Source organism: Malus sylvestris, chromosome 12 (genome assembly GCF_916048215.2).
Source record: "Malus sylvestris chromosome 12, drMalSylv7.2, whole genome shotgun sequence".
NCBI classification, from domain to species: domain Eukaryota; kingdom Viridiplantae; phylum Streptophyta; class Magnoliopsida; order Rosales; family Rosaceae; genus Malus; species Malus sylvestris.
The window spans coordinates 18,106,596-18,178,302 of record NC_062271.1 but is presented as its reverse complement, the minus strand read 5'-3'; the positions used below and the strand labels follow the sequence as shown (position 1 = coordinate 18,178,302).

The 71,707-nt window shown below is 38.4% G+C and overlaps 4 protein-coding genes across 5 annotated transcripts; all 4 read right to left on the bottom strand.

Annotated features, from left to right (window-relative positions):
* Nucleotides 1-19,729: 19,729 nt before the first annotated feature.
* Nucleotides 19,730-21,651, bottom strand: LOC126594574 (V-type proton ATPase subunit G1-like). Of its 2 annotated transcripts, none has more exons than XM_050260936.1 (4): nucleotides 21,493-21,651; nucleotides 21,046-21,137; nucleotides 20,406-20,506; nucleotides 19,730-20,205 (listed from the first exon to the last, which is right to left on the bottom strand). In XM_050260936.1, exons 1-4 carry the CDS (start codon nucleotides 21,630-21,632, stop codon nucleotides 20,062-20,064), a joined length of 477 nt encoding a protein of 158 aa, XP_050116893.1. In that variant the 5' UTR covers nucleotides 21,633-21,651; the 3' UTR covers nucleotides 19,730-20,061. The 2 variants fall into 2 exon arrangements, with proteins under 2 accessions (XP_050116893.1, XP_050116894.1); XM_050260937.1 differs by having other exon boundaries at nucleotides 21,046-21,147; nucleotides 21,493-21,618.
* A 1,384-nt stretch (nucleotides 21,652-23,035) lies between these two features.
* On the bottom strand, nucleotides 23,036-23,605 carry LOC126592207 (extensin-like). The gene is made up of 2 exons (XM_050257933.1): nucleotides 23,235-23,605; nucleotides 23,036-23,192 (listed from the first exon to the last, which is right to left on the bottom strand). Exons 1-2 carry the CDS (start codon nucleotides 23,603-23,605, stop codon nucleotides 23,036-23,038), a joined length of 528 nt encoding a protein of 175 aa, XP_050113890.1.
* A 1,711-nt stretch (nucleotides 23,606-25,316) lies between these two features.
* On the bottom strand, nucleotides 25,317-27,311 carry LOC126594572 (probable aquaporin PIP2-5). The gene is made up of 4 exons (XM_050260933.1): nucleotides 26,855-27,311; nucleotides 26,088-26,383; nucleotides 25,856-25,996; nucleotides 25,317-25,668 (listed from the first exon to the last, which is right to left on the bottom strand). The coding sequence occupies exons 1-4, from the start codon at nucleotides 27,153-27,155 to the stop codon at nucleotides 25,549-25,551; spliced, it is 858 nt and encodes a 285-aa protein (XP_050116890.1). The 5' UTR covers nucleotides 27,156-27,311; the 3' UTR covers nucleotides 25,317-25,548.
* Nucleotides 27,312-41,902: 14,591 nt separating this feature from the next.
* LOC126594573 (probable aquaporin PIP2-5) lies at nucleotides 41,903-62,519 on the bottom strand. The gene is made up of 5 exons (XM_050260934.1): nucleotides 62,164-62,519; nucleotides 43,476-43,485; nucleotides 42,461-42,755; nucleotides 42,243-42,383; nucleotides 41,903-42,022 (listed from the first exon to the last, which is right to left on the bottom strand). Exons 1-5 carry the CDS (start codon nucleotides 62,453-62,455, stop codon nucleotides 41,903-41,905), a joined length of 858 nt encoding a protein of 285 aa, XP_050116891.1. The 5' UTR covers nucleotides 62,456-62,519.
* Between the last annotated feature and the right edge of the window lie 9,188 nt (nucleotides 62,520-71,707).

Below are 71,707 nucleotides of genomic sequence, written 5' to 3'. Positions count from 1 at the left end.
GGCAATAGGCTAGTTGCATAGAAAAATACTTGACTCTCACCATCACCAATGGGAGAAATCATGTCTAAAGTTGGACCAAGACCTTTATGTAGGTAAATTTCAAGAACAAAATGTGGAATTGTATGAAGGGTGCATTGATTTGAGAAGCGTATGATTGAGTATGGATTCCAAAATCTTAGGCTCACCATCCATAAAATACAATCCTAATTCGTTACAATCATTCCTTCATTGTCGTGTTTTATTTAATTTTTTTACTATTCTTTTTCGTTGGCTTTTCTTATTTGCTTATCAATCAAACAAATTGTGATCTTTATTTTAAGATTATAGAAGTTAGATTTATACATAATTTCATAGTTATCAAAAGATTGGCAGTGCTCAACTGTTCCTTGTTTCAAAGATAGAGATACTACGAAAGCTAGATTTATGTACATTAAGTCATAGTTATAAGAAGATTAGCAACGTTCAATTGCTCATTGTTCAAAAGATGGAGATGTTACGAAAGCCAGGTTATGTACAAAAGTTGCAGTGTTCAACTGGTCATGATTCGCAAGATAGAGATACTACGAAAGCTAGATTTATATACACATGTCCATAATTATAAGAAACTTGGCACTGCACTTATGCTCAATGTTCACAAAGCTTTTTCTTTGTCATCTTCGAACTTGCATGTTTGTGAATGATCATCTTTTTGTTCGTCATCACGCTGCTGAAGTGGTTCCTCTCTTTTTTTGTTCTATCCAGGAGTTTCTTCTTGCTTGCTGTAAGTTAGGAATTGGACTATTAAGTACTCAATATAAAGAAATAAATTTGTCAATGTATTACACATCAAACACAAACAACAAAAACCCATATGCATAATAGAAAGCCTTTTCATCTTTGAAACCAATACACAAAATACAATATACTCCAACAACAACAACCAAATAGCTCCTCCAATACCCATTTCTTCAATCACCAAAAGGAACTCGATCCAAGCTCCAACCCCAAGAAAAACTCCCAAACTAAAATTTCCCCAAATCCTCAATAAAAACCCATATCGTAAATATACAATCGAAATCAATAGTGGCAAGAAAAACGCCTTAATGGGTTTCAGAGATATCGAGTTCAAGAACCAAAGCAATGTCACAATTCAGTAACACAAAGTAAGAAAAGTAGAAAACTCAAAAAAAATTTGACACAGGAAAGCTTAAAATCTCAACATCTCCCGGACAATTCGATCTCGACCCAGATGAGATTCACATGAATGTACACTTTTCCTTCTTTTAAAACCATAACCCTATAAATTGGAATTTCAACTCATAAACTATAACTGAATAAAACTTCCTAATCTAAGCTCAGTACTCACTACCATGTTTAACATTTAGCGCGACGAACATAAATTGGTCACACAAAGCTTAATAGCGTCGCACAAACGTATGCACGTCGAAAACTTCGTCGCACAAAGATCGTGAAGAAAGACTTTGCATGACGAACAAAAGCATTGGTCATGGCAAATAAGGAGCGACTGTTCCTCATTCGTCGCACCAAATTTTTAGGAACGAATATGTTCGTCGCACAAAATGCCAGAATACAAACCTGGGACGACTAATATTCGTCTGTAAAAACTTTGCGCAACGAAAAGTGAGTTATCACAAAACAGTATGCATGACGAAGCTATTCGTCAGGCAAAAAAAAAAAAAAAATTTGTTCTGGGTTTAATTTTGTAATAAAATAATAAAAAATGTAATGAAGAGAAAAATAATTTATTTAAAATAAAAATAAAATGTATGTACAAGGAAAAAGTTTTAAAAGTAAGGGACTAAACAACTAAGAAAAAAAGGTGGAATAATCTACGGGGTCATCGTTCGCATGGGGCTGGAAAGATTAGGGCAAGAAGGGCTCAGGGTTGAGGACAGGCTTAGAGGTCGAAGGGGACGGAGTTCTGGGCATGCTCGGGTTGGAGGGGCTTGGACGTCTACTGGGGAAAAATAACCGGGAGATGAATGCTAGACTGACTGAGGACCTGTACAATTAATGACATCTGACTCTTATACGAGGCGAGCTCAGTCCTAAGGTCGGCCACCTCTGCTGTCAAAGCTGTTAGCTCGCCCTCCGACTGCGAAGATGAAGAGGCTCTAGGTTTCTGCCCCCGGGCATTCCCAATCCCTTACAATACGTCTCCAGCCTCCGCCCGAAAGTCTGATCCAAGGTGTCTGTAAGGATCTGAAACCTCGCATCCTCGGGGGGATCCACAGACTTGAGCAGAGTCTAGAGAGGAAGCTGGGAGGCGGACTCCTGAAGAACCAACTGCCTCTTCTCCATCATCGTCACCAGTGTAATATAACATGAAATATTAAATATAACGTTCAAATAATAACCATGATACTTGAATGCATAAGATAGTAATTACAATTGAAGAATACGTACATGAAAGGACTCGGCCAACTCATCCCCGGGTCAAACATAAACGTCTCCAAAGACATCGATCACCTGGAATTTTGAACCCCCCCTGAATAGAACAAGATATGAAAAATGTTAGTACGGAAAAAAAATAATATTACTAACATATTAAAAATTGAATATGAAAAGCTTTATTATTACATGCTGCCAATGTTTTAAAAAACGCTAGGCACTAGTCAGGCGGCAGGTTGGCACCTAGCGCCCAGGCGGCTAGGCGGGATCTAGGCGGCCTAGACAAATTTAGGTAAATTTATTGTATATCTTGTAAATAATGACACATAAAAAATTATACTTGTATAAAATCCATAGATAAGATAATAAAAGAATAATAAATACAAAAAGAATATCTAACAAGTCTAAACTTTAGAAACACATTAAGCATATATGCCATATAACTTAAGACATTTTGAATGATTATATCTAATTTTTCAAAAATACAAGTAAAATCCCACGTAGTGGGTTGAATGGTTCCTAATAAAACTACTAGGAAGCCAAGCCAGGCATCCCCTAACCAAACCACGCACATTGCTATAATCAACGAAATCCTCTCTCTTTTATTTATAATTTTATCTGGGTTGGTGTCTCACTTTGAACTTTGGAGCACCAAAACCGTCACAAAAGCATCCTTCCTCATTTCAACCACCACGTGTGTGGTGTGACCCCTCCCCTCCACCCCTAGTTCCCATCACTCACATCAACAAGAGACTCACAAACAAAGGAGACCATCTTTTTTTGGAAAGCAACAAAGGAGACCATCTTTTATTCTTTTTTATTCTTTCCTTTTCCCCATCTTGAATATAAAAATTTAAACAATCAATAGTAACTTGATGTTGGGTATTGACAACCCATTTTTCTTTTTTGGAAAGGTCCACTTAATGCTAGCTGTCCAAATGTGATTGATGAAATTAAAAAATAAATTAAATGGGAAAGTTTTAGGGTGTTCACATGAGAATGAAAGGATGAGAAAGAAACTCATTTTCTCATCTTCTTCCTCCTTTCATCTTCACAAGAATAGAGCCTGCAAACTTACAAATTCCAGAACACACTGTACTCATTCTTTCTCAAGTTTGAAAAAAAAAATTGAAATTTCAGACCGCCTAGGCCAACCAATCGGCCGCTTAGGATGCCCAAGGTCCGCCCAAGCCGCCTCAGCGCCGCCTAATTCCTTCCTTGATTTTTCTCCCTATTAAGAGTTAATCCCAGTGGCTGCCCACTGCCCAGCGCCTAGGCGACCGCCTAGACCGATTTTTAGAACACTACCTGTTGCCACGCCTCAATCCTACATGAGAAGGGCCTCGAATTTGAATGGTGGAGAAGCGTTTTCTTCTGATTGATCTTGTTGGCTTTTGCCTTCTTCTATTATACAAAAAAATAAACGTATTAGTTCTAATTTAAATGAAATATAAAAAAAATCAATAAACATTAGTAAGAAACATATAATACTTTTAGACTTAATATAAAAAACGTACCACATAGCCGGGCTCTTGAAAATGACTATAGAGCCACACCCAATTATCTTACTGATCCTTAAACTTCGTCAGGAAACCCTCCTCAAGAGCAACCTGCAGATCATCAAATGTCTGAAAAATATTGGTGCATGTCGCTCTTCCATTACTTATACCATTCAGCAAAGAGCCTGTTGAAGTACACCAACATATTGTCGTTAATGTCGTCAAAATTGTAGTTCGTCTGCAATGTAACAAATTAATTACATACGTTAAAGGAAAAGAAATAAAAGGCAGGATACTTACCGACAAATAAGCGCACACCTTCGTCTTCACCTCGTCTGGCATTGCCTTCCAAGGCTTCCATTGCATAGGGCAATAGGTCCGAATGACGTGACCAATGTCGTGGGCCAATGTGCTATGTTGTTCCGGCGTTGGTGCAACCCGATGCCAGTCGTTGTATCCGATCGTGATACGTTTGTTGGTCACCCGGCTGACCTTCGCCATCTTCAACTAGCAACAAGGTCCCCGGGTATTTTTCTTTGTTGAAAAAAATAAAAAACAGTCAAACAAACACTACAAATTATACCGAAATTTCAACAGAACCTCCCTTAAAGTTATAACAATTCCCAAACCCTCGACATTGTAATAAATAATATATGATATCCAACAACAATCACAACAGTTGAATAAGCCAAATTTGGACCTAATGCACAGTTGCAGTATGTAAAAATTTTGATTACACTTAATATGAATAACTAAATTCACAAGGCAATAAAAGGGAGTTATTTAACCTTACATTGTTATGACCCTGAGGCATCAGTAGTGGATGTTGATGTCATGTTGGGCGTGCAGGGGCGACGGTGACCATGCCTGCGGCTAATAGGTAGTGCCACTGAAGAGGCTAATGATGCTGGCGCCTGGGAGACTTGGGGTTCAACTGGATCAACCAGATCAACTGGATTAACCGGCATGGGATCCATTTCTACTAGAGCAGTGATAGCTAAAATAAGAGGTAGGGGAATCGAACGAGGTGCAGTAGTCACCGCCTTACAATTTTTAATAAGCTACGACATCTACAAGCAATGCCTCTTCTGGCAAAATAAAACAATACAATACAAATTAGTAAGCATAGGTTAATGATGAATAATCAAATGATGAGGATTATATACCTTTCTATTGGATACATCCAGTGATAGTTGACAGGACCAGCAAGCAATGCCTCTTCCGGCAAGTGAACCATCACGTGGATCATACTTGTGAAGAAAGCTAGAGGGAATATCATCTCAAACTTGCATAGGACTTGGACAATGTCATGGCGCAACTGATTAACGTCCATCTTTCACAACATTTTTGCTGTTAGTTAGGAAAAAATCTGGACAACAACATGATTGGCTTCACAACATCTTCCGGCAATAGGTGTTGAATACCCATAGGAAGTAGGCGTTACATAACCACATGATAGTTATGGTTCTTTAGTCTAGCAAATTTACCCCCATCAACATTCAAGCAATGTGCGATATTAGAAGCATACCCATCAAGAAACTTTACAGACGATACAAACTTTATAAACTTTTTGTTGTCATTCAGTTTCATGGAAAAACAAAAACGCAAGATCCCTTATGGCTTTTTCACTGTCCCTATTCATCCATAAACCCCTCTATATGCCCATTCTTTCCAAATCAAGACGAGCTTTGATCGCGTCCCTTGTCTTGCCCTTGATATCTAGAATGGTGCACACCAATGTGTCAAATACATTTTTTTAAACATGCACAACGACGAGGTTGTCTCAATTTTAGTTTTGACCAATACGGAAGCTCAAAAAACATAGACTTGTGCGTCCAATTCATATGTGTACAAGGTCTGGTCCTACTCACTGTTTTCTCGAACGGGGCAAAATCCAAACGGTTAATCCGTTCCAAAATTTGATTACCAGACCATTCTCTAGGTCTGAGGCGATGCTCTGTTTTTCTGTTGAACTCTTTATCATTTTCCTGCCACTTGTGGTCCCATGACAACCATCTCCGATGATCAAGGTAACAAACTTTTCCGGCATGCCAACCAGATGTTACATCATCTTTGCATACAGGGCATGCCATATAACCCCTAGTGCTCTACCCAGAAACCATTACATATGCGGGAAAATCGTTCACAGTCCACATAACTACTACCCGCAAAGTGAATATCTTCCCAGTACACTTATCGTATGTGCGCACACCGTTTATCCATAAATCATTTAGCTCATCAACCAACGACCTTAAGTAAACATCAATTGATCTACCAGGATCCTCAGTTATAAAAAGAGTCATCATCATGTATTCTTTTTTCATGCATTTCCAAGGTGGCAAATTATATGGAAATACGAAAATCGACCAACTGCTGTGCTGTTGGTTTAGAACCCCGAACATATTGAATCCCTCAGTGGCAAGTCCCAATCTGACATTCCGAGGATCAGCAGCAAACTCGATGAACGTTCGATTGAACCCTTTCTATGCCTCCCTATCTGCATGATACCTCATCACATCGTCGTCTACCCATTTTTCCTTATGCCATCTCATTTCGGTGGTAGTATGCGTCAACATATACAATCACTGCAACCTAGGTTTCAAAGGCAGATAACGCATGAATTTTTGTGGGATCTTAGTCGTTCTATTCTGATATGTCATTTTGAACCTCAACTAATTGCATACAGGGTATTTACCCAATGCTTTATTCTCTTTGTAGAATAAAATACAATTGTTTTTGCAAGCATAAATTTTTTTCATAACCCAATCCTAGACCATTTAACACATTCTGCCCATGTCTATGGTCTTTCGGCAAACAATTATCTTTTGGAAGCATTCTCTTGAAAACTCTAAAAAAGTAATCGAAACACTGGGGACTAAATTTATTTTGTTGTGCAAACTGTTTTTTCTACTAGTTACTACATTAAAACTATCACTTACACCACCGGTTTATTATTGTCAAATTAACTCAGTTAATCAACCAAAAATTCAAATAGAAAAATGTTAAACACATATAGATGTTTGACATTGAAATTAAAAAATATATAAATATTTCCTTTCCTTTACAATAAACTGTAAGCATGCCCTAGAGTAAAACATATTTAAACATCCAACTAAAATCATCCATTTGACAATATAGCATTCATTCCAAAATTATGAAAATTTATACCAATTATGTAATTCCTTGAAAATTTAAATATATGAATTAAATATTCATAATTATGAATATGTGGAGAAAATCGAAAATAAATCGATTTATGGTTATGAAAATTGAATTGAGAAATTGTAAAAATTTTGTTTCTAGAAATTATTATAATTTACGTCGTAAAACTTTATCGATAGGTAAAAAAAAAAGACGAAAATGCTCTTAGTTGACCAAATGAAATTATACGGAGCTGTATTGTAATCCTTATACGGAGCTGTAGGTGGAAATTGTTCATGAAACAGAATTATAACGAATAAGTTATTAACGATTGAAGTGGAGGGCAAAATAGGCATTTTCCCATTAATTTGGAAGGCTCCAGAAAATCTGGAGCAATGGGATGATGCCACGTGTGTGGCTGTGAGGAAGAGAGGGTTGCGGGAGAGAAAATGAGGGAGTGTCACATCTCGGCTTGGGCACCCACCACATCCAGGGCTTGACTCAACCGTAGCACGATATTGTCCACTTTGGGCCCTGACCACACCCTCACGGTTTTGTTTCTGAGAACTCACGAGCAACTTCTTAGTGGGTCATCCATCATGAGATTGCTCTCACATGAACTCGCTTAACTTCGGAGTTCTGATAGAACCCGAAACCAGTGAGCTCCCAAAATGCCTCATGCTAGGTAGAGATGGGAATATACATATAAGGCTTATAGGATCCACTCCTCTAGGCAATGTTGGATCTTACAATCCACCCCTCTTAGGGGCTCGACGTCCTCGTCAGCACACTTTCGGCCAGGAATTGGCTTTGATACCAAATTGTCACATCCCGGCCCGGGCCACCACCATATCCTGGGCTCAACTCCATCGTAGCACGATATTGTCTGTTTTGGGCCCTGACCACGCCCTCAAGGTGTTTTTTTGGAAACTCACGAGCAACTTCCCAGTAGGTTACCCATTATGGGATTGCTCTCACGCGAATTCGCTTAACTTCGGAGTTCAGATAGAACCCAAAGCCAGTGAGCTCCCAAAAGGCCTTATGCTAGGTAGAGATGGGAATATACATATAAGGCTTACATGATCCACTCTCCTGGGCAATGTGGGATCTTACAGAGAGGGTGGACCAATGGGAGGGGAGAACCGGGAGGGAAAAAGAGAGAATGTGGGAACATTATATCACTTAGACCCGACGACCCGACCCAGTTCCCTTCGCCTTTTCTGGCTGTTTTTGTCGATTTTTTCGGCGAACCACGTCAAACAACCCTTGGGAAAACACTCTATGTCCTTCCTTCTACCAATTCATCCCAAAATTTGATGAAATTTGGCCTTTGAAATTGTGGTGGCGATCCACCAAACCTAAAGAAAATTTCCACCACCACCACCATCATCAATGGACTGCCCTCAACCTCAGGAACAAAGCCCAGGCTTTGGTTGGGGTGGCGAATCACCGGAATTGATAAATCCAGGTTCACTTCTTTTCGGGGTTTCTGACGTTTCGAGGCCTTTTCCGGCCACTTCCTGGTCGAACTAGGGGTTAACCCAGGTATGCAAAATGGATTTTTCCTTGAGTTGTACGTTCCTGCAAAATTTGGTAATTTTTTGTTATAGTTGAATTTTTCGGCGAGTCAGGATGGTCGACCGCCACCCACAGTGGCATATGGCCAGTGAGCCGACGCTGTCTTTTTATGTGAATTTCAATATTTTGAGTACATATTTGATATCCATTTGGTATGTTTCGATTATTAACGCTGATGTTGGATATTTCCGAAAATTGAATATTTTAGGAAATGAATAAAAGAATGAATGGTGAACTACGAAAGGCTTGCTCCCGCTCAAGGGTACGTAGCCAGTCTAACAAGGGTTAGATGCTGCCTTAAATAATCGAGAATTATATTTTGTTGGGAAGTTGATTTAAGAAAAAGAAATTCGATGAATAAGATGAAATTAAGTCTTAGGTTTTTGGTAAGTAAATTTTGGTTGTAGGTTTTGTGAGTAATTAGGAAATTTAAATAACGAATAGGGTTTAATGGTAGTAAAATAAAAAAGAGTTTGAGTTGGGCCTATTTCGGAATTATTTCCCTAAAATGAATATTTCGGGGTGGGGCATTACAAATGGTATCAGAGCAAATGATCCTATCTTACAGTGTGAGATATTATTGTTGGTTATTGATGTGAATTGTGAATCGTATTGATATTGCACTTTTTCATAAGTTCCTTGACTAATGATGAATTTGTGTGAAATGCCTGTATTGTGAATCACTACGAAGTGAATTGAATTGAGGAGTAGAAAATTTTAAAATATCATATTTTATGTATAGCTTTGAATATGAGCGTTTGATTAAAGATTTAGATTAATCTTGAATTGGATTGATATTATGTTATGCATTATGAAAATTTTGAATAATAAGATGATTGTGGAATTGTGACAAGTAGATGGAAAAGTTGTATTATAACTGTGCAATTGAGAAATGTTGATTTGGCGAAAATGGCCCGAGGATGATGAATTGGACGAAAAGGCCCGTGGATGTTGATTTGGGCATGATGGCCCATGAAATGGGAGGAATGTTTGGTTGGGCAAAAAGTGCCCGAGGATGTGAGATTGGGCAAAGTGGCCTTGTGAACTATGAATTGGGCGAAATGACCCATGAAATGTGAGAAATGGATAAGTGGCCAAAAAGACCCAATGTTTCCGGGAAGAAGCCCCCATGTGTGGGCTGTGAGATTGAATTATTGAAGTGATAAAAATGTGTGATGTGTATTGGCCAGGTATATTACGATCTTTTCCAGTCAACTGGTCACTGATTGGAGTCAAAGAAAAAGGTGATGAAATCATTGTTTGTTCAATGATAATTGTGGTAGAAATTTTAAAATCTTATGGCCAATGATAATTATGGTTGAAAATTTTAATATTTATGAAAGTTATGATGATTTATTGAACGGGAATGAAATTATAAACTAAGGTTATGATTTCCATTAAAATTGGAATGGTGGAAAGACCATGGAGATTCTTCATTTATTGAATTATTGGTGACATAAATAAAATTATGGAACGAGATTTTGAGTTCATTTAATATAAACGATTTCCCAGTTGTGTTTTTTACGTTTGATGAAAAGAATTGATGGGGAAAGCTTGTAATTACAAATTTGATTGGTTTGGTTGCCATAGTCATGAGTTGTCGTTGTTGGATTCGATATCGCGAATAGAACCAATGAAGAACACATATTTCTCATGGCTATGTGATTAATAAGGTTTAGTTGTGTTGGCCAATAGAGTTGTGATATATATAAATTCTCTTCTTTGGTTAATAAAATGTGAATGATGCTCTACAAGTGTGAGTCGCTAATTTATGCGATCTGTGGCTGCGCTTAGAAGCAATTTAGAAGAGAAATAATTAAAAGAAGGATTTAAAAAACTTTTAAACTATATGTAATTTAGTTTATTTGCGGATATGAAGGAAATCATAGAATGAGGTTTTGTTTTCGTTCAATGTCAATGGTATTGAGGATTGGTTTTAAATTTCAAATTTTTATACAGTGATTGTGGCTAGATGTTCTGGTATTTTTACCAATGAATGTGGTTGGAAATCTGAGAAAATGTGTGTGAATCATGATGATTCTTCGTTGATCTATTTATTTTGAGCTTGAATAAAAATCATATGATTTTATTCACTATAAATGGAAGGGTGCGATGGGTTCTAATTTCCTTTCCATTATTTGATGGTTGAAATCTCGGGGACAAGATTTATTTTAATGGGGGACGAATGTCATATCCTAAAAATTTAAATATATGAATTAGATATTCATAATTATGAATATGTGGAGAAAATCGAAAATAAATCAATTGATGGTTATGAAAATTGAATTGAGAAATTGTAAAAATTTTGTGTCCGGAAATTATTATAATTTACGTCGTAAAAATTTATCGATAGGTAAAAAAAAAAAGACGAAAATGCTCTTAGTTGACTAAATGAAATTATACATAGATGTATTTTAATCCTTATATGTTTCATGGTATTTCTTGACATAATTGGATAGAAGAGGATCCCACGAGTGTGTAGGCGGAAATCGTTCGTTAAACGGAGTCATAACGAAGAAGTTATTAATGATTGAAGTGGAGGGCAAAATATGCATTTTCCCACTAATTTGGAAGGCTCTAGAAAATCTGGAGCAATGGGATGATGCCACATGTGTGGCTATGAGGAAGAGAGGGTTGTGGGAGAGAAAATGAGGGAGAGGGTGGACCAATGGGAATGGAGAACCGGGAGGGAAAATAAGATAAGGAGGGAACATCGAATCACTTAGACCTGGCGACCCGACCCGGTTCCTTTCGCCTTCTCCGATGATTTTCGTCGGTTTTTTCGGCGAACAACGTCAAACAACGCTTGGGAAAACACTCAATGGCCTTCACTTTACCCATTTCACCCCAAAATTTGATGAAATGTAAGGAGGGTGCGATGGGGTTCGTGGTGGTGATCCACCAAACCTGAAGAAAACTTCCACCACCACCACCATCAATGGACTCCCTTCAACCTCAGGAACAAAGCCCAGGCCTTGGTTGGGGCGACAGATCACCAGAATTAATAGATGGTGGTGGACTCAGTTCGACTAGAGTCTACCGAATAGCTCGACCTCGTTTGGTCAAAGCTTACCGAATGGTGATGCACTACTTCGGCAGGGATACACCGAATGGCATATTCTCACACAATCCAATTTCAAGTTTCTTTTTACAACATATGGTAGAATCAGGGCCTGCCAAGGTGTGGCATCATGCTCGAAGCATGATCCTTGGTACCTAAGACCTAAAAACTTCAAGAATAAGGGAAAATATTCTCGAACCTTAACCCTACAGAATCTATTTCCGTCTCGATGGAATAGACCATTGGTTATGCACCTGTTCGTGCCCCTACCAATGTTGTTAAGGAGTACCATTCTAGTAGTCAAGACGTGAGACTAATTTTGCTCCACCAAACACCGTTGGAAGAACAAAATTTTGACATGGATGGCCTTGTTGGCCGAATCCCCTTAGTAAACCATTTACTTTGTGAACATTTTTCCATGTTCTTGGATTCACGTTTGGTGTATGTTTTACTTATGGATAATCTTATTGATATTGTCCTCGAATATGAGTTAATTGAATCATGTTTCTTAATACATGTGACTGATTCAATTAAACACGTAATTAGGTAGGAATGTGGGAAAGTTAGTTGTTTTGATGAATGCGTACTACGCACACTAACTTTACACCTAAATCACATCTCTAACAACGACTTCATGTTTATCCAACCTAATTAAGAGCATTTGGCACGCTCCTCGTTGTATGAATGGTACTGCATCACCATTTAAGGGACATTAAATTCTCCCCGATGTTGAGTTTTTAAGGATATTCGAGATGACAATGATGATAAATGAAACCACTTAAGTAAATAGAGTGAAATATCTTTGCACCACCTCTAAAAATGAGCCTGAAGCTTTGATTTGGGACCAATAGGTTGCCTCCCAACTGGGAACACACCATATGTGGCCAACTTGGAGCTGGGTGATTGAGCAATTTACTTGTTTTGGTACGACCTTTTGGGACACTTAGGTCGAACAATGACGCTACGACACATCTCCTTACCTGAAGTAAGGATCTTGTGCCTACAAGCACAGTTTGCCAAAACCTGCTCGTTTTGAGAAATTTGATTTCTAAATCATCCCTAGCAAAGATACAAAATGACTCATTTTTCACAGTGGATTCAAGGGAATATATGTGGACTAATCTAACCAAAATACAGACTATATAAATACTTATGGTTTTTGTTGATGAATTGACAAACTGGTCACATGTTTGTCCACACACATTGCTGCTAAACCTTATGGTCGATTAAGGGTTCACCACCCTACTTATCCCTTAGGGTCTGGGAGACTGGATAATGCCGGAGAGTTTATATCGACGGTTTTTGATAAAGTATTGCATGTATCTTGGGTTTATAATTGAACATTGAATTCCCATGTTCACCCCAAAGAGCCTCGCCTAGTGATCATAAGGCGCAATTTAAATGATCACCCGAATTTTGGTAAATGTACCAAGTTTTCGGTTTCTGCCTAGGGCTATGCAATCCTTGTACGCAATTATGTTGGTCTGCCTTGAGGCCTATTGCCACCCAACCTATATGACATTACTGTTCGTTACTAGGTACGAACCTGACGATTATCGTATTTACGCATTTGGGTGTGCATTCCATGTGTTAAGCTGCGTTGCCGCAACGTACCACTATGGGTCCTTAAAAAATGATGTGTATCTTTTATCAATCATGATTCTTCTTCACACTAGCTCTCTTCGAGCCCTTACTAGTGATCTCTTTACCGCTCATTTGCTACTTGTCACTTTAATGAGAACAATCTTTTTGCCATTAAGAGGAGATAAGAATGTCAACGTTCTTGTAGAATAACGCGAATTTGAGTGGACATTGCCCACTATGTCTCATCTCAATCCCCATACTGCACAAGTGTGATAAGCAAGTGCGATGAATTCTAGTTTTCAGAATGTTGCTCCAAAAGCATTCCTCTGATCTAGCTAAATTAACGAGATCATATACTAGCTGCAAACATGCCTGCAAGGATAGACGTACTTAACGGACATCGAGTCAACATCCCTGGAGGGTGTGCCGCCCCTGTTGGACGGTCCGATACATCGACGGATAGCCAATCAATCTGTTTTGGCCTGGAGCATGACAGATCATTCGGTTCGTAGGTTTCACTTCCCTGGAAGAAGAAGACACAACACAACAATGAATCTAAACTCTATCGTTGTCTCAAATCATTTCCGTTTCATGAGATTAATCCGGATTTCTCCCGAGACTTAAAATTCTTGGTCTAGTATACTAGTTTGGATGAGCTAAATGGAATTGAAATGAGATTATCATCGATGATGTTTTCACTTATATGGTAGCTACTGACATAAATGAAAAGCAACGATATCGAACCGTGTTCCGTTGATTAAGTGACAACATAGAACTGATTAGACAATTGAAATTACAATCTAGGTCAAATTCCTTACCAAAGTGTGTATTGGACCTGTTGTCCCTACACTGCCCAAGATAACCCTGTTGTGTTACAAGTGGGAAAGGAAGCGTATTGGGATGAATGAAATAGTGTGATATGATGCATGTCTTACAGCACAAGGTTTCTCTCAAAACGTCCTATGATTGATAGTAGCATTATGAAATATGGTTAGTGTTTTCTTCATGGGGATATAGATACGGAGATTTACATGTAAGTTCCTAAAGAATTACATGGACTGGTTTCAAATAGTTCCAAAACCATGGAACACCATCTTAACTTGTTTTGAGGTGTTCACTTATGGATTGAAAAATCCGACGGATGTGGTATACCCGTCTAAGTGATTATTTGATCAGTCGGGGATATGAATTATGCCCTTACGTGTTAAACTATGAAGTCTTATTCCAAATTGCTAGAGTTACAGTTTATGTCTTTAACATGAACCTCACTAAGACTCAGGAAGAGCTTGAGAAAACTGCCTCGCATCTGAAGATGGAATTTGAGATGAAAGATCTTGGGAAAACTCATTTATGCCTTAACCTAAAGTTGAAGCATTGTTCTGACGGTATTTTGGTCTACAAGTCAAACTACACCCTGAATGTGTCACCCTTGAGTATACCTTTGATCATCCATACATTATATGCAAATGAGACCCTTGAAGAGGTTATGGAATTCGAAATTCCTCATCTGAGTTCAACTTTGCACTTCGTTGTACTTAGCTCATTGTGTTTAGACATGACATCTCATTCACTATTGATCTTGGTAAAGATGCAGCATCGCGCCTACACACAACCATTGAATTGGTATTAAAGACGTACCTTGAAGGTACTACGAGGGCAAATCCCAACGCATCTCGAGTGGATCCAACCCCCCTGATCCTCGGAATGATGTTTGCCTTATTTGTTATACTGACGCAAGTTACTTATCAAACTTGCACAAGGCAAAATCCCCAAATGGTTATGTCTTTACCGTTAGGGATATCGCAATATCTTGGAGGTCCATGATATGACCTTAGTTGCGAAATCTTCGAATCGTTCCAAGACTCACCTCACTTCACTACGCCATAGGTGAGATATGGTTAGGAGTTCTTGTTGAGCATATTCGAAGTACTTGTTGTGGTTTCATCCATCGTTGAGTCCCAACAACGATCCATGAAGATTATGCCGCATGTATCCACTTGACCAAGCCATGATACATCAACAAAGTTAACACCAAGACATATTGTGTCTACATCAGCAAAGCACCAGGAGATTGAAGTCATGCAGGCCGATCCCAGACAACCTTGCCGACCTCTACACAACGTCATTGCCGAAGTCAACCTTCCAGAAGCTTGTTCGAGGAATTGGTATGCCTAACTATTCATATGAAAATGCTTGTAGTTCTCATTTGGAAGTTATGTCAAACTCAGGGGAAGTATCCAGAAGTATACTCACTTGATCTTAATGTACTCTTTTTCTCTACGATTAAGAGCATTTTTCCCACTGGGTTTTGCTACCTAACTAGGTTTTAATGAAGCACCCATCCTAGGCTGATCATACCCTTGTGAGCTCTTCTACTTGCTTCCAAAAGATGTATAGTTTTGACTTAATGCAACTTCTCACTTTTCTCCTTAGACTATGGGTTTTTCTCCCACCTTGGGTTTTACCATAGTGAGGTTTTGCGAGTTTTACTTTTTATGCATTCTTCTGTTGATTTGAGACTCGCATTCGCTCATTGTGTCGATTACTTCATCAACTGTACTTACTTCATCACTGAAAACCTGATGTGCCATTTTCTTGAGTATTTACACGCTCAAGGGGGAGTGTTGCAGTCCTATTAGATTAGGAATGTGATTGTGTAAATCCTAGTATATCTTGGAATATCTCTTATATTCCTATTAGGAGTTGATTACCTATTAAATGTTGTAATCCTTACCTATCCTACTACTATAAATAAAGGCACAATGGGATGGAATAACACACACCCACAATCACACATCTGTCTCTTTTTCTATATCTATGTCGCACCCCTCTCTCTCTGGCCTCCATAATTGTTCAGTAAATTATACCTACAACAAAATTGAATTTATATTATTTATAGATGGATTTTTTTAAGGTCTTTGTCAAAAATCTTTTTTGTTTAGGTCCTTCAAAGTCATTTTGCAAGAGGATAAATTTGTAAACAATAATATTTAATTTGAAGTGGGTGGAGAAATAAAACATGAGAGTGGGAGTAGGGATGACAATTCTAACCGTTAAACCCAATAACCATGGATAACCGCCTGAATGGATTGGATTTGGATATGAAAATTCGGGTATGGTATGGATATGGGGAAAAACCGTGAACTTTATTCGGTTATGGTTTTGAATATGGTTATAGGGGTCTTGAATCCATATCCATCCCCGAATCCGACCCGAATATATTGTATATATATATATACACACATACACCTGATATATAATATAATTTTATTCAATTTATCGAACCCTCCCTATACTAATTCATTATGCATGCATCAAACCCTATACTATCTTTATTATGCACCAAACATCATGCATGGGGCATACCAACAACGTCATCAATTCAATACTCTTATTGTTATACTCAACCAAATTAATTCATTGAATCATTTTATGTATCAATTATCAAATGTTCCAAGTTTATCAGATTCATCTCTCTTTAAGAGTCTCGCTGTCAAGAAATTAATTCATTGAATCAATTTGTTTTGTCTTCCTTTCGTATTTGCTTTTGTCCTTTTTTTTATTGGACCAATTTATCATATTGGCTTATCAAAAACAGCTTCAAATATATTGTTATGTTTTTGTAATTGGATGTTGCTATTTAATGATGGAATTAGTATCTACTAAAATTTATAGTGCATCAATTGGATGAATATAATTTTTTTTAAAATTTTTTGACGAAAATGGATATAACCGATAACCGATTGAAAATCCATTAACTGGTGGATATGGTTATGGATAATCCCTGATGGTTAATTTATGGTTAATTTTCGTGGTTATGGGGATGGATATAACATTTCCGTCTCCAAACCGAACCGTTGCCATCCTTAAGTGGGAGTTGCAACACTCTAATTTAAAAACATTTTAATAAAAACATGTAATTGACAATAATTAATACTTATTCCTTGTTATCTAAAAAATAAAATAAAAAATAAATTTATCGTAACAACTACTCAACCTAAATAATTTGAAAAACATTTCAATAAAAACGTGTAATTGACAATAATTAATACTTATTCCTTGTTATCTATTAAAATAAAATGACAAGACTAGATTAATGACGCACAAAGGGTTACCAGACCAACAACCTCTGAGGTTTATCGAGTTTTCACTAAACTCTCTCATGTTTGAGATATTACACTAACACCCTTTCACATTTTAATTCACTTTCACATAACTCTGTCAGTCAAAATTCTTCTAATAAATTGACAACTTTACCCTTATAACTAATTACTTTTTTTTAACAAACGATATTATCTACAATAAGAGGGAGGGGTTAGGCTTAGCCTCATAATGGGCTAGCAATAATATGGTTCAAATTCGTCATTGGGGAGAATCGAATCTAAGACTTCTCACTTAGAAGTGAAGAGGAAAACCCCTAGACCATAGTACTAAGTGACCCTAATTACTTGATTAACAATAAAGAAATCTTTACAATTATATATAGAAAATGAAAATATTAAAAACTAAATTAAACATTAAGAATTGTCACAAAATATTTAATGCTTGATAACAGGGAGAAGATCAAGCAAATATTGTTGTAGTTCTTCATCACAAAGTGGAGGCTGCGACCCAATTACCTTGCACAAAATATTTATTCTCTTTGAACTCTAAATTTTTATACAGTTTAGTTTCTAAACGTTTTACATCTACGTTTAGTTCTACCTTATGTTTATACCCACTGCACACTTTGCGCCATATGAAATCATCAACTTAAACGCTTAAACAACGTTCCAAAAGAATCCAACAAAAATTTCGAACATATTCAGAGAGAGATGGGGAGAGGGAGAGATGAGGTCTAAATGGAAGATGGAGTCAAATTCAGAGATGTTAGAGTGCTGGATTTGAAAATTGGGAAAACGGGTACGAACACAATTGACCGCAACAAATCAGAATCCATAATGTGAACGTGATGGTCTGAAATGAATCTATCTAAGCCGCAACGGCTAAGCAATGCACAGTGGCTAACTACAAATCTAATTTAACCCACGACGTAAGACTGGCTTTATTCATTGGATTGTCGACGTCTTCTTGTCCCGTTATATCTGCTTTATCAGCGAGGGGTGGTTGTCCTTTATTTTTTAGAGTTTGAATTTGTTGTTGAAGTTAAAAAATAAATAAATAAATAAAATTGTTGTTGAAGTTGGAGTGGTGGTTTGTGTGGGGGTTTTGGGAAAACACACAAAGGAGGGTCCGAGGGTGGCTAGGGTTGAAAAACTTGCAATGGAGTCGAAGGGAGGAGATTTCATGAGTGGTGGTTTTTCTATTTTTAATGTTTTATTTGTATTTTTAATATTTTTTTCTATATATATATATATATATATATATATATTTATTTATAAAGACTTTTTATTATTTATAGTTGTCAATTTGTTAGTAGAATTTTGAGTGAAGGAGCTATCTGAAAGTGAATTAAAACTTGAAGGGGTGTTTGTGTAATATTTCAAACATGAGAGGGTTTTGTGAAGACTCGATAAGCCTCAAAGGGTGTTAGTGTAATTAACCTGATGCACAAATATAGATAAACGTATAAAATATAACTAGCCTCTCCGTATGCGCTCACGTCATATGAGAGGCATTTTTTTATCACGGGCGCTAAGCGCCCCTAAAAATAGGTTGCTTTAGTTGTTTTCTTATTTGCCCATCCAAAATTTTTTATTTTAGATGACTAACACTCATTTTTTCCAACAAATTTGAGAGAGGCCAACACCCATCTTTCCTCCTATCTTTTTAATAGATACCTTCAACGTGCTTATTTTTTTTTTTCCTTTTGATTAGAAGTAGTAAGCACGACTCTGGAACTAAGGAATATGTTACTATAACTGAACCAAAAGCATCTAGCCTTTATACACGCGCTCCTAAGTCACATATGTTGAATCCACATATGCTCTTTAGATAGCCCTTGTCTTACAATAGTCATTGGGTTGCATAACGCAGTGGTGAGTCACATGGAAGCGAGAGGGAGGGATGGAATGGAATGGGATATATACAAGCACAAATAGGGTGACTTATGAACGGTAAACCAGTTAATTTTGAGATATAGTTTAAATTAAATTTAGTAGGACAACTGCCGACAAAGAACATAGTGTTTTAGCTTATGTAGTGGTCGGCCTCCCTACAGCTCCCCCGCCGGTACGCCTCGCTTCGTTCAGGACGAAACAAGCAAAACCCAAGAACATCGATTCCCAGGAACCATGCAACCCATGGTTCCCTCGTTAGCGGATATCATCACCATGGGTTTTCAGACGGCACGAATATCGTTTCCCAGGAACCTTGCAACCTTTCCGTTCCCAATAACCGGCTGATCAGCCTGGTAAAGTTCAAAACCGTGTCATTGAAAATCTTAGATCAATCCAGTTCTGAATTCATTGAAACGAAACTCCAGTACAAAATCAAATCCCCGAAACAATTGTTCAAAACAGACTTGCAGCCGAACTTCATAATAATTGTTAAAATTGCATTCCACTCCTCGAAAAACTTGATAAGTTTTACAAGAATTGTGCCAACTGAAGCCCTATTTCACTGACTAAAACACGATACAATGCAACTAGTACCACGCTTCACGCAATTGGCTCAACAATTTCTGCAACATTATTTTTTTCTTCCGAAAATGATACACATTAAGCTTATTTTCTGAACATAATGCTCCACAACTTGCTAAATAACCGATACGAGGATACCAACAAAAACACCACGAGTCTAAGGAATAGGATCACAAGAATAAAATGCTTGCAAAGAGTTTGAAATTACAATTTATCACCAATGGGATTAGTTTCTCACTGTCGTCACCTGCTTCAGGAGCATTTGCACAACCTCACTTGAAATCCTAGAGCCCTCTGTTGAGAGGTGATTGATCTTTTCCGCAGTTTCATATTCAAGACGCTTCACATTAGCACCAGAATCTCCACTGCTCTGCTTGGTCACCATATGAGAGCATGGGGAAATGGCATAATTAGTACAAATGTAACAACAAATGTCTAGGAGAGGGGGGGGGGGGAAGACACCGACCGTATATTCATGCTTGGTACGTTAGTTTTCTAGGAATTGATTGGCAAGCACATTGCCGGACCAAATGAACATTGAACTTATAGATTTCACCAACATATACATACCGCTTGAACTTTCTTCTGGAACTCTGACTCCACATGGGCACGATATTCAGCAATCTCCCTCTCAGCCTCATCTTTGGCTTGCTTCAGTCTAGCCATTTTAGCTAACAGAAGACCAAACAGCAAAGCACTTAGAAAGCAACTGAAAAAGCTATTTTTTGGTGTAAAATTTAGGACTTCTCAAATCTAAGCACTTTATGACATCACACTTTAGTGAAAAACACTTCAAACACAATACCTCAGGGTTAGGTGAGGATTTATTTCATCCAATTGAGCTCTTGGTGTTTTTCTATAAAATTTACAGTTGTCGGGGTATTTGAAATAATTATAAGAAATTCAAAGAGCATATTAGGACTGCACATTCATAAATCATTCACCCAAATAACGGTCGTGATTCATACCTTGACAACACAATATATCACTGTTTAGAAAAGAAAAATTGCTCTCCATTCAAAATCAAGAACTCATCTTTTCACACAATTTTGCAAGAGTCCAGTAAATATACACTGAAAACAATTCTGTTTGCAAAATGAAAATCCAGAAATTCACACATCAAGTATCCGAATCAAGGGCAGAAACAAACAGCTAACCGATCAATATACAAAAGGGACCAATGAGCAAGTAAAACTAAACGAAAAATTACCACTTCGGGCGGCATTGACGATGTGCTGAGCTTCTTGCTCTGCAGCAAGCAACTGCTGAATTCCACCTTGACCCCTATTGGATGCCATCTTTCTGGAAAATACTACAGTTGATTAAGACACCGAACAAAACCCAATTCACAAAAACTCAAACAAAATATAACAAAATCGTAAAAATCATAAATTCGAGCCACGAATGGCACATCAAAACAGTAATTGCACATTTACACATAATAATTAATCGATCTGGATGCAAATACAGAGATCCAGTTATCAGACCAGTATACTGAATGAGTGATTCAATTCACAGTAACTTCAAACAGATCGGAGCTCAAAGCACCACAATTTTTCAGATTTCTCATAAGAATTCAAGAAACTGAAGTAAATTACAAATAGATAGATCAAAGCAATTTCACATAAAGCAAGACAGAATAACGCAAAGTCAGTACCTGAGAGAAAAAGTGGGGAGAGAGAGAGAGAGAGAGAGAGCGTCGGTTTGAGAAGAGGAAGTGAAAGATTCAGAGGAAAGCGGGGACACAGATGCGATATGTATAAACGGAGATGACCGTAACAGACCAAGTTCCCACATCCAAACGGTGACGTTATTGCGATTCACAATAGAATTGGGCTTCTGGGCTTATCTGAACTGTACACGTGTACATCTAATCTCTAAGTCTTTTTTGGTGAAGTAGAAGTTCCAATTTTATGGGTGCACAACTTGAACCTTTTGAAGAAAATTGAGTTGAAAATTGAAGTTTTTTCGTAAAATCAATTGGCAATATGTCTCTTATTAATGTGAGATTCATTTTCAATACTAACACGTTCCCTCACGTGTAACGAATTTTCAAGCTTAACACGTGAACAACACAAATCGAGAGGGAATAAATCGGGTGACGTGGTGCATATGTGGCCGTTGAGCTTCACACGAGAGACAACTTACTCTAATACCATGAAGAAAGTTGAGGTCCTACCATAAAACCAATTAGCAATATAAGAAGTAGTCCAACCTCTTATAAGCCCATGCAAGGTCCGTCATCAATGTATGATTCATTCTCAACACCTTTTAGGGTTTTTCTTCATAAGTTGGTGTAAATGCTTTACCGCATCAAGCATGACTAGATTACATTACATAGTTCATTACAATAATAGACTAATAGTACATGCAAATACCTGAGGAATTGCTAAGCAAAGTAATAAAATTACTAGAAGAAATGTTCGATTGCAAAACTTGATGATCAACTATGAGTTCGGATGTAGAACAGATGTCTTACATAAAGAATTTATGTATATGTCTATATGTGAAAGTGTACCCAACTGAGTGTAGGTGAAACCAAGCTAGGTAGAGAGAAGGGGGGGCGTTGAGGGGGAGCGAAATGTGCAGTCACATAAGACCCAAAATTTGGAAAGGTCCCTAAATTTTTGCCATCTAACATCATGTAATAATGTTCTATATTTAAAAAATTGCTTTTGTTAGCACTTTCAACCGTATTGTGCACTCCTTATATGAGTTTTTTGTTTTTGTTTTTCTAAATATAAAAACTTGGAGTACAATGAGATATTTTGAATGTCAATTATAAGACCCTGAAAAGCAACAATTTCTTAATTTTATAATACAACATCGTTATATATTCAAGTGAACTTTAAAGTTAGAGGTCTGATGTTTTTATTTTCATGCTTGGCTATTTAAATAAAACAATTTTTGATTGTTTAGTGATGTTATGTTTGTAACTCTTTTTACTTATCATTGGGGACATTTGTAAACATGCAATCAATGAGTGCTAAAGTTTGTTTTGATTTTTTTTCTTTCGAACAAACGATATTATCTAAGCTAAGTGAGTGGGGAAGTGGGCAAAGCCTCACAATGGCCTAACAATAACGTGGTTCAAATTTGCCTATGGTGAAAATTGAACATAAGATCTCTCACTTACAAGTGAAAAGGAATACCATTAGACCATAGTACTAAGTGACTTTGTTTTGATTTAAGTAAATGTTTTATAGTATCAATACATTGTCATCCTCAACTCTGTAGTTGTAAGCCAATAGATTAGGCTGAGGAGCCAAGTTTGGAGGAGAAGTCAAATCATCAGTATCCGAAAATTGAGAAGATCCCAGTTCAGAAGACGGTGGTGGAATTGGAGCTTGAATTGGACTGTAGCCATGGTAACTTTCAGGAGCCTAAACTTCAATGTACGAAGGAGGAGAAGGGTAATCTTGGAAGTGAACGGGGGAAGGGGAAGAAGAGTAGTCTGGAGATAGCTGGTTGTTTTGATATTCAGGGGCAAATGTGTCAATGTAAGGTTGTTGTGGTGGTGGTGGTGGTGGAGGATTGTATTCATCTGGATCTGTTGAAGTTGCCAAATAGCCTCCGGCTTCAGGAGCGGGGTTTTCGGGGTAAGAAGATTGTGATGGGGATGAAGCAGCAGCTAGGGAAATTGTCTCATCATCTGTAGGGATGGTGTCATATGTGAGTAAGGGTTGTGGGGATTGTTGTGAAGCCATTGACAAAGAGAACAATGTGACCATGCAGATCATGCATATTTTGGAGAACTCAGATATTGCCATGGTTTTGGAGATTAGGGTTTTAGAGAATGTAGAAAGTCTCTGCTGGATTGTGGAGATTTTGGAGAAGGGCATATAATATATAGAGAGGTGATCAAAGAAGAGATATTAGTTGCCATTGGGAAATGTATTAATTGGTGGGAAAATAATGGGATTCAATTTTCATTTGAATTTGTGTGAGATTGTTATTCCTTGGTATTGAGTAATTAAGTGAATGTGACAACTTTTTTTAATAAATGATATACTTACATTAACTGATGGGAATTAGGCTAAGCCACATAATGGTCGGTCCTAATAATTTGGTATCAAACGAATGTCGAACTCAAGACCACTTATTAGTGGAAAGGAAGTGAATGTGACCACTTTTAAATGTGTGTGATGGTGAAAGGGTTGCCTTGAAATATTCTTGTCCAATTTGTAATGTTCAATTTGAACAGTTAACGCAGATTTGAAGATAATTAGGGCATGATATTAACCCAAACTATCAGTCATGGCATTAACCCATTGAAAGAAATTTACAAGCCCTGAAAGCTACAAATGGAAGCAGGTACAACACAAGGAAATGGCATAAATTTCTACATTTTGTTCTCAGCTAAATGCAGAGCAACAAAGTGAACAGTTGGTGGATGAGGTACAGCGGCATCATAAGGTTAGTAATGGGACTCCTTCAGGTTGGGTGAGACCGCCGTTCAGGATTATGAAAGTCAATTGTGATGGTGCGTGGGTAAAGGAGTCCGGACAAGGAGGGTATGGATGGGTGGCACGGGATTTCGCAGGGATTTTTAAAGGGGCGGGGGTAGGGGAATTTCCCATGTGCATCCAGTTCGATGGCGGAGGCAGAAGTAGTGCGGGCGGCTTTGTTGGCTTGTGTTCATATGGAATTTGATGCGGTTCATATTGAATCAAATTCTAAGGGTCTTGTGGATATGATTAATGGCAAGGTTCAACCAAATGTTGCAATTGAAGCTCTTCTTCTTGATATCCAATATGTGAAACAGCGGCTAAGGTTAGTGGATTTTATTTTTGCTCCTCGTATTTGTAATACGAAAGCATATCTAATGGCCTCTTTCGCCTTACAGGAAGGGGGGCTTTATGTTTGGGGCTGTTTTGAGCCAGAGTGTTTGTTTAATACTTTGACTTCTGATGTCAACCTTTCAATTCGAATATAATGAAATTCTTACCTTTGGAAAAAAAAATGCGGTGGTTTGGCTCTGTTGTGTTAGATATTGAGAGAGGGGTCATTGCCATTCCTAGCCACACAAATATTGTCTCAATTTAACTACCTATTGCTAGATATTAAGTTTTATCACAAAAGACATCGATGTTATTAAAAGTAAAACCATACACTTATATATTGTACTTTATTTTCTCAATTCCCTGAAGTGGGACTTATATTCAACATGGCGGTGCTTCAAATGGTGGTGGTAGTTCTCATTTCTGCCAATTAGGTTATTTTAGAGCTTTGATTGTTTTGAATTTTGTGGTCATGGGTAAATATCTTGCTTAGTTTAGTGATGTAAGTTTTGTAGTTGTTTGTGCGTCCTGTCTCTATTTTTCTTTTATCCTTTTGGGCTCGTTTTTGTTGCTTGATTGACAATATATTTTTGCTTATTGTGTAGACGTCTTTGTTGTATTATTGGAATTTAGCTATGGAGTGCCAACTCAATAACACAATGCATTTGCTGATAACTCATCACTAAGTAAACATAATTAATGACACAATAACAAACTCAAATCATGTTATAAAAGGAAAGAGAAATTAAAAAACATAGCAGAATGCAACATTAAGGCACATTTAAAAGGAGTGCCTTTTGTACATAGACAGAAGGTAACACAATTGACATCCTCAACACCAATACAGTAGTAGTAATATACAAATTCGATGCTTCCAGAATAATCCAAAGTTTCTCAGACCATTGAGAAACACACAATAATTCTCTTAGAAATCATATGTTGGGGGAGCTCCTGAAAGAACCCAGAGCTTTAACAGCTCCCGCTCTCAAGATGTATTGGTGATACAGGGCAGCAATGGCAGCTCCAATGAATGGTCCAACCCAGAAGATCCACTGAATAATTAAACAACATAAGTAAAATAATTAGAATAAAAGAATGAAGAAATAGAACTGGTTATGAACTTTTAATTAAAAATTAAATTAAATAAAAAAGTAGACGACATATCGTCTGTTTAGTGTCTATCAGTTTTATTTTTTATTAAAAGTTTGTAACTAAGAGAGTAAAGTGAAATGTGCGTACTTGGTCATTCCAAGCCTTGTCATTGTTGTAGATCACTGCAGCTCCAAGACTTCTAGCTGGGTTGATACCAGTACCAGTGATTGGGATTGTGGCTAGGTGAACAATAAACACAGCAAACCCAATTGGCAGTGGTGCCAATACCTTTAATTATCAACATAAACAAATCATTAGAGGTATTACAAAATTAAAATCATTTTTCTTGAAACTAATTGCAAAATTAATTTATACTTACTGGGACATGGGAGTCTCTTGCATTTCTCTTGGGATCAGTGGCAGAGAAGACAGTGTAGACAAGAACAAATGTGCCAACAATCTCAGCACCCAATCCAGTGCCTGTGCTATAGCCATCGGCAAGCTCATTGGCTCCACCGCCATACTTAGTATAGTAAGAACTTTGGAAAGCTTTCACTAGCCCAACACCACATATGGCTCCCAACGACTGAGCCGCCATGTACAATATGGCTCTCACCAGTGACACCTTCCTTGCCAAAAGCAACCCGAATGTGACTGCAGGGTTTATGTGCCCCCCTACATATAACAATGCACATATTAGTAAACCATAAGTTGGATGCTAAATTGGAGATGTTTTTGTGAGTAATGGATCTGGTATTACTAAATTATTCAAATTATAACAAATAGTGTGTAACGGGTGCTATTTATTTAAACCCTAATTATTGTTCATTATCTATATCATTCTTTACTACTTAGACTAAACTTAGGAATTTACAATTTGAGTGGACTGATAGCACTATGTCAGGATGTCACTGGCGTTAGAGATTCAAAATCAAAGTTTGTGCATAATTGAAGTTGTATTAGTAATCTATCTAATGATAACATTATGGGGACAACTTTAAGTGGATTGGCAACAATGCGTTAGCACATGTAATGTTCTAGTTAGATTGAAAAATGAGTCACTAAATCTATTTTACTTAATTCATGAAAATAATTAATGGGTTGGAGAAAGAAAGAATATTTGCTTAAGATTGAGATGAAACCTACCAGAGATGCCAGCGGTGCAGTAAACAAGGACAAAGATCATGCCACCAAAGGCCCAAGCAATACCAAGAATGCCAACACCACCACATTGGTCTCCGTTTAGGGCAGCGTCAATTTGGCTCTTATATCCAATCACAGTGAGCACAGTGATGTACAAGAACAAAAGGGTGGCAATGAACTCAGCTATGATGGCTCTGTAGAACGACCACTTCCCTAGCTCCTCTGCATCGATTAGCGGCTCTGGCGGAGGGTCCTGGTAGTCCTTGGCTGAGTACCCACCTCCAACTTCAATGTCTTTGCCCATGGCTAGAGAGAGAAATTAACTAGAGAGAGAGAGAGAGAGAGAGAGAGAGAGAGAGAGAGAGAGAGAGAAGGATGAAAATGAAGTGAGCTTATTTTTAATGTGGTGATGTTGGAAGAGCTAGTTGTTTTGTGTTTGTGATGCGAAAAGAGTGGAGGGTTTGGAGGGGTTTTATATGGGGGAGTGGAATTAGAGTGGAGTGGAATTATGGAATATAGAACTTGATGGGTTGGCCGTCCAAGCCCTCTAGGTCACATATTTTCTTTTTCTTTTCTTTGTTTTTAGACTCTGTCTAATTCGAATTCTTTAAAGACAATTCCCGTAAGGTCTATAATGAATTATTAATTAACTTCTAAAGTACAAGCTAAATTACTGTTTAAACTTGACAAAATTGTTACTTGTAAGTTCTAATTTTATGCACACGTTTGTGTTACAACGATGTAAGTTGAGTAAACATATGACATAATATGAAACAAGATGTAAACTCAATGTCATAACTTCAAACTCTTATCAAACCAAAATGCTGGAGCTAATCTCATACTTGTATATAGGAGTTATTTCATGTATATATCTAATTGAACATATATATGCCTTAAAACATTATATGCTTGATGATAACTAGAGAATTGTGAATAATTGTCCTAAATTGAACAATGAGAAAAGAAAAAAAAAAACAGAAAATCATTATGATAGACGTGTAATCACACGGACTCGATATTCACCCGAAACTATTGTACATGATGAACACACAAACCAAAACTAACGCTTAAGATTTAATTATGTCAATTAGCTAGAAAGAAGATGATAATGTAGATAATTAATGAAGTGACCAATCAACCACTAGCTAAGATCTTGAACCATTGTCGGAGTGACACGTGGCCCATAATCTTGGCAATTGCATGCCTCAGCCGCCCCATTGGGGGAGGAGGAGGTGGACGAGATGTCAAAATTACGTTATGATTGTGAGTATGGTAAGAAAATGGACAAAGCGTGACTCATGCACCGACCATGCAAACAATACTCACCGCCGCCCCATCCAAGTTTCCAACTCAGACCCACCTCACCCTCTGCTGCTGCTCTCAACCACTCATATCCAGCCACGTTTTGCTGCTCTGGCCGTCAGCAATCATTGTTTCCAGATTAATCATTCTAATGGAGTTTAATTCTGATCTTAATCAACATTATCCTGATTAAACCCTAATACAATTAATAAGTAGAAGACGAACTAGTAGTGCCGGCCTTAAGAATTTAGGGGTCCTGTGCAAAATTTAGACGGGAGCCTTCATTTTCTAACGGTGTATTTTTTTTATATTATTTCTTAACTTTCAATTTATTCAATAAAATTGAAATATTACAAATTAGGGAATAAAAAATAAATTTGTTTTATAGGAGTTTTTTTTTTATCTTCAAAAGGTCTTGAATTCGAAACAAGATGAATGCTTTTGTGTAAATTTGTCTGCTCAATAAGTTTATAATATGCAAAAAAAATTAAAATTCGAAAGCAAAGCCATACGGAATCGAACCCCACTCCTGGGTGAAAGAGTAGGAAGCCTAAACCACTATCACTTGCAAATAACTTCGGTATTCTCTTGCACATTTAATATATTTATATGTATATGTGACATGTAAATAAATTTTGTAGGCCCTTCCGAATTGGGGGCCTTTTACGGTTGCACCTTTTGCACACCCTCAAAGCCCGGCTCTGCGAACTAGAGAAATTAGAATTCCGACCTAAAACCATAAAAAAAGGTTATGGCTTGTATTAGGACACGTGTCAGAAAAAGGAAGGCCTTGTCCAGAACTTTGTCTTTGTTATTGTGGTGGCGCCTGTCCTTTACCTGGTAGTGGTGGGCGGAACTGAGAAACTTCGCGAAGTCTATGATTTAAGAAAATGGAAAAGAGCCATTATGGATTAGGCAGTTCAACTTTTCACAGTATTGTAGAAATTTCCCGGTTTAGTTAAGCTATATTCAATCTTTACATGCAACGACGAGGTTTCAAGTTCGACTAAATAATATATTTATAGTAATGTTGATAAAAAATTATAGCTCGTTGTGATTTATTCTGAGTTAATGACAAATTATAAAAGTTTCTTGGTAAGTATTTTACTATTTGTCAACAAAAGAAAAATGGTTTTTCAGCTTCGAGTTTCTTAGCAAACTTTCATACTGTACATCCTATATATTGTCTCTTAAAATTTCTTATTCATCTCGGACCTTTATCAAATTATGTAGGTGTAGGTGTAGGTGTAGCCTTTGGTGTAAAGATAGTATCGCTTTTTCTTGGAAGCTTTAAGGAAAAGAGTTCCTACAAACGTATCCTTTCAACAACTTTTATTTAATAGGAAGAGAGGAAGAGAGGAAGAGAGGAAGAGATAGAGATGAAAGAGGAAAGATGAGATAGAAAGCAAGGGTGAAAGAGGAAACATGTTGCACCCGGGCGTAGTGGGACTGCGCATCAGTCGGTAGGTTCTCGTGGGACTAGCACACTGTCTTTTAACATTTTATTGTTTTTTTTTTTTTGTCCTAACTATTAAATAAAATTTATTGAAAATTTTGGATAAAATTTAAAATTAAAGCTTTCGGTAATGTCCTTTAGAACACGTTTTTAAGATTTGTTTTAGAACTTATACTGAATCATGCATGAAATGACATCTTTAAATATATAGATGTAATGTCAACACAAAATATGAACTCAAACTTCAATTGTTTGGTTTGAATTCAAAGTGAGGCTTCTTGTTTTTAAGGTTGAAAGGGTGACAAAAGTGACTTGATTTTAGAAAATCCACCTTGCCAATTCCTTTTGATAAAATTCCAATTATGCCTTTACTTGCACCTTTTCTTTTTTACTACAAACGATATTTTACACTAATTTATATTAAGAAAATGAGGAGTTTGAGCAAGAACTAACAGTGTATCGGACAAAAATACCCTAATCAGGCAATCCACTTGCTTTACTTACATTTTATCAAAAGAAAGAGAACCAATATAGCAAGAGTACTAACTATTAAATACTGAAGGAGAAATGACTAGCTCCACATTTCTCCAATTACTCTATGTTCATATTCTCGTGCAGGAACAGTCTTCTCATATGTAATTGTCACACCTAATGAATTAATATGAATGAAACCCTTCGAAAATTCTAAACATAATATTACAACTTGTAAAACAACGGCATCATTTGTTTCTCCCTGAGAAGTAACTTATAAGATGGAAGCCAATGCCATTGAAACTATTATTAATTTGTTTGGACATAATCTCAAAATTTTAGTCCGACCCAAGTCCACAAACTTCTACAACTCGCACAAAAACTGAAAAAAAAAGAAGAAAGATATATATTAACAGCCGTGACATGAGAAGAAGATGTTCATTTTTTGGACTCCTGCAGGTCTTTCTCCTCAGCCTCCAGATCCCACTCTTCGGTTATTGTTTCCAATTCAGGACAAGTTGAAGTCTTGTTGTGGGATATCAAAATTGTAGGTGCAACTTCCATCCAAGAACACAACAATCTCATCTGCATCTGCTTTGCCATTGCAATTATTGATCAAACAAAAAGGCTTCTTAATTAACTTCGTGCTCTGTGATCAGCTGCCTAATTCCAAGCTGAAAGTTACAGAAGTGGCTTTTTACTCAAAAGTGCTTCTGGAAAGAGATGAAGAGAAATGGGGTTTTGTGGCAGATTGTTAATTAGGGTTTTCTAGTAGATTGTCGAGTGAGGGCCGTGGGATTTTGGGATGAAGGGAATGAAGATGAAGGTGGCTTTTTATAGGAGTTGAAATTAAGTACTCAATAATGATAATATGTTGGTGAGAAAAATGAGTGAAGGAAATTACACCAGAAGTTGCAAATAAAGTAGGTCTCAGAGTCTCAACCACTTATTACTGAAAGGCATGTGAGGAACATGGAAAATGTGGACAAAACAATTCTGATTTAACATGTTTCTTGGCCCACAATCATAAAAAATAGTAGGAAGTTTTAATAAAACATTCCTAATACTGTTTACTTTTAATAAAAAAAAATCACATTTTTATTTTTAACTGGCACTATTTACAATACCTTTAAAATGAATTTTTCGTTAAAAATTTTTTTTTTTTGAACTTTTCGTTAATTTTTCTTAAAAAGGAATTCACCTTGAATCTTAATGGCCAGTCTATGTGGTGTACTCCACTGTCCACCAAATTGCTTTAATTCCTACATACAACAAAAGCCTGTTCCTATTTATGTGCGTGCATTATTTGTTCCAAAACTCCAATCATTTTTAGATGATCTTCGACTTCTCACAAACAATAATAATAGAGAGACAAACTTTATTACAAAAAATTTACAAACTGCAGATGCATACAATGTGATATCAACGAGTGAGATTTGAAAAAATAAATTATATACTTTCATCACCTTCATCTACATTAACATTTTCGTAAATTTACAATCAAAGTTGAGTATTGGAGTCACTCCCCAGATTAATTGTGTGTGTAAATGTAAACTTCAACAACTACTGCTAACCTCCAATTCATCAACACCTGCACTTCCCAAAAGCGTCCAAAATGTCCTTTTTTGGGTATCCCTAGACATTACTCTAAAGAAAAAATTGAATCAAAATTCATTAGATAAACAAATACACAGTATTTCTTATAACTGCTTAAACAATCAAAATTATAATTAAAGAGAACTATTAATTTCTTTTTTCGAATACAAAGAGAATTGTATGTGTTAGACTATTACTGACACACCCCGATTCTAGAATCAGGCGTGCTGGCCGTCACGTGAGAGTGACGTAACCAAAAGTGCGATGCGGAAGCGAAAAGGGGTAAAAGAAATACGAAGGAATAAAAACCAACTACTAGTAATAATATCCAACTAACATGCTAGAGTGAGTTTAAGTGTGAAACACACATAATCAGAGCATAAGTACTAGGTGTAGTCAAGTATGACCATTACTAAATTACAACACCCAAAGGTGAGTCCTACATTTAAGTAGGCTGTCAGAACGCCGTGGGAATCCTCGTGAGCCACCAACACTGCTAACTAGAACCTGGAGGGGCGCAAAACAAGATTGAGTGGGTCAGTAAAACAAAACTTTTCGAAAATATTTCATTTAATAACACTTCTAACCCCTCACTGTAAAACCTGTATACTTTCCCAAAAATAGTATATAAATAACTATATAACAGCAAATAACTCAAATCACATGTCTTTAACACCTTTCAAGAAATATGCCATGCTATGCTTCAAAACATAATAAGGATGCATCAATATAACAGGTGAAATAAGGAATCAACCGGAGACTCTGCAGCTGTCCTGTACAGTTAATTCTATAGCTCAATATCCAATCCAACCGAAGTCACCAATTGTGACCTGTACGGCGCTACTCTGCACATAAATCGGAACTACCTGAAGTAGTCTGTACTACAAGAATGGTGTAAGAATACGCTCTAGTGCTTCTCTCATCAATAGTTATATAGCAATCTAAGGTCACCTACAAGTCGGAACCACCTCTAATGGTCTGTACGACATGCACCTACTTGGATCCATGGTGAGCGTGTGGTGCGGGGTGAATAATATAAGCACTAACACCAAGGGTGCAGGTTATGAGCTTTCAACACAATTCTCATCATCAATAAATTACATGAACAACATAAAACTCACCTGATACTCACCTGTGCGTCCACAGCACCATTTCACATATATGCATCAAATACTAGCTCATATATTTCATATAATATGTATGCATGGCATTTTAAAACATACTTTCATTTAAATTCAATTTCTAGGAAAAATCAGTAGTATATAGGTATATACAGAAAATAACTGCCCACTCACCTGGGGTCCGTGCTACGACTCCCTAACATCAGAACCAAGGCGTCCCGAACGCTCGGTGCCTAAAACAGTTATCAAACAACATCTCATAACTCTTATCCATAGAATATGTAATTCACATAACACATATCCTCAACGCCATTCAAGAATAATGCGAGACCCATTGATCAAAGGTCAACCGTCGACTAAGTTCGACGGTAGGGTCTTAACCCCAAATAACTCAATCTGGAAGATCCACAACTCAGATTCCTGATCTGTCACTGCCCAAGATACACATTAAGCTTCTAGAACAACATACTAAAATTTCGTTACGATCCGACGGTTGGATCTCCGCCAATTTCCAAAACTAAGTGGCGGTTAACATTTTATTTTATGAATTTACAATCCAATTCGGGAAGATCCGTCCATCGAATTCCTGATCCATAAGTTCCTGCATTCTTCAAATATTACGTAATACTATGTATCAAAGTTTGGTGACGATCCGACGGTTGGATCGTCGATTCATATAATGGCCTATTAACGTATCTTAGAGAATTTTGGCTTTAACAATCAATCTACGTCATTCACTTCTCAAAACTGAATTCAAGACATCACATATAGTCTAAAAATAGCATTGGCGGTCCTCAGGCCACGTGCCTCCGCACCAGCCGCCGCGGGTGGCGGTCGGCTACCCCGGCTCACCGGAAAATTCAACTATTTCTAAAAATTACCAAAATTTTTAGATTTGAAGATCTCAATGAGTAGAACAACTTTCATACCTGTGACCAAGGCCAATTTGGCTTGGAAGCACTTCAATTTCACCAAAATCCGTGTGGACCCTAGAATTTGGTGTGCTTCGATTCGACCTTCAAACTTGTTCCAACGCCTCCACCACTGATTGGGCGTTTCTCCTGGGTTCTAGGGAAGTCTAATGGTAGTGGTAATTGAAGGAAAACATTTTACAAGTGGTGGATTTCGAGCAATGTTCTTCACGGCACCCACTTTCGGTTTTTGAATAAATTACCCCCAAATTCCTTCTAATTTTGAATGGGAATGGAAAAGGGAAGGCTAGGAAGTTGTTTCTAGGTCATGGTTCGAGACAATTCATTGGAAAGTGGTCGGGAAATAGGTGAATTCGGCCTTGGAGCTCGACCGGGTCGCGCGGATCAAGAAGAAGACCCGGCGGTTCCCCTGCTTTTCCTTCTCCCTCCTTTCTCTCCTTCCCCTTTTCTGGTTGGCCATCCTCTCCTTCTCTCTTCTCCTGATTCGCCAGCTCTCTCTCCTTTCTCTCTGGAGCTCCTGCTCTCTTCCTCTGGTTGGGCAACTTTGCCCAATCTCTTCTTCTTCTTTTTCTTCTACCAGCCACGCACACACACACACACACGTGACCTCCCTTCTTCTTTTTATTTTCTTTCCTTTCCATCCATTTCAACACTTACATACATAACACACCACAACGCTCATAACCGGGGGTAAAATAGTAAATTCACGTCCTTGATAATAAAATAATACATATCTTCGGGACGAGCTATCACAATCTCCCCACCTTATAAAATTTCGTCCTTGAAATTATACATAACAATTACATCCACTAATAATTATAAAACCAGAGTGGATACGTCTCTTTCATCCGATCCTCTATCTCCCAAGTAGCTTCTTCCACTGAAAGATTTCTCTATAATACTTTCACCAAACGCACAATCTTATTTCTTAGTTCCTTATCCTTCCAATCCAAAAGTGCCACAGGTTCCTTATCATAAATCAAATCTGGATTAACTTGCAAAGGTTGAAGAGGTACTACCTGTGAAGGATATGAGACATAATGGCGAAGCATCGAAACATGAAATACATTATGCACTTCCGACAACTCTGGAGGCAACTCAAGCTTGTAAACATTTCATCGATTCGCTTGGTGATCACATAAGGTCTGATGTACCTAGAACTTAACTCGTCTTCCCTTTCAAACCGAATCACACAGTGATAATTTCAAAAACGCTCAATCATCAACATTATACACCCTGTCTGTAGCATGTCTGATCGTTAAGCTCTTTTGGCGATCATGGTGGCTTTTAGTTTAGACTTAGTTACTTGAATATTCTGAGTAGTCTCCTCCACTAACTCAGGGCCTTACATTTTCGAACCGTTCGTGATTAAACCTTTGCTCCCCAAATACCATCCGTCCATAAGTTTAAAAATTTTAAAACACATGACACGGCTTTCTTGGGCCTTATGGTGTTACTTCTGGGAATCTGATGAAACTAACATGCCCAAGTAGTTCAACAGATCCGTAAGCCCAAATCTCTTTTCTATCGTAATATTTTCTCATTTCCACCGTGGAACAAGAAGTGGCTGCATTAATCCAAAATTTCTTCCTTTTTGCTTTAACTTGTCGACAATTGGTACATTTGCTAACATATTTAGCAATTTCTCTTTTCATACCTGGCCAATAATAAAATGGTCGAATGGTATTATACATTTTTGTACCTCTAGTATGCATCGCATAAGCTAAATTATGTGCTTTATTCAAAATTGCTTTCTTAATTCCACATCATTAAGCACACACATCCCGTTCCCTTGCATAAACATGTCACCTGATTCTCTAACTCTAAAGTCTTTCTTTTTCCCGTCGTTTCTTACCTCGATTAATTCTTGAATTTCATCATCAATCCTCTGGGTATCGAGTATATGATCCACTACAATTGGCTTGACCTATAAATTAGTCAATAAAGCTTCTTCTCGTTCTTTCACCTTAAGCTTCACTCCAGAAGATCTCAAGTCCGCAAGAAGAGAAACATGACCAGCATAACAAGCATTAATTCTCACCATAAATATAGTGTCTCCATAATTTCAAGCAATGATGATGGTTGTTAATTCCAAGTCATGAGTAGGGTAAGTCTTTTCATAAGGTTTCAATTGCCGTGAAGCATAAGCAACCATCCTATCATGTTGTATCAACACACATCCAAGACTATTCAACGAGGCGTCACTGTAGACCACAAATCATCACTATCATCTGGGGGTGTTAAAATCAACGTATAAATGAAATAATACTTCAGCTGTTGACAACTTTGATTACAATTTTCATCCCACTCAAACTTAACCTCTTATTCGTCAACTCATAAATGGCAAGGCAATGACTAAAAAAACTCTTAACAACCGTCTAAAGTAGCCTGCTAAGCCAAGAAAGCTCCGTACCTCACTCACAGTTCACGCTGGTTCCCAATTCTCCACCGCTGCTACCTTTTAAGGATCCACCTGAATACCTTGAACAATTATCACACACCTCAGAAATGCCACTTGATTCATCCAAAATTGGCATTTACTAAACTTGGTATACAACCGATGTTCTCTCAATTTCCTTAATACCAAGTTAATATGTCGAACATGGTCCGCTTTCGACTTAGAATATACTCGAATATCGCCAATGAAAACAATAATAACCTATCTAGATATTGCTGGAATACTTGATTCATCAAACCTATACAAGCAGCAAGCACATTTGTCATTCCGCATGATGTCACCAAAAACTCATAAAGACTACAACGAGTCTTGAAATTAATCTTAGGAACATCCTCACTGCTACACTTCAACTGATAATAACCAAACCTTAAATCAACCTTTGAAAATACAAAGGCACCTCGAAGCCGATTAAACCAACCATCCATGCAAGGTAATGGATAATGGTTCTCAATCGTTACCCAATTCAATAGCCCATAATCAATTCATAGCCTTAATGTCTCGTCATTCTTTTTCACAACAAAAACTGAGGCTCCCCAAGGTAATGTACTAAGTTAAATGGAACCTTTATCAATCAATTCCTGCACACTGAATTTTCAACTCTCTCAATTCAACTGGAGCCATTCTATATGGAGTCAAAGATATAGGATCCATACCTGGAAGCAAATCAATCGAAAACTCCGCATCTCTGTCTGACGGCAATCCAGGCAAATCATTTGGGAATACATCAGGATAATGCCTGACTACTCCAACTTCCTCCACACTGCTAGGAACAACATCATTTAACACCACATGTGCTAAGTATCTTTGACAACCTTTTGATAACAACTTCTTTGCTCTCATGGCAGAAATAACACCATGTCTCACCCCAATTTTTTTTTTCACCCACAAAAGTAACCTCTGGTAGTCCAAGAGTATGAAAAGTAACTGATTTCCTGTAGCACTCTATATTGGCACGATCATAATACAACCAATATGTGCTTAGAATAGCATCGAAATCCACCATATCTAAAGGGATAAGATTCACTGACATAACTATATCTTCCACCACCACCGTACTACTGATAATCCGCTATCATCTTGATAAGTAAGTAATGATTCCTGAGGGTGCAATATTAACATCCTGCCATTCATTGGGAAATATATGTGTACCCTTCTATCGTACTCATTCACTACTTTCTTAGACAACATCGTCCAAAACATCAAATTTCCGCATCACGACCAATGAACTCTGGCAAGGTGACCAAAATATTTAACATATCCATAATCAAGTCCGAATGACTCAAAGCATCTTGCAGTGATATGTTAACACAACATTGGCTTGTTTTCATCCCTCACGACCTCTAATAGCTTGATTACTTCACCCCTTCACACCACGGCCTATTTGACCATAACTAATGGATCCAGGAACTTGCTGGATGGCATTGGTGGTGGCAAAGAAGACTGTTGGGCAACTACTGATTCTGGGGACAATTTACAGTTCTATGTCCCATTAGTCCACATGAAAAACCTCTGCTGATTTCTCGCCTACACTCTCCAAAGTGACTATTATTGTACCTACGGTACAAAGTACGTTTCCTTTACCAATATCTTCCTGCCTCAGGAATCTAGGACCTCCAGTAATTTTTTACCACCTCTCATCTGTCTAGTGGTACTAATTCCTCCTCTGGAAAAACCAGAACTAGCTTCACTTCTTCTGAAGTTCTAAGTTTCTCAAGTCCTTGAGATGACTAACCTTTACTTTTGTCATCTTTCCTCTGATTCCCATTCTTTTCCCCTCCTTCATTACTATTGCTGAACATATTCTCAGAGTCTTCAACAAAATTTCGTAAAACTTCGGGTAAGAAACACATTGGGTAGTGATCGCCAAAGAACACTACATTTTCTTATTACTCAGCTTAAAATGATGGAACATCTCAACCGGATTAGCAGCAACATCCGAATGGTAACGAGACAAGTCAATAAACCTTCTATAATGCTCATTCGTCGACATCTTTCCTTGTCTCAAATTTGTAAACTCTTAATTCTTATCATCCATACATGCCGGAGGAATAAATATTTTCTTAAACAATTCCTTAAACAACTCTCAATCAACAATTTCCTCTGGCATCAATTAAAAAGCCTCATGCCTCCACCAGGATGCAGATTCAATACTCAGAAACCAAGTAGTTATCTTGATCCACCTTTCAAAAGGAAGATTCCCTTGACTTTGCATAACGCTTAACGTCTTTTCCAAATAATCGAGCCATCGCTCTGCTCCCTTAGGTCCTTCATTTTCCTAAAATGATTCAGTTTCAACTTATAAAGATTTTCAAAATGAGTCCTTTGGGGAGGACAGATAACAAACTGAATCACATAAACAATATCTTTCCCTAACTGAGTTATATCAGGGAAACTAGGCTCATCTGAATGACGTGACTTTCTACGAGGCGGTATAGTTCTGATAGATGACAATAAAAGAATCCTTAAGATATACAGGACTGCAACCTAAGCTTTGATACCAAACTGACACACCCCGATTCTAGAATCAGGGCGTGCTGGCCGTTACGTGAGCATGACGTAACCAAAAGTGCGATGCGGAAGCAAAAAGGGGTAAAAGAAATACGAAGGAATAAAACCCAATGACTAGCAATAATATCCAACTAACATGCTAGAGTGAGTCTAAGTGTGAAACACACATAATCAGAGCATAAGTACTAGGTACAGTCAAGTATGACCATTACTAAATTACAACACCTAAAGGTGAGTCCTACATTTAAGTAGGCTGTCAAAACGCCGTGGGAATCCCCGTGAGCCACCAAAACTGCTAACTAGAACCTGGAGGGGCGCAAAACAAGATTGAGTGGGTCAGTAAAACAAAGCTTTTCGAAAATATTTCATTTCATAACACTTCTAACCCCTCACTGTAAAACCTATATACTTTCCCACAAATAGTATATATATAACCATATATAACAGCAAATAACTCAAATCACATGTCTTTAACACCTTTCAAGAAATATGCCATGCTATGCTTCAAAACATAATAAGGATGCATCAATATAATAGGTGAAATAAGGAATCAACCGGAGACTCTGCAGCTGTCCTATACGGTTAATTCTATAGCTCAATATCTAATCCAACCAGAGTCACCAACTGTGACCTGTACGACTCTACTCTGCACATAAACGGAACTACCTGAAGTAGTCTGTACAACAAGAATGGTGTAAGAATACGCTCTAGTGCTTCTCTCATCAACAGCTGTATAACAATCTAAAGTCACCTACAAGTCCGAACCACCTCTAATGGTCTGTACGACATGTCGGAACCACCTCTAATGGTTTGTACGACATGCACCTACTTGGATCCAAGGTGAGCGTGTGGTGCGGGGTGAATAATATAAGCACTAACACCAGGGGTGCAGGTTATGAGCTTTCAACATAATTCTCATCATCAATAAATCACATGAACAACATAAAACTCACATGTGCGTCCACAGCACCATTTCACATATATGCATCAAATACTAGTTCATATATTTCATATAATATGTATGCATGGCATTTTAAAACATACTTTCATTTAAATTCAATTTCTAGGAAAAATCAGTAGTATATAGGTATATACAAAAAATAACTGCCCACTCACCTGGGGTCCGCGCTACGACTCCCTAACATCAGAACCAAGGCATCCCGAACGCTCGGTGCCTAAAACAGTTATCAAACCACATCTTAAAACTCTTATCCATAGAATATGTAATTCACATAACACATATCCTCAAGGGCATTCAAGAATAATGCGAGACCCGTTGATCGAAGGTCAACTGTCGACTAAGTTCGACGGTAGGGTCATAACCCTAAATAACTCAATCTAGAAGATCCACAACTCAGATTTTTGATCCGTCACTTCCCAAAACACATTAAGCTTCTAGAAAAACATACTAAAATTTCGTTACGATACGACGGTTGGATCTCCGCCAATTTCCAAAACTAAGTGGCGATTAACATTTTATTTTATGAACTCTCAAATCCAATTCGGGAAGATCCGTCCATCGAAGTCCTGATCCGTAAGTTCCTGCATTCTTCAAATATTACGTACTACTATGTATCAAAGTTTGGTGACGATCCGACGGTTGGATCGTCGATTCATATAATGGCCTATTAACATATCTTAGAGAATTTTGGCTCTAACAATTAATCTACATAATTCACTTCTCAAAACTGAATTCAAGACATCACATATAGTCTAAAAATAGCATTGGCGGCCCTCAGGCCACGCGCCGCCTCACCAGCCGTCGCGGGTGGCGGTCGGCCACCCCGGCTCGCCGGAAAATTCAACTATTTCTAAAAATTACCAAAATTTTCAGATTTGAAGATATCAATGAGTAGAACAACTTTCATACCTATGACCAATGCCAATTTGGCTTGGAAGCACTTCAATTTCACCAAACTCCGTGCGGACCCTAGAATTTGGTGTGCTTCGATTCGACCTTCAAACTTGTTCCAACGCCTCCACCACTGCTTGGGCTTTGCTCATGGATTCTAGGGAAGTCTAATGGTAGTGGTAATTGAAGGAAAATGTTTCACAAGTGGTGGATTTAGAGCAATGTTCTTCACGGCACCCACTTTCGGTTTTTGAATAAATTACCACCAAATTCCTTCTAATTTTGAATGGGAATGGAAGAAGGAAGGCTAGGAAGTTGTTTCTAGGTCATGGTTCGAGACAATTCATAAGAAAGTGGCTGGGAAATAGGTGAATTCGGCCTTGAAGCTCGACCGAGTCGCGCGGATCAAGAAAAAGACCCGAGGGTTCCCCTTATTTTCCTTCTCCCTCTTTTCCCTCCTTCCCCTTTTCTGGTTGGCCATCCACTCCTTCTCTCTTCTCCTAATTCGCCAGCTCTCTCTATTTTCTCTCCCTGAGCTCCTGCTCTCTTCCTCTGGTTGGGCAGCTTTGCCCAATATCTTCTTCTTATTTTTCTTCTACCAGCCACGCACGCACACACACATGTGACCTCCCTTCTTCTTTTTATTTTCTTTCCTTTCCATCCATTTCAACACTTACATACATAACACACCACAACGCTCATAACCGGGGGTAAAATAGTAAATTCACGTCCTTGATAATAAAATAATACATATCTTCGGGACGGGCTGTCACAATTACCCATTTGCAAAGTGGAGGGATACCCAACAATTATCATAGTTACTTTTTAGAAAGAAGATTCCCACTAAGAACTATGAAGGCCCCTAATATAACTTTGCACTCATGACTAGTTAACTGATCTGTAATTAAAATGAGATGAATTGAATTAAGGAGGAATGGAATTAAGGAGAAGTTGGAATGACGTGAAATCTGAATTAGAATATTTGTAATTGTCAAGAATTGATTGGATGTTCTGCTTTTGTTTATCATGTAGACGTCTTTGCTGTACTATTGAAGTTTACCTATGGAAGTGCCAACTCAGTAACACAATGCATTTGCTGAAAATTCATCACTAATTAAACATATTGATGACACATACAGATAGATCAAATCATGTTATAAAAGGAAAAAGGGAAAAAAATAGCAGAATGCAAACATTAAGGCACATTTAAAAGAAGTGCTTTTGTACACAGACAGAAGGTAACACAATATTGACACCCTCAACACCTATACAATAGTAGTAATATACAAATTCCATGCTTCCAGAAATGCAAAGTTTCTCAGAACATTGAGAAAACACAATAAATCTCTTAAAAATCATATGTTGGGGGAGCTCCTGAAAGAACCCAGAGCTTTAACAGCTCCTGCTCTCAAGATGTATTGGTGATATAAGGCAGCAATGGCAGCTCCAATAAATGGTCCAACCCAGAAGATCCACTGAATAATTAAACAACAAACATAAGTAAATAATTAGAAAAAATACGAAGAATTAGAACGGGTTATTAACTTTTAATCAAAAATAAAATTAAATAAAAAAGTAGAAGACAATAAAGAGTATTAAATTGAGTTATATACATGGTTTATTGTCGATTTAATGTTCGTAAATTTTATTTTTTATTAAAAGTTAGTAACTAAGAGAGTAAGGTGAAAGGCATACTTGGTCATTCCAAGCCTTGTCATTGTTGTAGATCACTGCAGCTCCAAGACTTCTAGCTGGGTTGATGCCAGTGCCAGGGATTGGGATTGTGGCAAGGTGAACAATAAACACAGCAAACCCAATTGGCAGGGGTGCCAATACCTTTAATTAATCAACATAAACAAATCATTAGAGTCAGTAGTTAGAAATTAATAGCAGCAAAATTAATTTATACTTACTAGGACATGGGAGTCTCTTGCATTTCTCTTGGGATCAGTGGCAGAGAAGACAATGTAGACAAGAACAAAGGTGCCAAGAATCTCAGTACCCAATCCAGTGCCTATGTTGTAGCCATCGGCAAGCTCATTGGCTCCACCGCCATACTTGGTATAGTAAGAACTGTGGAAAGCTTTCACTAGCCCAACACCATATATGGCTCCAAACGACTGAGTCGCCATGTACAATATGGCTCTCACCAGTGATACTCTCCTTACCAAAAACAGCCCGAATGTGATTGCAGGGTTTATGTGCCCCCTACATATAACAATGCACATCTTAGTAAACCATAAGTTGGATGATAACTTGGGAGATGTTTTTACGAGTAATGGATCTAGTGTTACTAATTCATTTAAATTATAACAAATAATGTGTGATTGGTGCTCTTTAATTATTTAAAACCTGATTATAGTTCATTATCTATATCATTCCTTACTACTTAGACTAAACTCAAGAACTTACATTTAAGTGGATTGGTAGCACTATGTTAGCATGCGACTAACGTTAGAAATTCAAAATTAAAATTTTTGTGTGTAAGTGGCATGGTATTACTAATCTATCTAATAATAACATTATGGGGACAACTTTAAGTGGATTTCCAACACCGCGTTAGCAGTACATGTACGTGATGTTCTAGTTAGACCAAAAAATGACTCATTAAATAAGTTTTACTTAATTCATGAAAATTATTAATGGGGTAGAGAAAGAGAGAATATTTGTTTAAGATTGAGATGAAATCCACCAGAGATGCTGTTACAACCCATCCCCGAATTAAAATGTAATTTCATATATCCCTTAAAAAGTTTATAAAAAATGGTTTTTGGGTCTTAAATGGTGTGCCCAAAGGGCCCACCCCTGATATTTGTCCCCTGTCTCCCATGTTCCCTCTCCCTCTCTCTCAGTTCTTTCTTCCCCCTCACTCTCCCTTATCTCTCCATCTCGAAAACTCTCTCAACCCTTTCTCCCCCGAGGACCAACCCACACACACCTGTCCACACCCACTTCATCAACGACGACATCATCACCATCACTACCGCGTTAGCTATCTCTCTTTCCCTCTCTCAGTTCGTCTGTGAAGCACAGAAGAACTCCGGCGAGTCCCTCATATTGCCGATGGCTGGTAAGCCTCGGTAACACTCCAAAAACTCTTTATTCCATCCTTGTAGTTCGTTCTTTGACCATGTTTGTGTGTGGTGGACGTCGAGTCATCGCAGAAACTCTTCGGGAAGGCTTTCCCAGATTCCAGCGAGGAACCCTCACTTTCGAGCCAATTTCCAGCCAAACCATAGAGATTTGGCCCACATGCAAGGTATCAATCTATTCGCCTCCCTGAGTACTACAACTTTCCTTTTTAAATCACCCAATTTCGTTGAGTATTGAAGAAGTTATATCCATTTGAATCTTTCTCAATTTCTGGCGACCTCGGAGGCTTTTGAAGCATTTTCTTGTCAAACCACTGCGAGTTAGACGTCGTGCAAGGTACCATTCTCTTCATCTCTTCGAGAACTACAACTTTTGTTTTTGAATCACTAGATTTCATTGAGTTTTGACAAAGTTATGAATATTTAAAGTTAAGGAACTTTCCGGCCAAATTCCGGCCTTCTTCCTTGGGTCCGGTGACCCATCAAACATAGGCCTTTTGGGCCTTTCCTGCCGAGCCCAACCCAAACCCATTTCTTTTATTTATTTATTTATTTTAATCTTATTTAGTTTAATAAAAAGGCCTTTGGGCCGTTTTATTTAGGGTCATAGGCCCGTCCTCTCAAGAACCCAAAAACCCTTAGGCTTAAGGCATTTGGGCTGTTGCTGTTGGGGGCCCTAAGCCCAACCCCAACCTTTTTAATTATTTTTGTTTATTAAATTTATTTTTAAAAAAAACCCCAAGGCCTTCGGGCCATGTTCCATTGGGCCTTAGGCATGTGCCCTCTAAACCCCAAAACCCCTAGGCTTAACCCAACACCCTTAAGACCCAAGTCCAATCCGGCAGAATATTCCCTTGTTGACTTCTATTGACTTCTACGAAATTTAATCGGTTAATTCGACGTCCTAAATTTGTTTCCAACGTCCGTTTTCCCAAATTCAATTGTTATAATAGATTTTTATTAATTGGACCCTTTATGTGCTTAGGGGCAATTATTGTGGCGTTTCCGTCTTCGCTAGTTTACGTGGCTTTTCGGCGGCTAAGTATCTATGAGTGGACACTTCTAAACATGCATGTTTTGATAGTAGAAATGCATACATGAAAAGCATGATTTAATGATTATGTTCTATGAAACGCTTTAAGATAACATGCTTATTGAGGCTAGATTAAATTACTACTATTTTTCCTATAACCCGTGTTCTTATAGAATATCTGATGGATGAGGATTTGATATTTAGAACATGTTTCGAACACCTCTTTATAGTATAGATGATGGATGACTTTATACTATGAAGTTGTTTTTCAATATATATATGTTCAATGGTTTTGTACTTACCTAGTGGTCCTTTCCGCTACGGGATGTAAGGATAGATTCCGGTTCGTTTCGGGCGACGATTTGGTGTTGGCATAGGGCCTGGAGTGTGTTTCCTCTGGCTATTAGCATAAAGACAGGGAGCCGGCATGGGGCCTGAAGGTTATCGGACAATTCACTAGTGATTATTATATATATATATATATATATATATATATATATATAAGTTATGATTTGAGACATTGCACGGCATGCTAGGTTTCGAAAAACCTATGTTTACCATGATATATGTGTTTTCATAAAACCTGGGGGTTAGTATGTTGATAACTATTTTATTATTATTATTATTATTATTATTATTATTATTATTATTATTATTATATCAAATTGGACCACTCATGTTTGTTTTGTGCCCCCTTCAGGACTTAGAATCAAGGCATACAATCCCGGTGTTCAGGCATTTCCGCATCGGCATCTTCAAGCCCTCTCGGTGTAGGATCCATCCTTTATTTCATTCAATTTTATATTATTTCCTTTAGTGTTCTAGTTAGTTGTATGCTCTGAACACGTTCCTTAAATGTGTTAATGCACAAAATCAGTGAGGTCTTTGGTACAACAGAAAGTGTTAAGTTTGTGACCTTCGCTAGATTGCTCTGGTCACTAGTGTGGATAAGTATGTAAATGGATAGGGACAGGGAAGCAAACACAAGATGTACGTGGTTCACCCAGATTGGCTACGTCCACGGAGTAGAGGAGTTCTCATTAATTGTGAAGGGTTTACACAAGTACATAGGTTCAAGCTCTCATTTAGTGAGTACTAGTGAATGATTTAGTACAAATGACATTAGGAAATATTGTGGGAGAATGATCTCCTTTTATAGAAGAGAGTTTCTAGCTTTGTTTTGACATTGACACGTGTCATGTTTTAATTGGCTTCTAATGTCGACACGTGTTGCGATGTGATTAGCCTCTTGGTTGGAGGGAAACTCTTGTGGGTCCTTGACGGTATAACGTTGACTAGTGCTTAGTAGTTTCAGAATTGGTCAAGTATGGTACAAACAGTGATCCCCTAAGTTCCCGAGTGAAGGAAGCTCCTCGGTTAGGGACTTACAAGATCCAAGTCGTTGAGTAATCACGAAACTTCTAAGTACCGAAGTGTGGTATCGTTTTCACTTGCCTTATCTGTCTCACAGGTAGATGTGGCATCTTCTCTGGAACTACTTTTCCTCCATCTAGAGATGGTATCTTTAACCGGTGGAGATGCACAAGATAATGTATCAATTTCACTTGAAGCTTACTTATAGTTTCAGGCTAGGTTAAGTGCGATACAAATAATGTAGTAGGAGTCCCCCAAGTCACCAAGCTAGGAGATCTGCCGAAAGAGGTGGCAAACAAGGTAAGCACTTAGAGCTCCCAGCAATCAGTCCCAGATCAGAAGTTTGATTTCGAGTTCCAGCTGATTGTTCTCATTCTCCCTATCTTGCAGGCAGCAAAAAGGATAAAGAGAAGAAAATGGAGAAGTGATGATATAAGATACTTTTACTTTTGAAGAAGTAACTTTCCATAAGCTTATTCTTGAACTGGGCTGTAAGGTTTTCTGGTTTCCTCCAGAGTATAAGGCCGACTCAAGAATTTAAGGGTCAAAACAAGTCCATCAAATCAAGAGTGCGTTTGTCCTTGATGATGTGAGATACTTTTGTTGTTGACAAAGTAATAGATGAATCGGCACATGTTCTGTTGCGCTTGTCTACACATGCTTCCTTGTATCCTTCTCACTTGCCCTATCTGTTCCTCAGGCAGATGTAGTATCTTTTCTGGAAGCATAAGATGTTGAAGATGAGTACTCGAGAGAAATGCCAGGTATGTAATCAGCCAAGGAGTTCCAGGTAGTCAGTTTCTGACGGGAAGCTTGATTCCAAATGCTGACTGATTGCTCTCTTTCTCATTGTCTTGCAGGTAAGAACAAGGCCAAAGGAAAAGACAGGGAAAAAACATAATATGGGATACTCTTGCTTTTAACCCTGATGATATGAGATACTCTTGCTTTGGTGTGGCTTGTTTGCAGAGGTATTATCGGGGGAAAGGAAGCTGAGTATTTTAAAAGGCTTCGTTGGGAGTGCCCTCTTAGATATAAAGAATGGTTGAGCTTTTTTGCAGGTATGCATGTCCGTTGAGGGTAGAGGTAGACATATATAGGAGTTTCCTCAACAACAAGTAGTAATGATATTCCTGTACCCTTCTTGGTCATAGTAATGTAGTGAGAGCTGCAAGCTTCGCGTGTTTTAACTTTGTCAGAGCACTTTGAAAAAGTGGTATGTGGTATCTACAAAGCTGATGTTGCGTGTGAAGATTGCAGACAAGCTTTATCCAAGGAAATCTGGCTCTCGAAGTTTGGAGAGCGTGCCTCTTCAGTTTTTGAACAAGCAATCCTGTTGGGGATCTGGCTCTCGAGATTCGGAGAACGGTGCCTCTTCGATTTTTGAGAAAGCAATCATGTTGGGAGTTTGGCTCTTGAGATTCGGAGAGCGGTGCCTTTTCGATTTTTGATAAAGTAATCCTGTTGGGAGTCTGGCTCTCAAGATTGGAAGGCGGTGCCTCTTCTATTTTTAAGCAAGTAATCCTGTTTGGAGTCTGGCTCTCGAGATTCGGAAAGCAGTGCCTGTTCGATTTTTGAGCAAGCAATCTTGTTATGAGTGTTTTCTCAAATGTAAGTAATGGTTGGGCATTTTTACCAGTCTGCCTTGCCACGAAGCACGGAGGTTGAGACACACAGAGACTTTCCAATTATCAAGCAGTGCTGCTGTTCCTTTACCCTTGTGGGTAATGGTAAGGTACCTGGACCTTCAAAATTTATGTGTCTAAACTTTGTCAGAGATCTTTGGCAAAGTTATCTGTGGTACCCGAGAAGCTGATGTTGCGTGTGGGGATTGTCAACATATTTTACTCAGGAAATTCTACTTCTCGAAATCCGGAGAGTGGTGCCTCTTTTATTTTTGAACCAATGGCCCTGTTGCCCTTTCTTTTATAGGGGCACCAATTGTGTGCAAGAAGTACGTTCAGAGAGTTATTGCTTGCAAAAAAATTCCCCTTATTTTTGTACTTCAGAGATTTATTGCATCTCATTTCTCCTTCATCATTTTTGAGAATGTCTGGCCCATCCGACTGTCGTTTTGACTTGAACTTTGGTGAAGAGGCAGTATGCCTTCTCAAGACAACATATGGCGCCCATCATTCTTATCCCCTAATGGTCCTCTTACCGTTGAGGACTCTGTGATGAAGAATGATATGACCTTTGCAGTGGTGGCTAGGAACCTTCTCACTCCCAAAGATAACAGACTACTTTCCAAACGGTCTGATGAGTTAGCTGTTAAGGATTATCTGGCTCTCTGTGTTTAGTGTGCAGGTTCTATGTCTAATATGGCCCAACGCCTATTTACTCGAACCCACCAAGTTGAATCATTGGCGGCTGAAGTGATAAGTCTCAAAGAGGAGATCTGATGACTCAAGCATGAGAATAAACAATTGCACAGGCTCACACATAACTATGCCATAAACATGAAAATGAAGCTCGACCAGCTGCAGGAATCTGATCGTCAGATTTTACTTGATCATTAGAGGTTTGTGGGTTTGTTCCAAAGGCATTTATTGCCTTCATCTTCTGGGGCTGTATCGCGTAATGAAGCTCCAAATGATCAACCTTCGGTGCCTCCTCCTTCTGGGGTTCTGCCTAGTCCTGAGGCTCCGAATAATCACCCTTCGGTGCCTCCTCTTTCTAGGGCTCTGCCGACTGCTGAGACTTCTCCTGAGCAACCTTTGAGAATGCTCCCTCTTGTTTGTTTAGTTTGATTCATGTATATGTACATATTTGTAACTTATCAGAGATGTCAATAAACAAGCTTTGCTTCATTTCAACGTATTGTGTTAAATACACCAATGCCTTCTTCACTAAGTTCTTTGAATTTTTTTCTTTTGTTGAAGCTTGTATGTTGAAACTTTAAGAGTGAAGCATGTATGTTGAGGTAGTGCTCCCTTAATTTCCCGAGTGAGGAAAACTTCTCAGTTGGAGACTTGAAAATCCAAGTCACTGAGTGGTTGTGAGACTTCCGAGTATCAAGGTGCAATAGCACATGGTAAGAGTCCCCCAAGTCTCCAGTCGAGGGAGTTGACGAATGAGACATTTCCTTTCTAAGTGGTAGCCTAAAACTCCTCATTCATATATATTTGTTATGAAAGTTGTTAGGCCCAAAAAGGATGAGGCCTAGGCAATTTTTATTTTTCGAATTTTTTTTTTTCGAATTTTCGAATTTTTGAATTTTCGAATTTCTGAAAAAAAAAAAATATTTTTTTTTTTAAGCTTTGTAGGTAAGTCTTTGGTGTTGAAACTTTGTAGGTGAAGCTTTGAGGTTGAAACTTTGTTGGGTACCATGAATTGATTTTGCTTCACACTATCTTGATCAAGATAGTGTGAAGCTTTTGTAGGTGAAGCTTTTGTGTTGAAGCTTTGTAGGTGAAGCTTTTGTAGATGAAGCTTTTGTGGTGGGTGAAACTTTTGTTGGTGAAGCTTTTATGGGTGAAGCTTTTATGGTGGGTGAAGCTTTTGTAGGTGAAGCTTCACCCACAAAAGCTTCACCCATAAAAGTTTCACCAACAAAAATTTCACCCACCACAAAAGCTTCACCCATAAAAGCTTCACCAACAAAAGTTTCACCCACCACAAAAGCTTCATCTACAAAAGCTTCACCTACATAGTGTGAAGCTTTTGAGAATTTGTAGTTGTCCTCCATTGATGAAGCTTTGTTGAATTTCCCTTTTTTTTTTTTTTTGGAAAACTAGAAATTTGTTGAATTTCCCAATTTCCTTTTTTTTTGGGGGGGGGGAACTAGAAATTTGAAAATGTGGGAGAGACAACATATACAAATTTTGCTTCTACACTGTTGAGCAAGAGATTATGATGCAAGCCACACCTTATAGTAGTCGAAGGTTTGGATGAACCATATAAATTGAATTTGCTTTGAACAGTCCTGATCAAGAGTGTGTGAAGCTTTTTTTCTACGAGTTATAGTTGCCCTTCATTGATGAAGCTTTTGTTGGCACCATAAATTGGTTTTACTTCACACTGTCTTGATCAAGAGTGTGTGAAGCTTTTAAGGATTATGGTTGAAGTCCTTTGATGAAGCTCTTATTGGCACCATAAATTGGTTTTGCTTCACACTGTCTTGATCAAGAGTGTGTGACGCTTTTGAGAATTGTGGTTGCCCATCATTGATGAAGCTCTTGTTGGCACCATAAATTGGTTTTGCTTCACACTGTCTTGATCAAGAATGTGTGAAGCTTTTGAGAATTGTGGTTACTCTCCATTGATGAAGCTCTTGTTGGTACCATAAATTGGTTTTGCTTTACACTGTCTTGATTAAGAGTGTGTGAAGCTTTTGAGAATTGTGGTTGAACTCATTTGATGAAGCTCTTGTTGGCACCATAAATTGTTTTTGCTTCAAACTGTCTTGATTAAGAGTGTATGAAGCTTTTGAGAATTGTGGTTGCCCTCCATTGATGAAGCTCTTATTGGCACCATAAATTGGTTTTGCTTCACATTGTCTTGATCAAGAGTGTGTGAATCTTTTGAGAATTGTGGTTGCCCTCCATTGATGAAGCTCTTTTTGGCACCATAAATTGGTTTTGTTTCATACTGTCTTCATCAAGAGTGTGTAAAGCTTTTGAGAATTGTGGTTGAACTCCTTTGATGAAGCTCTTGTTGGCACCATAAATTGTTTTTGCTTCACACTGTCATGATCAAGAGTGTGTGAAGCTTTTGAGAATTGTGGTTGCCCTCCATTGATGAAGCTCTTGTTGGCACCATAAATTGGTTTTGCTTCACACTATCTTGATCAAGAGTGTGTGAAGCTTTCTACGAGTTGTAGTGTTTGCATTGTTACAGAAGAGAAATGTCTGAAGCAGATGCAAGAGGGCTGAATGGCTTGATCTTTATATGCCATGCACTGAAGTTGTTGTTGGCTTGCAATAAGACTTTGTTGGTGATTATAACTCTTGTTTGGCATAAGTGTCCCCCTAGTTGAGTTGTCAAGCTTGAGGATTTTTTATTATTTGTGAATGCTAGGAGTTCACATGTACAAGTTGTACCACTCATCTTCTGGTAAGTGGGATGAATGGTGAGTTGCTTTCATCACTTGGTTGGTGGTACGAAAGTGAGTTCCTTCATCACCTTTTATCACATTTCTTCACCTGGTTGGTGACACGAGGATGAGTTCCTTCTTCACCTGGTTGATGGCATGAATGGCAAGTTGCCAAATGATATTAGAGTACGTTGTACATTTCATCACCTAGTTGGTGGCATGAAGAAGAGTACGGGTTGTACATTTCATCACCTGGTTGGTGGCATGAAGATGAGTTCCTTCTTCACATTTCATCACCTGGTCGGTGAGAATAAAGGTAAGGTGTCAAGGCACATTGTAGCAAGGGTCGAATGACACAAAGTATGTCCTTTCGAAACACAGTTGGCTTATGTATGAATGTGTTGGAATGTATGATTGAACGAATATACTGTGAAGCTCTTCGTTTATTTGTATAGTCTTGTTGACATATACTTAGACTTTGTTTCATGTTGGAAGCATTCATGTTGAAGTTTTGAACTCGAGTGTTTCATTGCTAGGAATGTAAGAGGATTAGGATCAAGTTGTCTAAATCACCTCTTTATTGAATTCATGCCAAATAGTCTTCGTTACATAGGATGTCGAACGCTTGAAGCTTAACACTTGTACAATGTAAGTTTACTTGTAATAGTACTTCAAGTGATCAGCGTTCCACTGATGGCCAAGGGTCATGCCATCGAAGCTTCTAAGCTTGTATGAGCCAGGGTGACTGATGCCAACAACTTCAAACGGTCCATCCCAGTTTGGACTAAGTGTTCCTTCACTCGGGACTCTATCGTAGAGTAATCTTTTCTTCAATACCCAGTCCCCCACTTTGAAAGAACGAGGTTTGACCTTTGAGTCATAGTAGTTAGAGATGCGCTGCTTGTAGGCGACATTCCTCAAGTGAGCCTGGTTTTTGTGTTCCTCGACTAGATCTAAGTTGAGGGTAAGTTGTTTGTCATTTTCGCCTTACACATAGTTCTGGACTCGGAACGTTGCTTGCTCAAGCTCAACTGGGATAACTGCCTCTGTACCAAAAACAAGTGAGAATGGGGTTTTTCCTGTTTGTTGGAAATGTGCCCTAAAACCAATCATATGATGATACTTTACGGACATTTCACATGTTAAACTAATCTAGTTTAATATCAAAGGCAAAGATTATTGTTTGAGCCGTCTCATATAAATGTTATATGCTTAAACGATAAGTCCAATGAATATGTGATTGGGAGAATGCGATCTAAAGAAGTTAGATTCATGAGACCATTCTTTCGTAGACACATCCTAAACGTTCCTGATCATAGGATTGCCAATTGGGCATTGACAGTCCGTTAAGATTAGTACGTGTTATGTATTCTCTCAGTGAGAGTGACTAGTCTCGAGTCATTGGTGTGTGTGACATCAAGACAAGTACGTAGGTGCTCAATAGAGAATGAGTTCACTGAACACGATCAACGAAGAGTTCTCATATTCATGTCACATGAAAACTCATGGTTGGGATAATGCAAAGTAGTCTTTTGACCTGAGGCATCACAGTTGTCTTGTGGTTAAGTCCTTGATCTTTGATTATGTCAAAGTCACCCCATCCGCGGGTGTCCACGGCATCGTTGGGGTTAAGCCACTTAGCTATGGAGGCAAGTGAATGCGCAACAAGGGATCTCTAACCTTCAAACCGTTTGGGGGAGAATACTCTATGATATGATTTAGAATCTCTGGCCAGAGTATGAATGAGATTTAGGAAATTCGTTCCAAATCACATTCAAGGTAATCATATAAGCACACGAATCACATTGGATATTAGACATGAATAAACTATCAAACCAAACAATGTGGTCAAGAGTATTATATTAGAGAAAGACCGTATTGCATTTGTAATCCTGAACTGAATAGGTTCTCTACCTCTTCTGATTAGCTTGGGTAACCATGATATGCTACTAGGTGTCACTCTTGGTTTGTGGAAGCCCTAAACGTGTATAAACACTAAAGGGAGAATTGAAAGTAAGTTTCAATTCACAATCGATTTGAAAGAGTTTTAATCACCCACTGCCTCGCTAAAAGGAACCTAATGGATAGTACACCGTGTAAGGTGGAGATTGAAGAAACAATGGAGATGAGTAAGAATAATTAAATGGTTTAATTATTTATGGCAAGGATTAATTAATATGTTAATTAATCAAACGAATAAGTTCGTTAAAGACCTCGGGATAGTTTCGGACCTTAAGGCCCAATGGGCTTCGAACGTCAAGCCCATTGACTTAAGTTGTATGACAATTTAATGAATAAAGATTCACAAAGGCCCAAAAGCCCAAATCCCTTATGTGGCCAGCCATGTGTGTTGAATTAGGGTTTTTGGTTCTTAAGTCATTTAAAGAAGTGACTATATAAAGAACTTTATAGCCTAAAATTCATTAAGGGTTTCTTTTAGGAAATTGGAGAGAACACTAAGCTCTCATTTCTCTCTAAAGAGGCCGGCCCCCTTGGAGGGATTAGCTAGCAATCCCACTCCTCCAAGGTCACTCATTTCTTCTCCAATCTAACCTTAGTGTAGACACTTAGAGGTTCTCAATTTTGGGAACTTGGAGAACCATATTCTTCCATCCAAATCCATGGATCTAAGAAGCAAGGAATGAAGGCCCTATCTTTGGGTGATTAGCCTTTGCTTATGCAAAGAGGAATCTACAAAGGTATAAATTTCTCAACTCACTTTGATTTGAGTTGAGTCTTGGTTCACCAATCTACTAGGCTTTGAATTTCATGGGTAATGTTTTGTTTTTGAATGCATGCAAGCATGATTCCGCCTTTTAATTGTTAAATGCATGCTATAGATGTTATTCAAATGAACATGTTTTCACAAAATAATCCTTCACTGTTGATGTCTGATACGAAGTGCGGTATGACCAAAGAACTTGGGGTACAAATTCTGGCCAACAACCTTTAGCCTTGTCCAAGTTGGTTTTCAAAGTTTGCTTGATTATTTTGTTGATGGCTTCGACTTGTCCATTAGACTGGGGATGAGCTGGGGAGGCAAAACATAAGTTGATGTTGAACTTAGAGCAGAACATCATGAACTTATTATTGTCGAACTATCGCCCGTTGTCAATGACTATCGCATTGGGAATGCCGAATCTACAAAGGATGTTCTTCCATACGAAGTCTTCTATTTTTGCCTCAGTAATGGTTGCCAAGGGTTCTACTTCAGCCCACTTTATGAAGTAGTCAACTGCAACGATTGCATAGCCGACCTTACCCTTCCCTGCAGGCATTGGGCCGATCAAATCAAGTCCCCATTAGGTGAAGGGCCAAGGGCTGATCATAGAAGTGAGCGGCTCGGGAGGGGAGTGAGGAATAGTTGCGTAGCGTTGACACTTATCACATGAACGAGATATTCTGATGGCATCTTAGTGAAGTGTTGGCCAGTAATATCCTTGGCGAAAAGCCTTGTGTGCTAGGGATTGAAATCCAGCATGATCTCCACAGACTTCTTCATGTATTTCCCAAAGGACAATTTCCACCTCTGCGGGTGTAAGGCATCTTAAGTATGGTAGGTTAAAACCCCGCTTGTAGAGTTGGTCATTAATGATCAAGTAACGGGTAACCTTGTATCGAATCTGCTTAGCTTGGACTTTGTTATTTGGAAGGGTACCATGAGCAAGGAATCTATAAATAGGGGTAATCCAACGATCCCCCTGTTATAAGTTGCACAATTCTGCAGCCATAGTGATTGGTGCTGCCAACAATTCGACCTGAATTTTTCTCCCAATCTTGTCTTCTACCGCTGAGGCGAAACAAGCCAAAGCATCTGCATGATGGTTTGCTGCTCGAGGAATTTGGGTGATCTGGTAGTGGAAGTGCTTGAGCAACAATTATGTTTATGCCAGATATGCTGCCATGGAGCTATCCTTAACGTCAAAGTTGTTAGTGACCTGGTTAACCACCAATTGGGAGTCACTAAAGATATCAATTCGTTTAACCCTAAGGTGTTTGGCCAAACATAAACCTGCTATGAGGGCTTCATATTCAGCCTTATTGTTTGATGCCTTGAATTTGAAACGAAAAGCATACTCCATCGTCACTTTGTCAGGGGTCGTAAGGACTAGTCCTGATTCACAAACCTGTTGGTTGGACGAGCCATCAACATATAGACTTCATGCTGGGGTTGTTGGTTCTATTTTCTAAGCTTCCGAGGGTAATGAAACCACATATTTAGGCATAGAAACAATGTCAACAGGATATGTGAAGTCTGTGATGAAGTATGCCACTGCTTGGCCCTTCTCAGCTGGCTTTGGTTGGTAGGAGATGTCAAACTCACCCAATGCTATATCTGTCTGTGGCCTTAAAGATGAACCTAGTTAAGATTGCCACCTTGCTAGTAAGACTCTGGATGTCTTTTGAAGTTACCCGTTCCTTCATATCGAGGATTGCTTTGATCTTCTCGGGATTAGCCTCAATGCCTCGTTGGCTTATCATGAAACCTAAGAATTTGCCAAAGCCTACGCCGAAGGCACATTTGTTGGGGTTCAACCTCATTCGATACCTCTTCCGAATGGTGAAATTTTCAGATAGGTTAGCGATGTTTTGGTCAGCATGTTTGCTCTTGACTAGCATATCATCAACATAAACTTCCATGCTCTTCCCAATCCGTTTGGCGAACATTAAATTGACTAGTCTCTGATAAGTCGTTCCTGCATTCTTTAGGGCGAAGGGCATGACTTTATAGCAATATAGTCCCCTGTCAGTAGTGAATGATGTGTGTTCTTGGTCCAGAGGGTTCATGAGGATTTGGTTGTATCCTGAGTAAGCATCCATGAAGCTCAGGAGTTCACACCCTGCCATAGAGTCTATAAGTCTATCAATGAGAAGAAGGGGAAAGCTATTCTTCGGGCATCCTTTGTTTAGGTCGGTGTATTCGACACACATTCTCCACAAGACCTTTTGGAGTAAGAGACTTTCTTTGGTCGGATTTTTCTTAACAATGACAACATTTGCTACCCATGTTGGGTAATTGACGTCGCAGACGAAGCCTATGTCATAAGATCTTCGCTTCTGTCTCACCGGCTTGGTCTTGGGGTCAATACTCAAGTGATGACATATGATATCGGGAGAGATGCCTGGCATGTCCTCGTATGATCAATGCCAACTGAATGGGTGGTGACAAGGTGGTGTCAGTCTTCACCATGAGATCTGGATAATCTTTTGATATCGAAACCTTTTCCAACTCTTCATCGGGTTGTGCTTGCTGGGTGAAAGAGTCATCTCGATGATCGTTAGGTTGACAGTTGCCACCGTGAAGATCCAAGTTATCTTCGTCCGAGCTGGTCTTTATGACTTGGTCATGTATAGAAAAGGTTTCCTTGGGCACAAGCAGGTGTTGTTGCTTGACCAAAGTGTTGTAACATGACTGTGCACTAAGTTGATCTCCTCTGATGTCACCATTGCCATAGGGGGTTGGAAATTTCATCAACAACATATGTGTGGATACCATGACCTTGAGATCATTGATGTATGTGCGTCCAAAGATGACATTGTATACCGTTGGGCAATCAACTACCAGAAAGTTAGTGGTAATGGCAGTTGTGTAAGAGCCTGTACAAATGGTGAAAGGTAAGTGTATGCTCCTTATAGGTTACACGATATCACTAGAGAAGCTTATCAGAGGAGAAATCGAGCGATCGAGCAAGTGTTCAACTACATTAAGTGCCCTCAAAATCGAACGATCAAGCAAGTGTTCAGCTACATTAAGTGCCCTGAAAGTTTCAGCAAACAAGATATTGACCGAAGCCCCCATGTCAACCTGGATTCGTCTTACTTCAAAGTTGCCTATGTAAGCCTCCACGAGCAATGGGTCATTATGAGGGTAGATGATACCTCTTTCTACCTCAGGGTAGAAACATATTGGATCCTAGTTAGGCTTTTGATACTTGCCTCCCCTGATGTCTTCCGCGTGAAACACTTGGTGGCCAGGCCTTAAAGCTCGTTCGTTGTTTTTCATGGCCCCATTGGAAGATTCAGATATGGGTGTGCCGCCGCTTATGGAATATATCACATTCACTTTGCGTTAGTTACGGTTATCCCTTGAAAAGTAAAGGAAGAATCGATCAATTTTTCCATCACGCGCTAAAGCTTCAATATGATCACGAAGGGTGATACACTTCTCGCCGTCATGGCCGTTATGCTCGTGGTAGCAGCAAAATGTGCCCGTGTTCTTCGTGGGCTTGTAACCCGACTGCCTCAGCATTGGCTTCGATATTAGGTGTATTATGCTGAGGTAAATGGCCACGCATATGGCGTTCAAAGGTGTGTATGTCTCATACCTCAGGGTAGGGTCTGTCCTGACACGTGCTTGGCCCACTGTGTTGACTGCTTAGGGGTAGGCATTATAGTGGCGATACCCTTGGTTATCGCGATAGTGTCACTTACTCCTTTTACTAAAATGAGACTGGTGAGGATGGAAATCTTTCCTTTTTCCCTGAGATTGATATGTCTGTTTACTTGGTGAAGTATTAACTAAGGTAGGGGGAGGCACTGCTACCGTTTGGAAAGTCGAGGTCTTCTCATTTGGTTAGATCTAGCTTTCACTCCCTACTTGCTGATAAAGGGTGGCTGTGGGGGGTTTCGCTTGATATGTCCTTGCCTCGGCGGAGGCATGATTGTAAGCATGTGTCATCACCTCAAAGTAAGTCTTCCAAGTGTTGGCATTGATCATGTATTTGAAGAAATAATCACGTAGGCCTGCCGGGAAGGCCTTGAGGGCGATCTTATCATCTGCCTCAACGCAACGAGAATACTCATAGCTGAAGCAACCAACATATTCTCGTAGTGACTCGTCCGGCTTCTGGCAAATAGTGTACAATTCATCCGCATAATGTAAGCGATCGGTCTGAAAGATGTGTTGAGAGACAAACAGTTTCCTCAGTTCCTCAAATGAGTCTACTGTCTCAGGTGGAAGACGGCAATACCAGTTTAGAGCTTCGCCAGAGAGGGTGGAAGGGAAAAAAAGACATCGTTCTTCGTCGGTGTGCATCCGGTATGCCATGGTGGACTCAAAGAGGTTAAGGTGTTCAATCGGGTCCTTATTTCCAATATAGAGTTGCAAGCCAAGCTTCTGCTTTATCTTTGCTTGGAGAGGGGTGTCGAGGATCCTCCTTGTAAGAGGGCTAGGCCTAGGTTGGTTCCAATCAGATATCTCAGCTTGTCATTCGACCTTCAACTTGTTTACTTCCTTAAGGAGTTGTAGGATAAGAGGGTCCTGAGTTGAGTCATGTACCACTGGATCTTTCTTTCATAAATCTTCATCTCCTCTTGGAAGTAGGAAGGTTTAATCAAAAGCATGTGATTTTTCCTTGAACTCACCGTACTGACTTTCAAGGTATGTCTGTCGAAACATCTATGAGTCCCCTATACCTTCGTGTTCCTCTAGGACTTGTTTCTCTTTCCCTAAATTGGTAGCTGGCCTAGGACATGGGAGGGGACCGAGCATTTCAGAGACCTTTAGGTCATAGATCTTCGAGCTTACATGGATAAGATTGTCTCGACGTTGCTTTAGGAAGTCTCGACAATCGCGAAAGACGACTTTTGATCCTTCCACTCCTTCTGTAAGGAGGTGCCTTCCTTCACTCCTTATGCTTTAGGTCGAAGCAGCTGGGTTGAGAGAAGTCTCATGTTGGTTGCCATTTGGATGAGTAGCTCGCTCTTCAACAGGGATACCCATGTTGAGGGCAAATGACCTTCCGTGTTCGGGGGCACCCAGTTGATGGTTGACTTCCACAGGGGTGATGAGTGATGCGAAAATACTTAACACACAAATTAAACCCTCTTGTATCAATTGTAGTAAAGAATGTAAGTAGGGATCATTCTGGAACGGGGATTAGGAGGACTTGCTAATAACCTCTAAACTGACTTAAAAACATATAAACAAAGTTAAAAACACTAAACTAGACTCAAAGAACTCAAAATAAACTTAAAAGACTCTAAACACACTTTTGGACTCTAAACACACTTTTGGACGAATTTTGGTTTTAACTTGGTTCGAAACACTTAAAAACACAAACTAAAACAGTTTCTAACTAATATGACTTAACAAGGTAAAGGGGGTTTTGGTTTTGAAGAATTTGAAAACAAAACAAGTAAATTAAAGAACTAATGAAATCTGCATGAATTTGAGTAAATTGAATGGATGGAAGGCTAGCTAGGAGGTTCTTCTCCACACATGACACACTTGCAAACAAAACGATTTCCAGTTGCTTTTCAATAAACTACGAATTCTCAACGCCCCACATTAACTGTGAATTGCACTAATTAACCCTCAGATTTTCCTAATTTCATTGAATTGGATGATTGCATACAACAACCTAAAGCATTCCCCACAAGTTCCCTACATGAGTTGCATAATAGAGATACAAGCAAGAATCATTAAGTTCTATGAAAATCATAAGCATTGACGAAACACTTGTAACTATGAATTGCATGAAACTTATGCCAAGAATTTACTTAACACGGTTGTGATGAGCAACCTTCACTACTTGTGAATATAAGTTCATAACGATTAGGTGAAACTCCCTTATATCCTAGCATCAGATTTATGCATGAAAATTAAGTGTGCACTCTCAACCAACACACATAAATCAATTTTAATTCAAATGGATAAGTAAATTGAATTCACAACTTATGAATCACAATTGAAAGTAATCAAATCATATTGCAAGCATGAACATGGTTTCGAACTTCCCCCTAACTAAATAGGGGTTTAGCTACTCATAATTGCAACAAAGTCAGAAAATAACAAAGTAGACATTGAAAGCAAGAACAAAATACACCTAAAACGCTCCAAAGTTTTAAGCTTGAAACGCCAAGGACCTTTGTTTTCACCACCTTGTTGCAGCACAAGTGTCTAATGATGTGTATGGATATATGGAAAGGTTATGAATGTATTTAGGATTGGTGAATGTCTCAGCCAAGGGAAGGGAGTGTATGGAGTTGTGTTTTGAGATATATGGGAAATGAATGGATGAATGGATGGTGCTCACGGCCAAGGAATGAAAGTGTAAGTGTATAGAGTTGTGAGATGTGGGTGTAGTGTCTTTGGATGGATCCCCCTTTGTTATGGTGAAGGGTGGATGTATTTATAGGCTAGGGAGAGGACCACCATCTAATTAAGGTGGTAGTGGTGTATGTTGTGGTAATGAGTTGATGTAATGGGTGTAGTGGGTGAGTGTTGTGGTAATGAGTGGATATAGTGGGTGTAGTGGATGGAGCTCATGGCAAGGGGATGGAAGGGAATGGATTTGTGAGATGTCATGTTTTGTTATGGTGTGGTTTGTGTATGTTTAAGGAGAAGGGATGGTTGAATGTTAAAAGAGAAAAGACCTCAATTTCCTTGTGGCAGAATTGTCTCCTTTGCATGTGTGTGTATGAATGATGTCTCCACACTTTGCATGTGTCTCTCTGCCCTCCAAGCTGTCCATGCACTTTGCATGTGTGTGTATGCCCTCTTTTCTTCCATGTGCCTTGCTTTATGTTGTATCTCCACATGTACTAGCTGTTACACTCACACACACACATGCACTTCATCATTTCAGCCACAAATCAACCCATTTTCTGCCCATGCCGTGCATTTCTTTCCCATGTGTGTGTTGTCCATGTACTTATCATTTCCACTCTTTCATTCTTTATTTTCTGCTGCCCATGCCTTGTGTTCCTCTTTGCATGTGTGTGTGATGTCCTTGTTTCTTCCATGTGTCGTGTTCATCTTCATCATTTCAGCTAGCAATCAACACATTTTCTGTCATCACATGGCAGCTATGATGTTTGTAGTTGTAGGTCAACACACTTGCACACACACATGATGATTTCTAGCCTTCTAATCTTAAAAAATGTCCATCCTCATGTCTCCATGCTTGCACTATCCAATCTTGGCCCAAAAATGCTCCAAATAGCACTTTGTTGCCAACTTTGTTATTTGAACCTACAAACACACAAAAATAGCTTAAAGTACTAAAATAACTAGAATTAAACTAAGTAAATGCCAAGAAACAAGCTAACTAAGTTGCATAAATATGCTCCTATCATTGAGCTCGTGTGTTTTAGTATATCTAACCTCGTGGAGCATCTCGAAGACCTTCTCATACTGCTCTTGGAGGATCTCATTCTTCATTGCTATCTTGTTGTTCTGAGCCTCCAGCTCATCGACTTTAGCCTGAAGAGCAAACTTTTTTTGCTCCTTCTTTCATTGCTTCGCACTAGGTGCGATGGGGGGTTCATTTTGTGTGATGTTGCTTCCTTCGCTCCCCATGTTGGAGAAGGATGCTTGGTCAAAATAGAGTGTACGAATGGTGGAGACCAGCTTGACAAAGCTGAAGAAAGTGGGAATAAGTGTCATTCCCACAGACGGCGCCAAATGTTGATGCACAAAATCAGTGAGGACTTTAGTACAACAAAAAGTGTTAAGTTTGTGACATTAGCTAGATTGCTCCGGTCACTAGTGTGGATAAGTATGTAAATGGATAGGTACAGGGAAGCAAACACAAGATGTACGTGGTTTCACCCAGATTGGCTAAGTCCATAGAGTAGAGGAGTTCTCATTAATTGTGAAGGGTTTACACAAGTACATAGGTTCAAGCTTTCATTTAGTGAGTACTAGTAAATGATTTAGTACAAATGACATTAGGAAATATTGTGGGAGAATGATCTCCTTTTATAGAAGAGAGTTTCTAGCTTTGTTTTGACATTGACACGTGTCGTGTTATGATTGGCTTCTGATGTTCACAGGTTTCGTGCTATGATTAGCTTCTGATGTCGACACGTGTCGCGCTGTGATTGGCCTCCTGGTTGGAGGGAAACTCTTCTGGGTCCTTGACGGTATAACGTTGACTAGTGCTCGGTAGTTTCGAGATTGGTCAAGTATGGTACAAACAAAATGCATATTCTTTATTCTTTTATATTTATAAGTTTTATCTATCCCTTGTTTTCATCATTTGCACTCAATAAATGGCTTTCATCACCCTCGGATGTCGACCAGCACGTGTCTATCCTGGTATTAGGGGAATATCGGGATCTGGACGTGTCAGATGCCAGCAGTGAAGTAAACAAGGACAAACATCATGCCACCAAAGGCCCAAGCAATACCAAGAATGCCAACACCACCATATTGGTCTCTGTTTAGGGCAGCGTCAGTCTGACTCTTGTATCCAATCACAGTGAGCACAGTGACGTACAAGAACAACAGGGTGGCAATGAACTCAGCTATGATGGCTCTGTAGAATGACCACTTCCCTAGCTCCTCTGCATTAATCAGCAGCGCCGGCAGAGGGTCCTGGTAGTCCTTGGCCGAGTACCCACCTCCAATCTCAATGTCTTTACCCATGGCGAGAGAGAGAGAGAGAGAGAGAGAGAGAGAGAGAGAGAGAGAGAGAGAGAGATGAAAATGAAGTGAGCTTACTTTAAGGTGTTGATGTTGGAAGTTGTTTGTGTTTGTGATGGGAATAGAGTGGAGAGTTTGGAGGGGTTTTATATGGGGGGGGTGGAATTTTTTTTATTTTTTATTTTATTTTTATTTTTTGAAATATGGGGGGTGGAATTAGAGTGGAGTGGAATATGGAATTATTAAACTTATTGGGGTTGGCCGTCCAAGCCTTCTAGGTCACATAATTTTTTTTTCTTTCTTTGTTTTTAGGCTACCCTACATTTATCTCTGTTTGGTTCGAATTCTTTAAAGACAATTCCAGTAAGGTCGCTAATGAACAATTAACTTCTAAAGTACAAGCTAAATTACCGTTTAATACTTACAAAATTGTTACTTTTAAGTTCTAATTTGTATGCACACGTTTATGTTATAACAATGTAGAGTTAAGTAAACATACATAGGAAGCGATAAAAATGAATAATATGAGATGAGATGTAAACCCAATGTTTCAACTTCGTACTATTGTCAAACCAACTAATCAGATACATGTTTGCGAGTTATTTCATGTATGTCTCCCTTGAAAAATTATAAGCTTGATGAAAGAGTAAGTTGTAAAGATTTTTCCTCGTTATACAAGTGTATGGTGTGCATATAAAGTTGAAAATTGATTCAGTAACGATAATTTGCACTAACAATAACTAGAAAATTGTTAATGAGTGTTTTAAACTTGGTGTTTATTTTTTTTGTAAGTACAATTTCTTCAAGGTTGACGATGACGGAATTTTGCTACCCAATAATAATGTAAATAATTGGTGACCAATCAACCACTAGCTTAGGAGTTTGAACCATTGTCGGAGTGACACATGCCCCATCCAACTCAGACCCACCTCACCCTCCGTTGATGCACTCAACTCGTCATATCCAGACACGTTTCGCTGCTTTGGCCGTCAGCAGTCATTGTTTCCAGATTAATCATTCTAATGGAGTTTAATTTTGTACTTAATCAACATTATCCTGATTAAACCCTAATACAATTAACAAGTAAAGGACGAACTAGAGAAATTAGAATTCCGACCTAAAACTAGAGGTGGTTCGGTATGGGATACCATACCAAAACTAGTATCCCGAATCTCAAACTGAAATTTTTCGGGATGGGAATTTGAAGACCAATCCCAAACCAAATTTTCGGGAATCCCAAAATATTTTCAGGATTTCGGGACAAATCAGGAATCCCGAATTGAATTATGAAATTATGAATTGTTCTTCAAATATATAATTCAAGAACACATTCATGAACTATGAATGTCATTTCATTCACACTACCATTTAATCAAACACTGGCATGCCTGACTGTTTTTATTATAGTCAAAATTCAAATTAATTAAACCCTTTTTGCAATCTGTTGAGAGAGAAAAAAATTAAGCCTTTTGAAATTATCAGCCATGGCAACAGCAATAATAAAATCTAAATTAATATCAAATAGAACATGAAAAATATGCAAGGTATAGGGCATTCCAGGTTGCAAAGCATGAATTATAAACTACTAGCAGAATAATATAATATATATATGTATAAATATATATATAATAATTAATATTATATATTTTCGGTTTGGTATGGGATTCCCGAAATATCGAGAAGCTTTTTCGGTTCGATTCGGGATTTTCGGGAATTTTTTCCACCCCTACCTAAAACTATAATAAAAAGGTTATGACGCGTGTGCAAAAAGAAAGGCTTTGTCTAGTATCTCTTCCACCAAGTTCATCAAGTTCACTCATTCGAACCATTGAAATTTGATTAAACAGCTAAAGTTACTATCTTTTAAAATGATCTTCTGTTTGTAGTCGTTTGATCAAATTTCAATAGCTCGGATGAGTGGATTTGGTGAACTTGGTGGAATGGATCCGGAGAGGATCCCCTTCTCTTATCGAGAACTTTGTCTTGTTACTGTTGTGACGTCTGTCCTTTACTTGGTAGTTGTGTGGAGAACCAAAAACTTCTCGAACTATGATTAAAGAAAAAATGAAAAGAACCAACTTGAATTAGGGATTAAATTTCTCACAGTATTGTAGAAATTTGCGTCTAGTTAAGCGACATTCAATTTTTACTTGCAACGATGAGGTTTCAAGTTCAACTGAGTAATATATTTATAATAATTTTGATATTAAATTATAGCTCGTTGTGCTTCATTGTGAGTTAATGACATATTATAAAAGTTTCTTGGTAAGTATCTCACTAGTTGAACAAAAGAAAAATAGGTTGGAGCTTTGAGTTTCTTAGTTTGGGAAGCAAAGAATTTATAAGTGTACGTGATTATAAATATATTACATACTTTCCAGACATAGTGTTATAAATCTAATAAAACTTTAACGTGAATATGTCTTGAACAAAACATTAATACGGGTAATATACGGTAGACCAATATTTATTAACCAAATTTATAAACCATGTAGTGTGTCACCAATAGAAAATGAGTATGTTAATCAACATTTAAGTAATAATTCAATCATCAACAACCACATCATATGATTTATAAATTTGGTTAAAATAAATCTCTCTAGCATTACCAATGTCATAATTAGCGAGTGATTACACACATCAAATGTCACATTGTGTTATATTGTCACTTAAAATTTTTAATCATCTCGGACTAAGTCTATCTCCCTCCCCTTTAAGAAGATAATATCATTTGTTAATAAAAAATGAAAAATACAAACTTTTTTTAACCAAAACATTCAACAATTTTTATTTAATGAAAATAACAAAAAATACACAATAAATCAAGTTTTATTAACATTAACAACAACAAAAACTGAAAACGGAAATTGTTCGGGTTTGGATTCAAAGAGAGGTTTGTTGTCTTTTAGGTTAAAAGGGTGACAAATGTGGATGCAAATTTCTTCCTCCTTACTCTTGGACAAAATTGCACCTACAAAACAAATAACACATTAGGTCAAGACCAAGAGTCTCACGTGCCCACGATGAATTGGTGGGGGGGGGGCTTTGGCCGAAGAACCTCTGATGACAAAGTTAGAATTTTGAGGGAAAAGTGTTTGGAGAATTTAGAGAATTTAGCAAGAGAATTGGAATTGAGTTTGGAGAAAATGAGGTGGTTTATATAGGGGTGTGGTTTGCCCCTTTGGGAGGATGGGGACCGGCCACTTGGATGGTTTTTTGGGTGAGATTCATGATTTGTTAGCTAATTAAAAAATTAATTGCGTAATTAATCAATTAATTGGCTAATTAATATAATTAGAAATGAATGATTTGAGAGTTACCTTGTGGAGAAGATTTGATGACAATGGATGAAATAGGTTTTGAATAAATACCTATTTTGGGCACTTTTAACTTGATTGGGGGATGATTGCCCACTGCTTGAGTGTAGAAATCCAGATGTGCCTCGAGGGTAATCTTGTCTTACCCAAAAATCCACATGTCGCCTCCATATTCTTCTTGATTATTTTTGGCTCCACAAATGCCAATGCCCCCACACATGTTGGGCTGGTCGTAGGAAAGGGCAGCATGTGTAGAGATCTTCTTACTTTATGAAACATAGGATTGTTTCCTATTTTGATTTAAATGCCCTTTTTAATTGGAAATTAGGTCCTTCTAGGAAAGGGAAATAAATCACTTCTAAAGGCTATTTAAGTCCACCTTAAGTAGATGATTAAATCAACTTTAGAGAGCAATTTATTCTACCCTCTAAGAGAGAGAAAGCTAGAGGATATTTGTTCCCCCTCCCTTAGCAATCTTCTGCACTTGCCCGTGTAAAGGACCGTCTTTCGTTGCTTTCTTTTTCTTCTTCGCGCCGCATCGAGGTAAGAAAAAATTAATTTTCCTTGTCTTTTTCTTGGATAGTGCTGTCACGGGGTAACCGTCGAGGTAGTGCGGCACATCAGCTGGTAGGGGCCAGGAGTCCGCTCGGCATAGGCCGAGGAGGTGTTGTGGCAAAGACCACTGCTTAGGCTACTCGGCTTGGCTAGAGCCAAAAGCAGCTTATGCGGTTGGGGTCGCGAACTAAGACGCTGGGGCGCAGTGCTAGGCGAGCCGCATCGCTCATGTCCTTTGGGCTCTTGGACTTGACAAGGGCCAGGCCAGCGATTGAAAGAAAAGATAAGGTCGCGGGCCTCATAGGCTGTTGGAATGCTGGGCATGTAGGCCTCTTACTTGCTGGTCTGAGAGAAAAAATGAGGGAAAAGCCAGTATGGGTTAAGCTCCCCCGCTGAGTACCATGAATGGCGTTGGCTACTTAGTCTTCTTCGCCAGGAGAAGGTAGGCTACTCCCAAGAGAAGAGGTAAAGAAGATCAAGACGGATGCATTGGATCGTCTGATCGTTGTTGTGGAGCCTACTATGAATGAAGGTGGAAAGAAGAGATATTCCTCGCCTGCTCAAAAGATGCCGGTTGAGAAAAAACTCAAAACTTCCTCCGCTACTCGTGAGGGTCTGCCTACTACCGAAAGGCCTGTGATTGACATGGCTTTTTCCAATGGGAAAAAACATGAGGCTACTAGATATGAGCATGTGGTACTTGCCATGTTAAGAATGGCTAGTACGATTACTGATATGATTGCTCAGCGTAGAGGTCCTGTCATGCCCCCCATGCCGAAGTCTATACCAAGATCTCCGTTAGGAGCTAAGTTTGGTTCACTTTTGGAGAGGCTTGCTATTATGAAGAGCGTGTTGGAAATATGCCCTGAAAGTCAATCTTTGGAAGAAACCTTTCAGGACAAATGAATGGATGTATAGATGACTATTATACATCAAATGGTAAAGATACTAATTAGGACTATCTCAATGAACGATATATGTCCTAAACAGTGAATCCATGGACAATGGATCGATTGAAGAAGTAATCCAATGATGTTAGACTACAAAGACCTTCTTCACATAACCGCCATGTCCAAAAGGTTCCTGGTCATAGGATTGTCGGAGGGAAACTGACAATGCATAGACCGGTACATACTGTGTCTGCTTCAATTGGAAGGATGGAAAGTCTCATCCCATTCGTGTAGTGACACTAAGACAAGTATGTAGGTGCTCATTAAGGGAATGAGTTCACTGAACACAATCGAACGAGAGTACTTGCATGGAGGTCTACTCACATGTCAAGCAAGTAACTCTTATGGTTGGAATAATGTAAGTAGTCCTTTGACCTGAGGCATCGTTGTTGTCTTGTGGTTAAGTACTTGATCTTTGATTATGTTAAAGTCACCCCATTCGCGGGTGTCCATGGCATAGTTGGGGTTAAGCCACTTAGTCATGAAGGCAAGTGAATGCGCAACAAGGAATCTCTAATCTTCGTTAAGAGAGGAAGAATACTCTAAGATATGATTCAGGAATCTTCGGCCGAAGTATCGAGCGTAATAAAGGAAAGCGTTCCTGTACGACTCAATTGAATCATATAAGAAGGAATAATCACATTAGGGGTTTGACATAATATATCCATACCCTAGTGATGTGATTAAGAGTATTGTTTTAGAGAATGATCGAATTACATTGTAATTCCAACTGAATAGGTTCTCCGAACAAATTCTACATTAGCTTGGGTAGCCATGATATATGGTTAGATGTCACTCATGGCTTGTGAGTTCTTCTAAATGATTAAATGTAGTAGTCAAAGAAGAAGGTGAATTAAAAGTAAGTTTTAATTCACTAAGTGATTGGATTAAATATAATCAATTGGATTGATGCCAATCACCTCACTGCCTTGCTAATTAGAACCTAAAACGATTGTTCACCAATACACTCTTGTAGTGAGTAATTAATGGATGATGGAAATAATTAATTGGATTAATTAAGTGTTGTGATTAATTAGAAAGTCTAAAGAAATCATAAAAGCGATATAAGATCGTTTTGGGCTTAAAGAAACGTTCGGGTTTAATTGGGCCCATTGGGCCTAAACCCATTGGGCTTTTATTCAAGCATTGGATGACTTGAAATAAATAAAAGCCCAAAGCCCAAACAACACTAAGGGGGCCGGCCATATAGAGTGAAAGAGGGAGAGAAAGGTCAAATGTTGACTTGTTTCTTTTTGGCTATATAAGGAACTTTATAGCATATATTTTCATTAGGGTTTTTGAAGTGTTGAAAGAACAAAAGGAGAAAAGAAAAATTATCTCTCTAACACTTACAAAGGCCGGCCACCATAAGGGTGATTTTAACTAATCATCTTCTCACCCTTTTGGTTATTCCTTCATCCTTCTCACTACACTAGTGGGTGAGGATCTTTAGAGGTTTTCAACTTTGGAAACTTGAAGAGAACCTATGAGCACTTATTCTAACAAAGTGGAGGAGGCAAGGAAGGAGGCTAGGCTCAAGGACTTCAAGGAGCAAAGGTCTTGGAGGTGGTCCATCCTTGGTCTAAGATCTAGATCAAGAGGTATAATACTACTCCTAAACTTTGTCCTTAAGTAAATTTGTTTTTTATGCATCTTACATAAACCTATGAACCTTGAAGGGGATTTACATGACTAGAGCTTTGATATTATTTGTTAAAATGCTTCCGTTGCTTTTGTATATAAATTTTGAATTGTATATGCATGCTAGTCACTAGAAATCCCGATATGAAATCTCATAAATTTCCCTTCAAGTGGTATCAGAGCCAAAGGTTTATGTATGATGTGTCCTTTTGGATTTTATGCATATGGGTTTTAATATTATGTATGACATGATTATTTCTTCATTCAAAGTATGTTTATCTTTTGTTTTTCAATAGTTGAAAAATGTGAATCAATAGTTGAAAAGATATGTATGCAAAAGGGTTTTGGATGCATGAATGAAGATTGAGTTTAGAACTAAAATTTGGGGTTTTTATTCCAAAAGGGAGGGCACGGTTTTGGGGGTGGTTTTGGGTTGTGTTTGTGTTTTATTGTAAACCACTCTCACATCCTTTTAAAGCTAGAAAAAAGTGTTCTTGTCACTTTTGTTTTTGGGTTTGAAAAATCACCAAGAATATACAAATCTTGAAAATGTGTTCATGGTTTTGTTCTTGGTGTTCATGGTTTGGTTTTGGTGAAAATGGTATTATTTGGCTTTCATGCATTGTTTTGTGGTTTTGGATGATGAACATACCATCCATAGCCATATCAAAAATTTATTAAATCCTAGACTTGACTAGGAGAATTTCCATCACCTTTTTCACTAAAGTCTTCAAAGCAAAACCAAGTGACAAGCAAAATTTAATTTTTTCTACATAATGTTATTTTAATGCTTGTTGTGTAAGAATGTGTAAGAGACTTCCCATCTCCCCTTAATGTGGCCGGCCTACCCTAGTGGATTACCCACTTGTGGGGCTATTTTGTAATCTTTGAAAAGTTGATATTTATACTTTCAAGTATTTACGTTTTGACCCCTAACTTTTGATATTTGCATAATAGTCCCTATCCATCTAAAAAGTTAAAATATTTGATTTTAATTTTATTGGTTGTTTAAACTCATAATATTATTATGCCCATATGCACTAAATCTAAATGTTTATGTTGCATTCCATTTAATTATTTAATGTGATTAAGTAGTTAGAAAATGGGTGACTATGGACTTATGCCTTTAAACGATAATTGAGCTATAAGATAAGGCGCTAAAATCAAATTGTTTGAACCTTGGGAATGTGTTTTAATTACAGTTTTAATTGGACCTTGTCACGTTTGACATTAATCTATCTCTCCCTCTTAGTATATGTAATTTGTAGGAATTTGTACAAATCGGTTTGTAATTCTTATTACTCCTTAATCTCTTTTAGTTAGTTGATTCCCTCTAGTACTAGACTAGAGTTTCTTTAACTATTGGTAAGGAGACATAACTAAAAGAGGGTTTTGACATGAGATTAAAGATTAAATGGGTCCAATGCCTTAATTAGCAATGAATGATTGTCTTTCATTTCTAATGGCTCAATGAAAATGTTTTAATTGGATTGAAAAGCACGTAATTAAATTGACACAACCTCCCCGAGTTTATATTCAACAATGTTGGCTCGTTGTTGCAATAACCTAATAAGTCCATGGTCATCCAAGAGCCTAAGATAACTATAAAGTCCAATTTCAAAGGAATGCAAAAACCATAGTAGTAGTAGTTACTTCCAATATTTGAAAAATTCGTTTTTGATATTGATTTGTTTTTCTTAAAACAAATAGTGGGAGTATCATACGCTACTAAATTATAAATGAATACAATTAGTAGTTATATATATCTCCAATATTTTGAAAATTGTTTTGATATTGATTTGTTTTATGAAAACGAATAATGGGGATATCATATGCTACTAATTTCATTAACTTTGGACTAGTAGTTATAATAGGACAATTTATATGAATGTGATTAAATAAATAAAATTGATGAGACCTTAAAATCCCTCAACCAACATACAATATTAAGTTGAAAGCGTAAGAGTGCTTTGAACACTTTTTCGTGGCCTTCCACCGTGGTAGGCTCCAAGCGTTTATGACTTGTACACCGCCTTCACCCTATCATGGGGGAGTGCAAAGTGCATGCTTATATTCAGGAGGAGTTTATTTAAAACATTTGATGAGGTTAAGGTAGGCAACGAGTGTGGCCAACATCGTATCATCGTGAGGTCATACTTGAACCCCTAGCTAAACCGGCATGGTGGGAAAGAACTTAACTAAGAGAAATGATGCCAACATCGTATCATCGTGAGGCATTGTTTTCTATAGGCCAAAAAGATGGGTAATCACAAGAGGTTGTTGTGAATTGGTAAGTGTACCCTCTCATTATTATTTTTGCTAACCGACATCGTATCATCGTGAGGTGGGCTTGGTAATAGTGAGCCTCCCATAACCCGCTAGGAGCTTTCTTTGAAATCTCCCGGATTCCATCTTGAGGGATATGGAATTTGCCAAAAATGATGGGTGGTGTCATTCGGTTTAAATACCCGAATCATTTGACTTAATCAACTTACCGGTACATGTTGCTCCTATGTAGAATCTTCTAAGGTGACGAGGATAAAACTTGCTTCCAAGTGTCCTTCTAGTGTTCGTCTGCCCTTGGCGTGCCTTTTGAGCTAAGTTGTTGAGTTCGTCAAAAAACTTTGCACCGCCAGTGTCTACACCTTTATTGTCACATATTTGGATTGGGCAGAATAGTACGTCATGAGGATGACTGCGTGTGTCTGAAGGTATAACTTGAGCTTTCGGGTTACAACAACTGTTGCCAAAGTTAGCTTTTAAATTTCTAGTAGCTGGTTTCCGCATCGATG

Bases quoted from the DNA above. Each gene is read 5' to 3' on its own strand.
- LOC126594574 (XM_050260936.1), bottom strand. From the start codon at position 21,632: ATGTGGGAACTTGGTCTGTTACGGTCATCTCCGTTTATACATATCGCA. The intron at 21,138-21,492 runs GTACTGACTTTG...AGTATTTTCCAG, and splicing joins CTCCCCACTTTTTCTCTCAG to AAAGATGGCATCCAATAGGG. The intron at 20,206-20,405 runs GTATGTATATGT...GTGACCAAGCAG, and splicing joins TCCAGAAGAAAGTTCAAGCG to AGCAGTGGAGATTCTGGTGC.
- LOC126592207 (XM_050257933.1), bottom strand. From the start codon at position 23,605: ATGGCAATATCTGAGTTCTCCAAAATATGCATGATCTGCATGGTCACA. The intron at 23,193-23,234 runs GTACATTGAAGT...CCATGGCTACAG, and splicing joins GATTACCCTTCTCCTCCTTC to TCCAATTCAAGCTCCAATTC.
- LOC126594572 (XM_050260933.1), bottom strand. From the start codon at position 27,155: ATGGGCAAAGACATTGAAGTTGGAGGTGGGTACTCAGCCAAGGACTAC. The intron at 26,384-26,854 runs GTAGGTTTCATC...TGTTATATGTAG, and splicing joins CTGCACCGCTGGCATCTCTG to GGGGGCACATAAACCCTGCA. The intron at 25,997-26,087 runs GTAAGTATAAAT...TGATAATTAAAG, and splicing joins CAAGAGACTCCCATGTCCCA to GTATTGGCACCACTGCCAAT.
- LOC126594573 (XM_050260934.1), bottom strand. From the start codon at position 62,455: ATGGGTAAAGACATTGAGATTGGAGGTGGGTACTCGGCCAAGGACTAC. The intron at 42,384-42,460 runs GTAAGTATAAAT...GATTAATTAAAG, and splicing joins CAAGAGACTCCCATGTCCTA to GTATTGGCACCCCTGCCAAT. The intron at 42,023-42,242 runs GTATGCCTTTCA...TTAATTATTCAG, and splicing joins ACAAGGCTTGGAATGACCAA to TGGATCTTCTGGGTTGGACC.